At 36.9% G+C, this 72,089-nt stretch overlaps 1 protein-coding gene across 1 annotated transcript; it reads left to right on the top strand.

Moving 5' to 3' along the window:
- The first annotated feature begins 19,888 nt into the window (after positions 1–19,888).
- On the top strand, positions 19,889–35,248 carry LOC116256633 (3-hydroxy-3-methylglutaryl-coenzyme A reductase 3-like). Its single transcript, XM_050078480.1, has 6 exons — positions 19,889–20,120; positions 20,356–22,685; positions 31,293–32,363; positions 32,947–33,128; positions 33,601–33,947; positions 34,583–35,248. The coding sequence occupies exons 2-6, from the start codon at positions 22,531–22,533 to the stop codon at positions 34,826–34,828; spliced, it is 2,001 nt and encodes a 666-aa protein (XP_049934437.1). The 5' UTR covers positions 19,889–20,120; positions 20,356–22,530; the 3' UTR covers positions 34,829–35,248.
- The last annotated feature ends 36,841 nt before the right edge of the window (positions 35,249–72,089 follow it).

A 72,089-nucleotide genomic window follows, 5' to 3' on the forward strand; every position in this document is an offset into this window, starting at 1 on the left:
GTAGAGAGAGATATGCATATAAAAATTTATAAACTAATATCATTTATGGATCAATTGATTACTAGCATGGAAATATTTAGTTGACATAGAAACCAACAATGTCCACATATCAATAAGCAAAAAATGGAACCAACAAGGTCTACATATCAATAAGTTCACATAGAACCCAACAAAGTACTTCTATAGGAAAATGTAAGTAAAGTTGACATGCTTAACAAGAGGTTGAACGGTGTAATAATCTTATGTTTGATTGAATCTCTAGTTGGATCAATTTCTCTACATTAACAAATAAACTTTGTTGGTTAATAATGTAAGAGGCAAGTCATCTAAACAGTCATACATTGGATAAGATCAACCTAAAATCACATGTTGCTTGTAATTTGAGAGGCTATCATGTAATCTCTAAGACATTTGTTTTGTTATTTTAAAGTTGCAACCTCTTTCTCCAGTAAAGCATTTTGTGCCTCGATGTGTGACATATGCTTCTGCAATCTCAGCCCTTCTAGATAATTTAGTGGCTTCTTGTTCATAAGCAATCTGACTATGTGTTTGATCAAAAACATTTGTGTAGTTTGGTTCCATTCCATATTTATGCACACCTCCACCTCACTCATGTCCCATATTGCAAATACATCATTTTGGCTTGCATTGTCATCAGAACCTAGAGGTAGCGATAATGTTGCATCTCTATGTTCAGCCTACAAATACGAAAGTAGCATCAATCAACAAGCTTTGAAATCATGTAATGAAAATCTGTATATATTTACGTAAAATAAACTAGTACTCACTATCATTTCTGCACTGTCATGATTGGCATGACAATTATCTTTTCACAAATGTGTAAGAGTGAAAACCTCCCTACGAGTGAGCTCTCTTCCATCTTGGACATCCTTCTAGCGCTATGAAAAAAAAAATATTGACAATTATGTAGTTTCAGTTTTAAAATAAACATTAGCATGCATGGAGGGAAGAAGATATACCCACTCATCGCAAAATTTGGCCAAGCTTTTTTATCCTAGTGTGTAGAAATTTTAACTTAGCTCAATTTGCCTTGTTCTTTTGTAACTTTAAGTACAATTTATAGAACATTAAATGTGTATATTGTTGTATCAACGAATCTACAATTCACAATTGCCTTCCGCTCTAGTGAATTCTGACTTTTTAGACAATCTCTCCATTGTTCTATATCAACCCTTTCTTCTACCTACTCATCGATTACATGATCTTCATCATTGTCAAATGGATCAAAGTATTTTTTTCTTTAACTCTTACTTCCATTCTTTTCACATACCATTCAATTTATTCATGACCCATGGCCTCATATGATCTTTTAGGTCAATTTTTGCCTACATTAGGAGTCATATGTTATGTTATCTGACAATTATATATGTAAATAATAATCAATAAATGAATACCTTTACTTGAAGCCAAATATTGTCTTTGTATGTTGTAGGAATCTGTGGCCAACTATCATAATTGATTGGAGCTAGTTACCATTACAGACCAATATGCTTAAGAAGTTAGACAACATCAATGTGTTATTTTTAATTGGCTGACAAAATTCATTGCATTCTACTGTAATATACTTTCCATTTTTTAATTCAGCTGCCTTTAGGCATCTGCTTTTGTCTTCATCCTTTATACTTTTTCTGACCTGCAGCTATCACAAATGCGTTAAAATCCTTATTATTATTCGAAGAAAAAATAGTTAATCAAAATGACTAAGACCTACCATCAATAGTATTAGAAGCTTCAGTGCTTCCATCCTTTGGAGAAGTTGTCAGTGCATTGTGTTTAACATGTCTCATAATGATGAAAACGTATCATATATGAGCATGTATAGAAATAGCGAAGACACATATCATAATCAAATATTTAAGAATAAGCAAGAAATTGTGGAAACTAAATGAAATGCATTTACATTAACAATCTATCATATAAACCAAAAGATATGAGTTCTAGCTGTTCTTATTAGAAAATAAATGTTTTTATTACATAAGACAAAGTCATATAGACAAAAAAAATATCATAATAAGGGGTTTAAATCTGCAACAAAGCTTTAATGTTCTCGCTAAGCTCTTCTATTTGAATATGTTAACTTTCTTCATATGCTTTTATCCATTTTCTTGTTGATAGACAATCATCTTCAAAATCTTGCATTATTTGTAATAATTCATCATTTGGTTCATTAATTTTAGGGACAATGTTTGATAGTACTTCATATTGTTCTTCAGTAACATCTAGTAATAGTATATCATCTTGTTCTTTAGTGTCAGCTATGATCTTTGATAAAAGTATATCATATTGGTCTTTCGTATGGGGAACAATAGCTGGTAATGCTGCATCTACAACATATTAATTTGAATCTTCTTTTTTTTTTTTCCAGTTAGCATGAAATCTAATATGGTGAACAGAAAACATGAGTTTTAGGAATGAGAAAAAATAAAAAATAGTGAAGTATTATGAATTGTATTATTCATTCAACTATTTGAAAATAATGACTTTCCAATTAAAGCTCAACATTCCAAAGTATACTATTCCAAATACCATTCATCTTCATCTACTTTGTTTTCATTATTATGTTTCTCATGTATGTTGATGTCATCCTCATTCATGTCCATCCTGACCCAATCATGTTTAGAGCTATCTATTGACACACCTGGAGTTATACTTAGATCGTGTCCATCATTTGGTTGACAATAATATGACATATTATATAAGTCTCTAGGTATCATATCTAAAACAATATTCTAGTCATAGTTGATTGGATTGGAAACGTAGCAAACTTGGATCACTAAATGAGCTAATATAAATGGTTCATCTTTTGTACATGTGTACTTAGAATTCACCATTGTGGATCCAAATTCATCATTCTTAGTGCCACGACTGAGCAGTTCGAGTACATCAAACCACTTGCATTTGAATAGAACAAACTTAATGTGTTCAAAATACTCTATGTCAATAATATCTTCAAGAATGTCATAATATAACACTTCTATTAACGAGAATTTGCATCTCTTCTATTCAAATAATGATACAACCATGAATGAACAACTCCATTATTTTGTAGTTTTCTCTTCATTGCTCTCTCTTGTGTTGAATCTAAATCCATTGACAGGGAATTCCTTGTACCTTTTTGCCATTGCCAATGGTCCTTGAGACAGCCACCTAATTGTTTCTGATACATCTCTTCCATTTTATCATTCATTATAAATATAAAAAACATGATAGTTGTTATTACCCTTTCGAAACATAAAAGAATGTAATTGATTTTATAAGTTAAATGTTTTTATTTTGTGAATTTATATGCACCATTAATTATTGTATGATGTTGAAATTTGAAGAACAAATATCCAGCTTCATGTGGATCTTTATTAGTAAAAATAAGTTAGGGTATAATTGTTATTCCTTCATAAAAAATAATTTTACATGTATGATCACTTTGTGAACTTAAAATCAAGTTTTTGTAATGTTGCATAATCAGTTCATGTAGTACATATATATTTACTTGGTGCACATACTCTTTTAACTATATATATAACAGAAATAACTAAGGCAACTACCTTCATTTCTCTATTTATTAACGTATGTAGTGCTGACTCATAAAAATTAAAAAAATGAAGTGAGCACTCTCTCTCTCTCTCTCTCTCTCTCTCTCTCTCTCTCTCTCTCTCTCTCTCTCTTATATATAGAGGATGTGGATTTGTCCAGCAATTCGGATGCTCGAGCCTCTCAATACATGCCCAATGCAAGACCAGAGTGTCTAGACAGCAGAAGGATTTCAACTCTCATATATATATATATATATATATATATATATGCACAAGAATTTAAAATCAGCCAGCTACTGAACGCTATGAAATGACAATTTTTTTAACAACTATTGCTAAAGAAGCACCATACCATGGGAGTATTAGCAATGGTATATTGTGTGGCAATGGTTTCAAGATGGTTTATGATGTTTTTAGTGATGGTCTTTTAAATATTTAACTATCTGGCAGTCATCTTGATTTTAATTTTCCTATATATATATATATATATATATATATATGCATAAGTTGTGAATTTCTCTGGCCGTCCGAATGCTCCATCCTCTTGCACATGCAGCCCAGTAAATTGCATTGATTTGCATGTACGAGGGGTGAATTGTCGGAGGATTTCAGCTTATATGTATGTGTGTGTGTGTGTGTGTGTATATATATATATATATTGTTGAAATCAGTCAACTGTCAAATGTTGTCGAATGGCTAAACATTTAATTCCACTAATAAAGACACCATAAACTATGGCAATACCCTAAATTGTTACTAATGTTTATGTAGTTGTAAGTGTTTTTAATGTTGCTTTTAAAAAAGTTTGATAGCTAGCTGATATATATATATATATTATTTCTTTCCCTCTATATATAACAATTCCTATTTTATTTTTTTCCTTCTTTACAGTTCAAAGAGAGAGTTGTTCTGCTATTATGTGGAGTATATACAACTTTATACTGTAGGTGACCTAACCTTGGAGAGGCTATGCATAAGAAAAGAAGTGCACCTGTTGATATACGTATACCTACAGTATACTCCTGACATTTTATTTATGCTTTGTTGTCTTACCACTAGGGTTCAAGCATGAAAAAAAGGTCTACTGAATCTTTTCTAGGTCCAAATAAATAAATAAATGTGTACATAATGTTTGTGGCAGCTAAGCAACAGCCAAGCCTAAACTTTTATTTCTTAGGAAAATAAATTAACTAAGCTAAGGATTTCTTGAGCTGTCTATTCAGTTCATGATTCAAGACAGATTTTGCTTACTAGCCTACAATAAGATGAACCTATTTACAAGCATGATCCTGATAAAGTGTCATGTGATTATTGGCATAGACTGACCACCTTTCAACACAGATCTCATGCTCAATTCAGCTTATAGACATTCTAAAAATTCAAAACTTATATTGAGATTAGGGAAGGGGCCAAACTTATTTGGATAGGAGCAATTGTAGAGAAGCACCGATATTGAGATCAAAGCAAGAGGTACATGAGAAGTAAAAGGGATACTAGACAGGGAAAAGGAAAGTAGATATAATAGTCATAACTATCAGTTAAATAGACATGAGTAGTTGTTGTCATACATGAAAAGATAGGGCCTCTTGCTTTTCAAGATGAGCAGGTTCTTGTTATAAGGTCACACATGCGCATGCATGTTTCTGTGTATGTGGGTGTGTGTGAGCATAAGAGTTACCAATTGATCATATTCTCAATGTTGGATATGTGAAGATCCTAGATAAACTAGTTAAATAATAAAAATAGTAGGTTCTATAATTATATCTACTTTAATGAGATTGTGTTGCTATATATGCAATTCCAATGTCCCTTAATGAGCCATTTATTGGTTCATGTTGACAAATTCTAGGTCTCTCCACTCAATTCAAACCAACCTTCTACATGTCCTCACTACCACTGGTTGTCAAACTACTATGGGTAGTCCAATGTTAGCTCCAGAAACTCCCCCAGTTCTAATTCCTGTTGAAGCCAATGGCATTTCTTCTCCTAAATAGGATTGTGCGCATTGCATTACTCTTGACTATCAAATGAGCATTGGGCTGCACTATGCTCTAGCATTAACTACCAACTTGGCTTACCAGTTCTTGTAGTCATTTACGTATTTTCAAGAATGATCTCAGCTGGTATTTTCTTCTTAGAGCAATCCCTTAGTTGTTCATCAAACTTTGCATGTGCATCCTTCATTACTATCTCATGATAATGAGAAATAGCTCAACTCAACCTCCTACCAATCACTATATATGATTGCATTATTGTTGCACCACATAGTAACACCCTTTTAATTATTAATTCTCTCATACATGTCATTATTACTTGTTCCTTGTTGGGCAGTATACCACTTCATGCTATATGTTTTGCATTTATCTTGCCCCTCAATTTTCTGTCCCCATTCATTCCCTCTTTTCTCATAACTCTTTCTGCCCTCCTTGTTCTCTAATTGTTTCTCATCATTGTCCTCACTTGTCTCATCTTTTTTCGCTTGAGTTATTTGTGTTCCAAGACTTTTGTCTTGTCCTTCTTTTCACCATTGTTTGCCATTACCAATCTCTCCATCCCTCCTAGTTATTTGGTTGTCTTGTCATCCATGTGTCTATTTTGACAGCCTTCATAATCTTGCACTTCATCCCCAACCACCCAAAATTTTAACAAACTTTCTATCCGACCAATCCTCATTTCAGCCTGGGCATTTGATGATCTCATTTCCAACATGTACCATTCAATCTCATTTCTCCCCTTTTTGGAGTCATTTTCCATGTGTGTACAATCTACTGAATTTGACTTTGTCCACACTCTTGTCTATATTTTCTTCACAAAATGTATAATGTCTAGAATTTAATAAATATACATTTCTTTCTCTTTAGTCCTAATTTTTCATTATGGTTAATCATTGTAAACTCTTAGTGTCTTAATGGCATAGTTCAAGTCATGTACTTATCTACATCTCACATGGAGTAGATAAGACAAATCTGATCATTATATGATAAAACATTATATAGCAGTTAGCAAACAATCACCCCAATAGGAAATAGGTAATTTGTAAGCACCATCATATGCCTAACCATCTTTGTCAGTGTTGTATTTTTTCTTTTTGACTCTATTTTATTTTACAAATCATTGGAGTAGTCAATTTTCTATATATGTCCTTTTCATTGCTTAATTCTTTTTACAATTCAAATATGTTCTTCCTCTATGCATTCTATGAGCTTTATTCCTATAATCAATATAATTGTCAACCATAGTCATGAAGCATAAGAGCTTTGAATTTATAAAAGACTAGATATATACCATAAGCTGGTCAACTTGAGAAGTTATGGAACAGAATATGCCACATCTAATCTCTACACACATAAGACCACATATATGAGAATGAAGTAGTTGCATTGGCATTGCAACTTTAATTGCTTTGCTAAATGGTTTGCTTTTAACTTTTTTAGCCAACCAATCCTCACATACTTGCACTTTGATACTCACAAGAGACCTTGATAATATCTCTTTAGTAAGTTTGTGCATTGTCTTTTGCATACCCTGAACAAGCAGGCCATGTAGACACATCCATATTCACATTTAAATTAAAATATTCGTCATTCATATTGTAGGGATTTATATTATCAACAACCCATTTTTATATATAATCATTTTTTGATATAGTGTCAACACAAATGCCCATGAAAATAAGTTTGCATCCACATAGTCAATGTAGAACTAGAAAAAAAGTTTCATCAAATATCTGAAGCATGAAGAATATCATGCAAAAACAAGCATTCTCCACCTCATAAACCTAGTCTGTTGTTTCAATTCCATGAACCTTTATTCAGCTATTGATCAAAGAACAAACCATGAACCATTGGGTCTACAAGAGTTTTTAATATTCGAAATATGCATTTCAAGCATATAGCATGTAATCCATTGCTCAAAACCTAGCAATCAAAAGGACAATATTTGCAATTAGAGTATACACCTCATAACAACTTATGTTATTGAGGTGGGCACCATCTTTGATGTGTTCTAATTTGGGTGAAGAGGGACAAGTGTCCAAGTCTCATTTCTAATGAGAGTGTCCATTTCTTTCGTCATGGTCAGCATCCATTTGGGGTGTCGTTGGGCTTCTTTGTAAGTATTGGTCACCATTTGGTAATGTCTAGTGGGAGGTCTAATTGTTTCATGAGATATAACAGTTTCATGTGGTGCAACATTTGGCTCTTGGCCATGTGGTAGATTGGTTTCTATAAAAGGGCAAGTGGAGGCCAGAAACTAAATACATAAGCACTAAGGATGACATGTAGTGTTTTCAATGGGGTTAAGTAAGGAAATAATGTTGCTTGGTGAGGTTTGGGTAGTTTCAATAGGTTGATTTGTAGCTTGAGTGGTGATTATAACCCTATTGTATAGCAATCTATTTTGCTTACATACTTGTGTATGAGGCTTAGTGGAATAGATCACCATTGTTTTGATAGGGCAAAAGCTAAGGTTATTTAAAAATCACATATTGAAATAAACTCTTTACCAATCACCCATTCAAAGACACAAATCATTTGTGATAACTCTCATATCCAATAACTAGACAAGGTTTAGGATGAAATTCAAGCTTGGATGTGTTATACGACACTAAGTATTGGTAAAAAATGCGACAAAAAACTTTCAGATTGAATAATCATACTATGATTTAATAGAAGCTCATAGGGGAGCTTGTTTTCCAAGTTGGTTGATGGCAATCAATTAATGAGAAAAGTAACGATTATGAAAGCATTAACCCAAAATGTTTTTCCTTAATTGTCATGAAACATCAAGCTAAGAGCACTCTCTACCACTTGACAGGGTTTTTTTTCAACAATGCCATTTTGTTGGGAGTACTGAGAGGACAAGAGATCCATCTTCGAACTCCTTCCTCATTGAGAAAATTTGAAAACTCATAACTCTCAAACTTACACCACTGTCACTATGAAAAACTTTAAAGTCAAATTGGCTTTCAACAATACTAAACAAATTTTAAAGCACTTAAAGGTGTCAGACTTCTTGTAGAGTGTAGAGTAATAGTCAACAAGCAATAAATAAAATTTGAAACCATTGCATGACAAGCAAGGTGCTGGTCTCCATAAATCAGCATGAATCACTTTCAACGGATGAGATGCCCTAATTTCAAAAAAATCAAATGGAAATCTATGCTTTTTAGCCAAAACATAACTAGAGCAATGAAAAGCATCATCACAAGTCTCCTGACGATAGTCCAAAAGAACATTTTTAAACACAAAATCAAGAACACTAGATCCAAGATGAACAAGTCTATACAGCTAGTTTATTGCAACATGTTTCAGCCATATAAGTTGAATCATAACTAATATCTATCCTCCTACCATGATCTGACTAGCTATATAGACCTCCCATAACCAGCCCTTGATGAAAAATCTTCCTGCCTTGCAAATCGTTAACTACAAATCCATGAGAAGTAAACTCAAAATTACAATGATTGTCAGCAGCAAATTTTGAAACCAAAATCAGATTCTTTGAGATTTTTGGAACATGCAACACATTCTTCAAGAGAAAAATACATTGAGGTGAAGCGATAGTCACATTACTAGATCCAACAATAGATAGTCCGATTCTATTGGCGACCATGACTAAGTTTGACATTTAGCTTCTTCTAGCCTAACATAGAGAGAGAGAGAAATTGGACTTAACTTGGTAGGTTACACCATTGTCTGGTTACCACGAGTCAACTTTGTCCCTTACCAAAACAGCAAACACTTTCATATATCATAGCAAGTCTTAGCCATGTGATTCTTTCGGCCATAAAACTAACAAGCAACATCATTGACGCTGCTAGATGAGTTATTATTATTATTATTAGATCCATTGGATCTTTAACAACATCATTTGTCATTGCTACAGCCTCAGTCTCAATTGTTATAGCTGTTTCATCTACCTCTTTGAGAAAAGAATGTAGTGAGTGTCTTTTCAGAAGTTTGAGAGACCTTCGGATAAAGAGTAACAAATCGCTTTGCATGATTTAGGAGCATATCATATTGTTCTTAAATGATGCTAGTTCTTTCAAAATTGTGTAATGAATCCTCCATATTCAAATGATAAACCATTTAATGTGTGGTGAACAAGATCATCATACAACACAATCTCATTAATAGAACTCAAAGAATATACATTAAACTTAACTTCAAAGGTAATCAAGCTAACTCTAACTGAAATCTCCACAAAAGATAGTTTTTCGTCTAACTTGACTGAAACTAAGCTAGAAAATGCATTCCATTGGATGGCTGAATTCGGGACAAGAGCATTGGATGTACTTGAAGATGAGGAAGTCATGAATGCGAGGGACGAAGCAAAAGCAAAGAAGGGAAATCAAACAAGAATGGTGACAAACGCTCTTAGCAGCTCTGTTACCATGAAATGAGAACACAAGAGAGAGAGAGAAAGAGAACTCTATTTACTTGGTTTGGCCAATATTGTGCCTACATGTACGAGTTATTTCTTTCAACTGACTTTCTCATTTGATGAGTGAATTCCCATATCATGAGGATCATATGATCCTTGGTTCTTGGAGTTACAAAATCCTTGCTTAGAAAACAATATCATTAGTGTAATGACAAGGATAACACATGGCTCGATTCTCTTTGAAATCCTTATGTCATCCATAAATGTTGCCTTTATTATTAGCTTTCATGCTGGTCTCTTGAATCACATGATTAGATTTTACCTCATTAACATATGCATCATAGGATGTTGTCAAACCAACAATTTGTTAGTGAATCAAGTTTTAGATTGGAAAGATTATCCAACTGAGGAGTTATTGTTCTTGCCTAATCCAGATAATCTAGATTAATATTTTTTTGTAGACTCATCATATTGTCATAGGTTGAACGCTTGAAGCTTCAATCTATTGATAAACCTGTTCTTTGAATTTAACATTCAAAAAGTATTTTGAATTTGGAGAAGTAGAAAAGAACTATATGACTAAACTATTGTGGTGCCAATGACAACTAAGACTCCATTAGAAACCAAACACTAGAAAGCATAGTATTGTAGTGTTGTTAGCAGGAAATACACTTGAGTGGTAATAGCATATGTTGAACTTTAAAAAGATTTTGAGCAAAATGGAAACATTGTAATCTATGATCAGATGCTGACATCGAAGAAAAGGTGGCAAAAACAAATTCAAACAGATGCAACATGCTTCTTATTGACATTATCACTAAGAATATACTAGAATACAGCAATAGATGTTGAATGTCAATTCTAAACAAAGTGGAATCATTGTTACCAATGATCATGTACTTATGCCAAAGGAATGAAGGCAAGAAACTTTAGAAAATAAATACAAGTTCCTATTTTGATTGAATAAGATAAAATAGACAACTTTGCACTTAAATGCTTTCTTTTACAACATGCTTAAATAGCTAAACTCTGAAGGGGCTCCAATACCATGAGCGATCAGTGAAAACACAAGCAAATGATAATGGCAAATAGCATGGTTCACTTGGCTATTTCTTTGCCTCCATGAACATTGTTCAACAATTGATAGAGGTTCCAATTGACATGTAGGAGTTAACAAATCTATTATTTCTTTCTATATGCATTCCATGATGTGCTCTTTTGACTTAGAAATAGTTGCATCAAAATTTGATTTCATGATATTTTTATAGATATGGTTGTGAGTTTGATGTTATCACTAACTGTTGCCACATTGACAATGCTGCATTTGGTGAATGCTGGTCCACATATTGTCCTCGTATATATTTGACTGTCTCTAAATTAAGTGAACCATATTGTGCTTTAACAAGAAATGTTTTAGGGGTTGGAGAAATGTGCCATAGATTTGCATTTTGTCAAGTGTGGAATGGAGGGCCTTATGTGTTTGCAGCATTGCTTACTCCATGTAGGGAGACCACCTTAAAACTCTTTTCCCTTCTATTTTAGAATGAAAACCCCCTTGTGGCGCAAAATGGAAAAAGGTTTTTTTGAAAATAACCAACCACCCATCACTTTCAAAAATAACCAAAACATATCACATATATGTCGAACATATGTGCTTTTTGGGCGGGCAGGAAGAGTATTTCATCCCACAACCCAAGTGAGAGTCCAAGCTCCCACCTAACCTCTCATCCCCCTAGGGTACATGGCTGGCTTTTGGTGCCTCGTGCCACTTCTACAATGCTTCAACTTGCATGTCAGTAGCCCCTCTTTTGCATAGATAATTGATGACTTGGGGATTTGGAATAGGAACTTGCAGCCCACCAGCCCCCACTCCAAATGCTGTGCCATCTTCCTTGGGGATTAGCATGTGTGCTTTGTGTTTGGCCCTAAACATGCAACATGTTCTCTCTTATGAGATGGTTTACTTAATATGTTATTTTGTAAACAGGTGAAATAAAATATCTTATTATACAGTTTTGATAATAAATATAGTGTTGTTTCAAGAGAACAACCTATATTTATGTTTGTTGAGTGATTTCCACTGCAAGGTTATGTGAGTATGCATATTGTTTTATATTATGTTGTGCATTGTTTGGTTATATGAATATAATAAACATAAATCTTGAATAGTTGAGATAATCAAAATAAATTTTGATAGGTTTAGACAACAATCTAGCGAATTTGCATTTTGTAATGTAAAGATAGAAACTATTGTAATGATCAAATTTTGACAGAATAGGAAAATAACATATGATGATGGATTCCAAAACGTGAAACATTTTAGGAAAATTAGTATAAGGCTATCTAGGTCAAAGTGAACGAGTCATATCCAATGTCATCTTTGTCCAAACTTATTTCTACTTCAATCTTCATGACTATATTGGTTGGGGTAAATTCATATGCACATTTTGTTCTAATAGAAACAGCCTTTGTCCATGAGCATGCCAATTGGAGCATATATAGAAAGGAAGATTATATGCATGATCCCTTGCTTGTGCCTCTCAGTACATTAACTCCACTGGGAATCCAAAACCCATTGGGGGATTAGATGGTGAATTAATGTTATAGCATATGAGTTGTCTGTGTAAGAAAAATAAAAGGATCAATAGGGTCAAAGGATGATAGGAAGAAAGTATTACATCGTGACAATAAGAAATAGAAATAGAAATAGAAATGTGGAGATGAATTCTAAATTACTGATATTGTATGAATCGCTCGGGCATTTTATCAAACATGTTGAGTGCATGGCCCAAGCTGCATGTTACTGCCACTGTAATGGGTGTGCATGACTTAGTGGTAAATACAAAAAGAAAAGGACACCTCTAAGACACAAGAAAGAGAGATAGAGATGAGTGTGCATGTTTTTGTTGTAAATGCAAAAAGAAAACAAATATCTATACGAGAGAGAGAGAGAGAAATACACACAATGGAAACACTACAACAACGTAATATTTGCAACAGACTTTATGGGTGTCTGCCGTTGCGAGATTCCACATTCACTAATTAAAATTTAGGAATGACGTGAAATACTTGGGCATGCGTGGGAGGTTGGTAGAAAGAGAGAAAGCAGAGACGGTAGATGAAGGTTTTGGGTTAGGACGAGCCTCAAGTGAGAATCCAACCCGCCCACTCACTTGAGTGAGCAGGCGATGAAAAGAGGAGGGCACTCGACGGTGCCCTATGCTCTCTCGTTCGACTCAAATCTTTTTTGGAATAGAAAGAAGGCTCTTCCCTTTTGCTCTCACACAACAAAACGAGAAGGGGAGGAGGAAGGCAAGAAGCGAAGGAGGAGAAAAATGCAGCAAGACTGCTGGGTTGATCAGCGGGTCAAGAAGAGAGAGAAGAGACAAAGAAGAAAGAGGGAATGAAGGCAGTCTTTATTGGGTGATCTCTTTTTTGTTTTTTTTTTTTGTTTTTGTTCTTTCTTTCATTCGTATAAGAGAGTATTATTCTTCTCATGTGTTCTCTATTTTTCTTAAAACAGTAGAGATATTGCTGTTGGTGTATTTGGTCCCATTTGATATATAAAGTCTCCTTGCTCGTAATTTTTTACCCAATTATTGGGGGGTTCTTTCACGTATACTTGGTTTGCATTTTTTCTGCTGTTATATTCCTACAATATGTTCACTTATTATTGGAATTTCATCACAACACCTATTATAGTAGTCATGAATTTGATATGAGCAGTTTTGTGCACTTTCTACTATCAGAGAAGTTGGTTTGGGATGTCATATTGATGCTAAAGACTGCCGTTAGTTGCATAATTCTTGAATATATATATTCTTGAAGTTTGAGAGCATTTGTGACAGCATTAAATGTTGAAATTGGCTGGTTGTTGTCTTTCTAAGTATTTGTTTGTAGGGGTAATTTGTTTTTACAAGAACATATCCATTTTTGAGTTTTTTTTGCAAGTTTGAGAAAAGGTTGTTGGTGAGAACAACCATAACAAAGTGGTATCAGAGCGCTCGGTTTGTAGTGTTCACTCCTAATGAAAGATAGAGTCGACCCCCACTAGGATGATCTCTCTAAATAGAAACAATTGGACTATTGAAAAGCAAAAATGGAGGATTTTTTTTATTGTAAAGATTTGTATGCACACATTGAGAACAAGAGGCCAACAAATATAAAAGATGATAAATGAAAGCTATTAGACAAAAAAATCATTGGCACCATCAAACAATGGTTAGATGACAGTGTCTTTCATTTGGTATCCGTAGAGACGAGCGCAAAGTCATTATGGTAGAAGTTGCATGATCTTTACGAGAGAAAAATAGCTGTAAACAAGACTTCTTGATCATGCAATTGGTAAATGTCAAACTTAGAGAGGGGAGTCATATGTCAGAGCATTTGAATGAAGTATAGAGCATTATTAATCAGTTGTGAGCCATGAAAATGATGTTAGATGATGAGTAACATGCACTTTTATTGCTTAGTTCTCTTCTAGATAGTTGGGAGACTTTAGTTATTTCTTTGAGTAACTCTGCTCTAGATGGTCTGCTAGCGATGAAGTATGTAACTAACATCATATTAAATGAAGAGACAAGGAAAAAGTCTCTTCATATGACTATCTCACTGGTGCTAGTGATGGAGACGGGCGCAGGCAAAAGAACCATAATAAATGGCATGGTAGATCAAAATATAGGTCTAAATCAAGGCTCAAGATGACAGGTAAATGCTTTTATTGTGGTATTCCATGTTACAAAAAGAGGAAATAGAAAGAAGAAAAAGAACAAAAAAAAGGAGAGTCAAGGAGTGTAAAACCAAAATAATACACTACAGTTGCTTTAGTTACTTTTATATGAAGAAAATGATTGTCTTACAGTTGAGAATGGTGATTTTATATAGATATTAGATACTGAGACATCTTATCATGTCACACCATGTAGAGATTTGTTCTCATCCTTTAGAGCAGGTGATCTTGGAGTAGTTCACATGGACAACAGTGAGACTTCAAAGATTATTAGGATAAGAGATACTCGCATTAAGATGAGCATAGGATGTAAATTGATTTTGAGATATGTGAGACATGTTTTAGATCTTAGAATGAATCAGATTTCTGCATAAAAGCTAAGTGAAGATGGATATTGTACTTCTTTTAGTGATGTTGGTTGAAAATTGACAATAGGGGCATTAGTGTTGTCTGGAAGCAGCAAATTCATCTCTTTGCATGGTATGAAGTCTCGAATCAGTAGTATTGACATAAATGCAGTTACTGATGGTACTTTGTCAGATTTGTGGTATATGAGGCTATGTCACATGAGTCAAAGAGGAATCACTTTACTCGCTAAGAAGAATTTGTTACCAAAGGCAGATGGTGCACAATTATCTCCTTGTGATCATTGCTTTACTTGGTTGGTTAGTTGCATAGGATCTCTTATCAGAAAAACACTCTTCAAAAATTAAAGATGTATTAGATTTAATTTACATATTCATCTTTAATGAAGAGACAATGAAAAAATGTCTTCGTACTACTAGCTCATAAGTGCTAGTAATTGGAGACAACTATAGTCAAAAGAATCGTAATAAATGGCATGACAGATCAAAATCTAGATCTAAATTAAGGCCCAAGATAACATGTAAATGCTTTCGTTGTAGTATTTCAAGTTACAAAAGATTAATTGCAAGAAATGAAAAGAAGAAAAGGAACAAGAAATGAATATGCAAGAGATTGTGAAACCAAAAGAATAAACTTATACTTGTTTCAGATGATGAGGTAATATTACTTTTATTTGAGGAAAATGATTGTATTACAGTTGAGAATGATATTTTTAAATGGATATTAGATATTGAACATCTTATCATGTCACACCATGTAGAGATTTGTTCTCATTGAGTAGTTCACATAGACAATCATGAAACTTCAAAAATTATTGGGGTAGGAGATGTTTGCATTAAGATGAGCATATGATGCAAATTGACTTTGAGAGATGTGAGGCAGGTTTCAGATCTTAGAATGAATTTGATTTCTGTAGAAAAACTAAGTAAAGATGGATATTGTAGTTCTTTTAGTCAGACTGGTTGAAAATTGACAAAAAAAACATTAGTATTGGTTGGAAGTAGCAAATTTGGCTCTTTGTATGCTATGAAGTCTCGAATTAGTAATATTGAGATAAATATAGTTAGAGATGTTTGCATTAGGACGAACATATGATGCAAATTGACTTTGAGAGATGTGAGACATGTTTCAGATCTTAGAATGAATCTGATTTCTGCAGGAAAACTAAGTAAAGATGGATATTGTAGTTCTTTTAGTCAGACTGGTTGAAAATTGACAAAAAAAACATTAGTATTGGTTGGAAGTAGCAAATTTGGCTCTTTGTATGCTATGAAGTCTCGAATTAGTAATATTGAGATAAATATAGTTACTGATAGTACTTTGTTAGATTTGTGGCATAAGAGGTTGAGTCACATGAGTTAAAGAGGAATCGTTTTGTTCGCTAAGAATAATTTGTTATCAAAGGTAGATGGTGCAGAGTTATCTCTTTGTGACATTGCTTGGTTGGTAAGTTGCATAAAATTTATTTTTAGAAAAGTGCACTTCAAAACCTAAATATGTATTAGATTTAGTTTATTCAGATGCATGTGGACCTATAAATGTGACATCTAAAGGTGGAACATCTTATTTTGTCGCATTTATTGATGATGCATCTAAGAAGGTATGAACCTTTATAATGAAAAATAAAAGTGAAGTAATAATATATTCATGACTAATGGTGGTGAGTACATAGCTTCTTCTTTTCGAGAATATTATTTTAAACATGGTTTTAGACATGAAAAGACAATTCTCTATACTCCACAGTAGAATGAAGATGCAGAAATGATGAAAAGAATTATAGTTGAGAGAATCAGAAGTTTTCTATGTAGCTCTAAGTTGCCTAAGTAGTTTTGGAGAGAGGCACTACGCATTGCAGTTTATTTGATAAGTAGAGCTCCTTCAATACCTCTAGATGGAGATATTCCATATAGAATTTGATCAAATAAAGAGGTAAGTATGACTACATCAAAGACTTTGGTTGCAAAGCTTTTATACGTGTTCCTAAACCAAACTAGATGATAAAACTATTCCTATAATATTTCTTGGTTATGTAGGTGATGAATTTGGTTAAAGTTATGGGATCTAAAGATTGACAAAATTTATTGGATTCATGATGTTGTCCTCAAAGAGGATCAGACAATTGAAGATATCATGAGAGACAAACAGTCAAGTATGAACGTTAGTAGTGTTCATGAGAAAACCTATGCAGAACCTAAAGAACTTTTTTTTAGCATGGTGAAATAGATGAAAATGTAGAGGAAGAGAAAATAGAGGCAAACGAGCAATATATAGATAACAGTCCTATGAAGACTCAAACTGCTTATGAACATGAGGTGGAGGGGGGTCTTCCTTAGAACCAATTAAAGAGCAATTTGGGAGAGGTAAAAGAACACGTATTTCATCTATTAGATATTCTGCTAATGAACATATTATATTTACAGGTATTGGAGAGCCAGAATCCTATGCAGATGTGTTAGATGATGTGCATAAAGATGAATGGGTTCAAGCTATGTAGGAAGAGATGAATTATCTATATAAGAATCATACTTTTGATTTGGTAGAGCTACCAAAAGGTAAGAAAGTATTACAAAACAAGTGAATCTACAAGCTTAAAAATAAACGTCAAGGCAAGTTGAGATAGAAAGCTCGGTTAGTGATGAAATGTTTCAAGCAGGAAAACAGTATTAATTTTGATGAAATTTTCTCTTTTCTAGTTAAAATGTCATTTATCAGGGTAATACTTAGTTTGGTGACACATCTAGATTTGGATTTGGAGCAGTTAGATGTAAAAACTATTTTTTTTTATAAAAATCTAAATGAATAAATTTACATGACACAACCAGAAGATTTTGTAGTTGATAGGAAAAAACATATAGTTTGAAAGCAAAGGAATAGCTTTTATGGACTTAAACAAGCACCTAAGCAGTGGTAAAAGAAATTTGATGCTTTTATGATAAATCAAAAGTATCGCAGGTCAACCACATATCATTATGTCTACATCAGAGAGTTTTCATTAGGTAACTTCATTATCTTGTTGTTATATGTAGATGACATACTTATTGTTGGATAGAATTGTCGATGGATTAGCAAAGAAAGACATGAGGTAGTTCTTTGATATAAAAAACTTGAAACCAGCACAACAATTGTTATACATGAGGATTGTTCATGATAAAAAAAAGTCAAAATGTTGTGGTTGTCACAAGAAAAATACTTTGAGAATGTACTTAATAAGTTCAGTATGAAAGATGCCAAGATAGTAAATACTTCTTTAGCAACACATTTTAAATTAGGAAATTAGTAATATTCATCCTCAATAGATGAGAAAGAAATAATGGAAAATGTACCATATGCCTCCATAGTAGAGAGTCTCATGTATAATATGATTTGCATGCACCCAGACTTGGCTTATGCAGCTGGTGTAGTGAGTAGGTTCTTGTCAAATCTTGGCAATAAGCATTGGGCAGCAGTGAAGTGGATCCTAAGGTATCTTAAAATATTTTTAATTATTGTTTATGTTTTGGTGAATATAACCTAGAGATACAATGATTTGTTAATGCAGACATGATAGATGACTTCAACTCTAGGAAGTCTCTTTCTGGTTATGTCTTTACTTTTGTAGGAAAAGTTGTATCATGACAGTTTATGTTGCAAAAGTGTATTACTTTTTCCACTACAGAGGTAGAATATATTGTAGCAACTGAAGCTTGTAAAGAATTATTATGAACGAAGAATTTTTTTCATGATATTAGTCTTAGCCAAAAAACCTATGTGTTTCATTGTGATAGCCAAAGTGCTATATACTTGGCAAAGAATTCAGCTTTCCACTCAAGGACCAAGCACATTGATGTTAGATTTCATTGGATTCGTGATGTGCTTGAGTAAAAACTAATTCAGTTAGAGAAGATACATACAGAGAAGAATCCTACAGATATGATGATGAAGTCTCTACCTAAAGAAAAACATGGCAAGTGTAGAGACCTAGTTGGGGTGACTGCCTTTAAGGCAATGCATTAAGTTTGTTCATTTTACAAGTATGATCTCTCCCTTGAAGTTTGAGGGAGAGTTTGTTGGGTCAGGTCCAACCTCAAGTGAGGGCACCCGATGGTGTCTTACTGTCTCTCGTTCAACTCTTCGGTTTTCAAATAGAAAGAGGGCTCTTCCCTCTTGCTTTCACACAACAAAACGAGAAAGGGAGGAGGAAGGCAAAAAGAAAAAAGAGGAGAAAAATATGGCAAGGCTACGTGAGTTGATCAGCAGGTCAAGAAGGGAGAGAAGTGACAAAGAAGAAAAAAGGAATGAAGACAATTTTTATTAGGTGATTTCTTTCTTGTTTTTTTGAAGTTTTTTCTTTCATTCATATAAGGGAATGTTTTTTTGTGTGTTCTTTATTTTTTCTTAAAGCAGTAGAGATATTGTTGCTAGTTTATTTGGTCCCCTTTGATATATATAAAGTTTTCTTGTTCGTACTTTTTTATTCCATTATTGAAGGTTTTTTTAGATATAATTGGTGTGCATCATTTTATTGTTTTATTTCTATAATATGTTCAATTATTATTAGAATTTCAATGTTACACCTTTACAGCAGCAGAACTTAATATGGGCAGTTTTGTGCACTTTCTACTATCAAACTAATTGATTTGAGTTGTTATATTGATGCTAAAGACTATTGTTAGTTGCATAATTATTAAATATATGTATTCTTGAAGTTTGAGAGCATTTTTTACCATATTAATGTTGAAATTAACTAGTTGTCTTTTTAAGTATTCGTTTGGAGGAGTAATTTGTTTTGACTCATACATATTCATTTTGTAAGTATTTTTGTAAGTTTAAAACAAGGTTACCGGTGAGAACAAATATAACAAACGATGGGATCACTCCACCACCACCAGCTCATGCCGACGAGAGGCAGCTCATCGACCGAGAGGCGAGGGAGTTGTGGACGGTGACACGCGTAGAATTGCTGGAAGCAGGTTGAATATACCGACAGGGATCGAAGATGGAACAATGAAAAATCAGTTAAACCACGCCCTGTTGCATCCCTCCCAAACCTGCGCTTTGTTTCTTAGGAGAATTAGACACCGATGCGGGGAAGCAGAAGTTTTCTATCCTTGGTATGCTTTTCTCTCTCTCTCTCTCTCAATCTGGTGTGGTCGGACGAGGGTTTTGCTGGTTGAAACTTGAAACCCTCGTTCGATCTCTTGGAAGCAATTGGACGAGGGTCTTGCTGGTTGAAACCCTTGTTCGATCTCTTGGAAGCAATTGGACGAGTCGCGCTCGTCGATTTTGAAATTTCTTCATTTGATAATCCACCAGTTTCCTGAAGTTACAGCGATGCTTCGCTTACAGAACTATTGGGCCCTGAATGAAACGGATCGGAGCCACGTGGCGTTAATATCGGTGTTGAAGTTTGGTGGTGGAGGATTCCATCGTGCTTTTGATTGTAAGCCCTCTTTCTTCTCCCATGTTTGATGGAAATTAATGCATCTATAACGAAGCAACTGCTGTCTTTGTGGCCAACTGGTCAGTTGAATTTTGTATATTCGTAAATTTGTCATTTTCACTTGTGCAAGTGTCATAGATCGATTTTCCAATAACATTTTTACTTATGCCTTTACAAGTTGAAGAGATATCACTATCTGAGATCTGAATGTTATATATTTATTCAAAAGAAATTTGAGCCTAGTTAGTATGTTCGATTTTCCAAGTGTTCTATGAAATTTTCGAGCATATATGATTTTTATGGAAAGGTAGGCCCATATCCTTTTAAATGAATGAAACGCACATTTTATCAAATAGTGAAACAAAGAAAACGTAAGTGCAAAGCAGGTCTGTTGTATGTTAATTTTCTTGTAATCATGTGTCAAATTTGATGCAGCAATTTTTTTTTTCAAAACCCATGTTGTGAGTGTTCGCTGCTGATGTAGAATGCAAAGTGTATATCTCATTTTTTCCTTGTTTATTAATGATGACATACTTCAAAGAAATATTTAGTTGACATTAGAACTTAATAATTTGAAGCACAAAACATGAATCATGTCTGATGTTTTAAATTCTTATAAATAATGTTAAACTGAACCCTGAATTACATAGATAATGACAAATTTTATGAAAAAAAAAATTGCAAGATCATAAAAAGATGGAAAAAAGTCTATCAGTCTATGAACATGGTGGTGACTGTATGTAATTGGTAGCATCATGCCCTTGAAGTATATTCTCTGATAGTGTTCTATTGTTTCATAATTAGCTTTAACTTCTACAATTTGCATTTCTTCAGCATTTTGTACAACAAGCTTAATATCGAGATTCCCACTATCTTTCTTCTTGGTTCCATTGTGAAGTCCGGCATCCCAGTCTTTTTTTTTTTTTTTTTTCTGAGGATATGTTGATCTACTTCAGATAAGTGTAAATGGGTAAAGGCCAATGCTTGGTGCAACGGTCAAGTACTGGCTGCCAGATGAAAGTCACGGGTTCAACTTCTAAGGAGGGTTTAACAATGGAACAGAGTTGATATGGTCATTTTCCAGATACATGTTAGACATGCAAGTTTCAAAAGAAAAACAAATGAACGGCAGCTGTCTCATACTGTTGACTCTCCATCTTAATTTTGATGCAATGGAGACCAGGACTGAAGGATTCCTCTGACAGGAAGCCAAACTTTGGTTCATGGATTTGCTGCTCATATAGGGCTCAATATAACTGTTCCTTGCAGAGTCTTGTTTGCAGGGAAATAGGTAACGCGCGTCTCTTTGATCTACCACTAGCCGTGATAAACTTGTGGAATATTTGTTTTGTTTCTCTCTCGTCTCTGCTGGTTTTTAGTCAGGATAGCATTCTTTCCAGGCCACCTATCTAGCTCAGAACCACCAAACCCAACTGGCAAATCTTTGTGCTGTTTCTCATCTCAATTTGTGTCAGTGAGACTGTGCTACACACTGCTGGAAAAAGGAAAAGTAAAACAAGGTTGGGGCAGAGTGACCAAAAGAGGTGAAAGTTCACATACCATCCATCTGTAACTAGTTTCCTTTTGTGGGCCTTTTCTGTATGTTCAATTGTTGTTTACCTAGTTTCCCAGGAATCTGCTTTTTTTGAACATTATGTCCACCCATGTCTTCTCTTAACCTGAGGTCATGCCTGTCATTGTCCCTAGAAATGGCCACAAGTTAAGCAACAAGCTGGTTCCATAGCTGGAATTTAATGCTTCTAGTTGTGATGAACAAAATGCAACTAGTAGGAGAAATGTTGCTAGAAACTTTGAAAGGAGTTTATCAATATGACATCCGAGCGTTGCATGTGGTTCTAGGCTTCTAGCCACTTCAGCCAGCATTGGCTTTGTCAATGTACATATATAGTCCAAAAAAGTTAAAAGGAGTGTTTTAAATGGCATTGATTTTATTCTTTACAACTTTAGAATTGAAATCCCGAGGATTCTTATCCTAGACTTTCTTTTCTTAAGATGCTTGTTTAACTAGTGAACCTAATGGTTCAAACATCAATATTTTTTCGTCTTTGCATCCCTCACAGATGATGTTGGAAGTATTGCACAATAGAGGAAAAGGAGCTAATATTTTGAAGTTGTGCATGAGACGAAGAATAATTGTATCTGTGCACTGGGTTGAGCACATCATTTTGCAAGAAGAGAGGGCCCGTGGAGGAGGACCGATCGAGTCTCATGGTTAGCCTCAGTTACTACCCTTCTTTGCATATCTAAATGCACCGCTTGTTGGTCTTGTATGTTGCATGTGTATCCGTCGAAAAAGTAGAGCGCTGCTTGGTTTGGGTTGGTGATTTAGGACCTTCAATCATTTCCTTGCTAAACTGGTAAGAAGCTGTCTAATTCACTTCCTGCTTACGTTATCCATTTTCAATCCCCTATAGCTATCCATCTCTTTGTGTTTTTGTATAGAAGCCTATACGCGTAATTGCTCTTTTGGAGCTTCAAGCTTGAAGCATGGGATGGGGTTCAACAAGTTCATCAGTGAGCTGCTTGGATGAAAGGCATCCATCTGTTTTGACCATTGAAAGGCAAAAAATGTCTGTGAAGGTTTTGTTCTACACTTCTTGTTGCCTTGGCATATTACAAAGTCTCCTTGCTTTTCAACTTGTTACTAAAACATCCTTAGTCACTCTAAGGGGGCGTTTGATTGGTCTGCAATTTTGATTCTGGAATCAAAATTCTATAATCAAAATTTCACTTGAAAATGGAATTGGAATTTTCATCCAATTCTAATTTTCACCTGTGTTCGATAATTTAGAATTTTCATTTAGGAAATAAAAAATCCGTGTTTGATTGAAATGGAATTAAAATTTTGGAGAGAACGTCGGATTCAAATATACTGCTGCAACCTTCTAACTTGCAGCAAGGCATTTTAGAAAAACAAAATTCAACATAAATAGTCCCCAAATAGCAACGAAAAAGCAATAAAATAAATCAAGATTAAACAAATCAACTTTTCTAGCTGCTTGCTAAGGTACGCCTGCCTTGGTTTCTCCCTGTCTGCCTGTGCATGAGCTTGTCTACGCAACTTGAGTGCAGCAGCAGTCCCTAGAGCTTGGTTGGCCTCCTTGTGGACTTCCTTGTAGAAAATAAAATAGGTCGATCTGTGCGGTTCCGAAGCTCAAATAAGAAGTGGCCCCATTACGAACTCAATTTTGCAAGCTCTCCGCTATAAGCCCCAAATAGATTATGATACTCCACAAAATATTTAATCACCTGCGGCCCCTTTCTCAACCTGCCATCAGCCTAAATTTGCTGCCAAAGAATATCGGCAACAGGATGGTGGTTTTGATTATAAAAAGTAATCTGGTGTTCTCAGGCGTGGATCTGGCTCAAACTGTTGCAACAAATACCATCTTAAAAGGGTCAAGCACAAGTGAATAGCATGCATAAACATAGAAAGCAAGGTCAATATTAAAATAAAACAAGTATGCAGCTCAAAAGTTAAATAAATACTATATGTAAAAACAAAAGGAAAGAGATTCCATCATTCAAGAAATCTACTCATGGCAAGAGGAAGAGGAAGTATTGATGTTCTTAATTACAACACAGGGCACAACACAAATAACAAATCTCTTGTGAGTCTCAAGAACTTGACAAAGCCAGACCAACGACGCCAATAAAAAGGATCTCTTTTTCTCATGAACAACAGCTGTTTATGTTGATTTCTATCACCCCTTGAGGCTAATGAGCAGTGATTGAACCGTATCTCTGTCAAAGATAAAAAGACGTTAATCCAACTGGAGAATGATGAAGCTGAGCTTAGTTGGAGGAGCCTACAAACACCCTGATCCCCACAACTGATCACAGAAAGAAAAAGGAGATTGGGGCGCGGCCTAATCTTCTTTCTGGACTGCACCTTTATGCTTTTAATCAAGATTGGGGCGTGGCTTAATGTACTCTTCCTTCTTTCTTGTCGTGCTGCACTGCTGTGGATGAAAAGCATAATAGTAATAGCAATAGTCAGTAATGGTAGGCAGGGTGGTGTAGTACACTGCTGGACGTGAACTACGAGAATGCATGATGAAGAGCTTTTGCAATTTGAACTTTTGGTGGTCGCTCCTTAATCGTCAGCATATGGAGATATAGATATGGTAGTGGTGAACGCACTCACTCTTTCTCATGGCAAGACACGGATCCAAAGTTGGCATCATCCAACAATAAAACGACCATGGCAAGAATTGGCAATTGGTTGAAGATGAACTTGCAACAACCACTTACATACAGCATAAGCAGCAAGAAAAAAATTGAAGACATAAGTGAGACCCGTTAAGAACTACTAACTGAAATCATCGCAAGGAAAAAGAAATAAACAACTAATGATGCAAAAAAAGGATAATTACCTAATTCAATATATGATATTAATAAAGCTTTCCAACCAAAATAAAACTGGTAAAGAATGTCGATCTCATACTTTAATTTCTATCTGTTTCCTTCATTTTGCCGTTATTTCTCACTTTATCCAAGTATAGTGGGTAGTTTACTTGCAAATCTGGGGATTTTCCACTAAGAATTATCTTTACATGCCACCCACATTTTCTGCCCCTGTTTCTAAAAATAGAGTCACCGTGTTGAGGTTTGCCCACTAAGATCATCAATGTGCCAATTCAAAGACCGTGGTACATTTACATCAATCAAGCTTTCATGGTAAAAGAATGGCTTCTTTCTTCTTCAAAAAGCAGCTTTGCAACTTCAGAAGATACTGGAAATGGAACAGCACGAATATATATATATATAGTTTTGGGATTTTCAGGAACATGGTCAGCTAGATTTAGGTTTGTTGCATCAAGATTATCAAAGCTGAGGTGCATGACATCAATCAAGCTATGATGCCAAAAGAATGGCGCCTTTCTTCTTGAAAATGGCAGATTTGCTACTTCAGAAGATAACAGAAATGGAACAGTAAGTAACCTGATCGGCTTTCAATTATTATAAATTCAACACTTAACTCAGACCCACAACCTAAACCAGTCGTTGTCTCATGTTTCTGGAAACTAAAACGAAAAACAGATTAACTAAAGTATATTCTAGATTGTGCATGCGTACGCACGAGAAACCCAACAAAATCTCCAAGTTACAATTCTAACTAACAGTTAAAAGGAGACGAAATATGATAACAGTTGCCACATATATTGGACGTTTTCAAGCAGCAAGTTCTTCATACTGAAAAAGAGTTCAGACCAACCCCTACCCATAAACATGTATGATTCTTTAGACCACGATTGTAATACTACGCACAATGAGAGCATAATATGAAGTTTCAAGGCTCAACACGGACATGAAGCAGCACAGAGCGCCTTAAGAAATCCTGCACAAGAAAGAACAATCGAAATCAAGAGGTCAATTAATCTAAAATAGCAGGAAAAAAAAAAAAAAGAAGAAGAGGAGGAACATCTATGCATCAGCGATGGCCGACACACACCTTCCGTTGCAAGAATAAAGGGGCTGCTGGAGCAGCCCCTCAGTGCGTTGGCCACGGCTGGTGCACACCTCGATAGGAGAGAGGGTGGAGAAGACAAATAAAGGCGAACACGACCTCTTGTTGAGGATCAAACAGAGATAGATAATCGGACCCCATGGTCGGATTTTGATTTTGAAATCGATCCATAATTTTGAAATCAAACTACATTGTTTGATTAGGTGATTTCAGTTTTTTGAAATGAAACTGGAATCTTCATTTCAAAATTCCACCAATTCTCATGAATCAAACGCCCCTATAGAAGCTATTGACATGTGTAATGTAGCTTCTGCTAGAAATGCAGTACATTTGTTAAATTTCTCCTTGTTTCTATCACGCATCAACAAGAATCATAGTTAAAACTATTGGAGAAGAAACGGCTCGGAGAGTGGAAAAAACTATTCAGGAAAAAGTTGAGGAGTGCTTTGATTTTAAAGAGATAAAGCTAGAAATTTAAAGAAGAATTGTAAGGTAGAGAAGTCACTGAATCAGCAGGACCAGCCTTTGGTCAATCCAATAAAAATTTCAACTTTTCAAAGCTGGATACACATAATTTTTTGTATAAATCTTTGGGTTTGTAAGTTTTTTGTACAATGGATACATTATTATAGTCATTTTAGTGAAATTTTTGTTGTGAAAACTTTCTCTCAATTGCAATGTGATGGATGGATGCGGGGTTGATGAGGGTGAATATATCATTGTCTATAGCTTATACTGTAGCCAATAAGAACATGACGCATGCTCAAAAGTTTTTTTTTTTGCAACTTTCATTGTAGCGACTAAAAAGGTGAGCTGTAGTAAAAAACCTCTTGCCAACGGCTCTTGCCTTGCCTATTATTTTTGGCACAACGCCAATGGCAAGGGTGCCCCATAAAAACAGCTAAGGTTTGAGCCATTGCTAAAGCAACGACAACTTGGTTATTGGCCACGGCATCGGACTTAGCAAATAACGACAACTTGGTTATTGGCCACGGCATCGGACTTAGCAAATAACGACAACTTGGTTATTGGCCACGGCATCGGACTTGGCAAATAACTTTATTTGTTGTAGTGAAAGTTGACCCTCCTCAATACTACCAACATCAACACTCCTCAATACTACCCTTCATAATTGGCTAATATATACCATATTATTTTTTAAAAAGACAAAACATATCTCGCCCACAGTCTCATGTTGAGCTTATCGTGTATATATATATATATATATATATATATATAGAGAGAGAGAGAGAGAGAGAGAGAGAGAGAGAGAAATAGCCACATCCAACAGCATAGAAAAACCCATAGCAAAGCCATAGAATAGGACCCTTAAGTCCACATCCCAGCTTTTCTCTAAGAGAACCACAACGCCAAACAATATGACCAACTCCAAAATTCTTCATTGCTCACAGTTCAACCCCTGAAGAGAGGGAGAGAGAGAGCTGCGACATGACAAGGTCTGCCCAAGAATGAATGTGATCGAGTCGATAAATAGAAACCAAACAGGAAGAAGACGCTCTCTGGTTTGTGGCAAGTTCATCTGCTTCCTATTTGCAATAGGGTTTCGATGACGCATGGCGTACTGTTGGGCGTGAGGACTGAGGAGCGACGGGCTCGACGTCCATCTTCTAGAGCCATGAGATGCTGGACACAACGGATTCAGAATGCATGGACACCGCGTCCCGCACGTCCCAGAGTTTAATGTTTGCATTGTCTTCTAAAATCCGGAACCACCCACACGGTGATTTGCCTTGGACAATCTTAATTAAACTACGAAATGACCAGTTTCGTTCCATCAAGACAGAAGCATATGTGGAATGGAAAACGCGCTGAACTAGTTACTGTTTGCACATATTGACTGATGACACTATTCTCTGTAGTTATGGTCGTCGCTCGAGGGAAAACGTTCTCCTCTAACAGTTTACAGAACACGCCTGCTCTAATAATAATAATAATAATAATAACAACATCATTTTGCCTTCAAAGTATATCGTTTTAAGGCATCTTTAGATGAATGGTCGCGGTTGAATTTATGAACAACTTAGTTTTTGACAAAACCATAACTCAAAATAACGTGCATGACTTGGTCCCGTCTTCCATGTTTTTTTATAGAAAATGTGATTTTGATCTCTTCTTTATTTCATGTGAGTGATTTTTTTTATTACTGCTTGAAAGAGAGGCTGTGAAATCGAGTAATTGCTTGCACAGATCTGTGCAGGCAACAAATACGCAGTCCTTTAAAAAAGAGAGAGGGCTGAGATATTTTAAATTTTTTTTATAATATAGTGTGTTTTTTACTTTTTTTTTTTTTTTATAATTATCTTTTTGTCCTTTAAAAACCTTCATTTTCACTATTTTGGTCATTATTTATACACACAACAATAATATGCATATAACGAGTTTCGTAACGTCCCTGTAACGTTCCCTGCGCCCATCGCAACCGGGCATTTTTTATCGTGTCGTCTAAACACAGCCTCAAAGTGGATGGAAAAGGCCGGATATTCCGCTCCACGTCTTCTGATATTTAAATAAAAACAAGAAGAAAAAATTGTTCCCTTGATTTTAAAATAAATACAATACGGATGCATATCAGCCAAATGACATCTCATTAAGGTTTTTGGAGGCAATATAAGAATGGACAGTGACAACACGACGTGCATGCATGTGGGGGCGTGGAGGAGAACGTGAAGCTCGTCATCTTCATTATTTCCCGGCCCTAGGGTTTCCCCACTAGCAAAATGGGGCGGTCCAAATTAATGCTTCATCAATTTCATCCGCTAACCAACGTACTGTGCTTCTCCAATTGCATGCATGCATGTTCTTCTACTCTCCTCTTCAAAATTAAAATGCTACTCTTAATGTCATATTCAGCCTTCCTTAGACACCGACCACACAAAAGGCATAGCCTAACTGGTTGTCTTTGAGCTTGTAAAGGTTTGATTCTTGTGGACATTATGTTTATAGTGGGCACAGTTGAAGTGTACATTGTTGACATTGTAGGACCCTAGAAATAGGGAGAAATTGGAGAGACTTTCAAGTCTTTTTTTTCCAATAAAAGGGTTATTAACAGCCAAGGAGAGGCCTACATGGGCCTCAATTTTTTTTTTTTAAAAAAAAAGTTACGTGTAAATTTTAAAAAGTTTTACTTATCCTATTTAAAAATTTTAAAAATGATATTTTGGGTCATGTCAAAATTTAAAAACTTTAATTCGACCCCCCTCATAAAAAATTTATGGCTCTATCTCTAGTTATTAACCTCTTGCTCACTAGAAAAGACATTTTCATTTTGTATTTTGATACCAGTAAACTGCCTTTTTAAAATATCGGTGGGGAACCGTACATCCATCAATTGAAAAATGTTATGTTATGGATTGCTAACACCAACATAAACAAGAAAAAGCTTCTAAAATTGTTTTATTTAAATGAAGTGGCTGGTATGATAGAAACAAATCTCATATCGTACGATAAATGCAAGCAAGGCCCCTTATATTTATTATTATTGCAGTGTGGTTGATACATATGATGTCTGGATGGAGTATAGGCATAATGCTGGCAGTAAAAAGTTGGCTTGTAAGTAGTGGATCAAATTGACCACTGTTAACTGCTTATACTCTTCAAGGAATGTCCGTAAACATAATCGATTCAGGAGCCGGATCGGTGAGGCTGCCGAATCCATGCAATTCGAACTATTTTGCTGAATCGGTTGGAAATCAGCTCAACGATATATAATGAAAAAATTGCTTTGTGCAAAAAGGAAATGAAAAATTTTAAAAAAGAAAAAAGAAAATTTCGAAAAGTATATGTATAAAAGCAACGTGTGGCACTCTTGAATCGAATCAGGTATTACATTAAAAGTGGATGGTGGTGTATATGTCTCTGATCTGTTGACATCTCTAATCATCTGAATTCTCATAAAAAATATGTGACCATCCAAAAAAGTGGACAGGGTTAAAGAATATATCCGATACAAATATGATCTGTTGACATCTCTAATCAACCGAGTGGCCAATTTGCAAATATTTCGCCCCACTTCAAAGCCCGCATCAAGATTATTGCTCTTGACAGCACCTTTCGAAAATAAAAACGATTTAGACTTTGGAAATTGGAGAGGAGATTACATGACGTCCAACTCAGTGTGAAAATGACACATCCGAATTTTACCATGACAAAGGAGATGTATAAGGCCTTTTAGGGTGTGTGAAACCTTTCAAAGTCAGGTGGGAGGCAGAACATCGTTTTTGCCTTGAAAATGGGCTTTAAAGAATGTTTGAGTGAGAGTCAAATCGGGTTAACCCTTGTTTTAATCGAACAGAAGACACCAGGAACGTTCTGCCCCAGGTTTTAGAAGGGAGTTAAATGTTTTTGGAAAATACCCTGAAAGGAAAATATTTTTGTGAAAATTAGATTTATGAAAAAAAAATATTTTTTTTAAGAAAAATAGATTGTGTGTTTGAATGATGCATCCAAAATGCCATTTTTTGTTAACAATATGGAAGGTGTCAGGTTATTGAATCTCTTTTAAAAACGAAGCTTTAAAATCGGATTTTTCTCAAACCTAGCTTTGACATCACCCAAACGGGCAAAAAAAAACACCATTTTAACTGTTTACAAACCATGGGCGAAGAGACGTGGGGGAGACTGCTGTTATTTTCAGTGATTGGATGTAGGTGAACTTAAATTCAGTTAGTCCCATGAGACCTGAGTCACCGCCTTAGTTAAAACTAATTAAAAGTTTGTTCATAAAAAAAAAAAGAAAAAAGCTCTGCCATTAATACAAACGCTAGGTAAAAGTTTTCACATAACTTTGTTTTTGCTAAACCATATAGAATGCCATCCAAACACAACTTTTTTTTTTTTAAAAGGTTCGATTAATGAATTTATTTCGGATTGGATTCTTTCTTATTAGAGTCCAAATCATTTAGGTCCCAAAGTTTTGGATCTAGCCACAACCTTTTCTCCCCTCTTCTCAAAATTAGTTGGATGAAATAAGGAGAGATCTTAAACCTGAAATCTTCCCTGCTCAAAGTTAGTTTGACAAGATAACGGAAATATCTGAAGCCTGAAAAGAAGGAATTAAGAAAGTTAGCTTCTTGGACTGGTAACTTCTTGCGTAATGGAAACCAAATATGACAATGACAATGTCTCCTTCTGTCACGTATCTAACGCTCAGTGGAAGGATAGGCAATGGAAGAGATACGAGAGAAAAGGGAGATTTTCATTTAATTTTACTCTCTTCCTCTCTCTCTCTCTCTCTCTCTCCCGCTCGTGTCACCTGCCACGTGCAGAGACAACTCCGCGCTGCACGACGAACGTGTGGTCCCCAGATCGTTGCGCTCTGCCCGCGTTATAAATCCAACGTTTCCTCTCCCAAGCGCCTCCTCACAGAAAGCCACCCGGATCCATCTCACCGGAAAATATATTTTCCGGTAGAGAAGCCGGCTGCAACCCCTCTTTCTCAATTTCTTTTTCCTCTCTCTATCTCGGTCGCGGGATGGAGATCCGGCGAAGGGTGTCGGCGAAACAGCCGGAAGGCAAGGGCTTCGCCACCGCGACCACCAACCAGGTGGGAGGGAAGGGGAAGACGCGGGTGGCAGTCGCCTCCGACGCGCTTCCCCTCCCAGCCAATGTGACCAACAAGTTCTTTCTCGTCCTCTTCTTCCTCTCCTCATACTACCTGATGCGGCGGTGGCGCGAGAAGATCCGGACCAATACCCTCCTTCACCTAGTCACCTTCTGGGAGATTGTGGGCATCATTTCCTTCCTCTCGTCATTCATCTATCTCTTTGGCTTTTTCGGCATCATTTACGTTCAGCCCTTCGTCTCCAAGTCGTCGGAAGAATGGGACGACCTTGAGCCGGAGGAGACGTGCTCCAAGGCTGCACCTGCGCGCTGCGCCGCCGCGCCTCCGCCCCCTGCCCAGCCTGCCGACCTCGCCGGTGACCCCGACGAGGAGGTCATCATGGGGGTCGTGAAAGGCACCGTCCCGTCTTATTCCCTGGAGTCGAGGCTCGGGGACTGCAAGCGCGCGGCCGGAGTGCGGCGGAAGGCTCTGGAGATCGTCTCCGGAAGGTCGGTCGAAGGGTTGCCGCTCGAAGGGTTTGATTACGGGTCGATTTTAGGGCAATGCTGCGAACTACCGATTGGGTATGTGCAGATCCCCGTGGGGATCGCCGGGCCCTTGCTGATGAAGGGGATGGGGGAGGTGTATGTGCCGATGGCAACCACCGAGGGATGCTTGGTCGCAAGCACCAACAGGGGCTGCAAGGCAATCTATGCATCCGGCGGGGTTGACGTGGTGTGCCTGAGGGATGGAATGAGCCGGGCACCGGCGGTGAGGCTGCCGTCTGCAAGGCGCGCAGCGGAGCTCAAGTTCTTCCTTGAAAATCCGATGAATTTTGAGACCGTCGCGATGGTTTTCAATCGGTACGTTCCTCGCCTAATCCATTTGCTGTTTGGGTTTTCTGAGTCGTTTCCTCTCGACATTTTCTGCCCCAGAACAGTTTCATAACGAATTTTGGAAATGGAGAATCCTTTTCTTCCAATAAGTGTTTTTCTGCCTAGAATAATTTCACAATGAAATCTGCAAAAGAAGAAGGATTTCTTTTTTCTCCAAATTTTTTGGCTTTTGCGTGTTTTTTCTCTTTTTGTTATTCTTTCTCCTTGTAGTTGTCCTACTGAAGAGTTTGTTTCTCCAATTGGATTCCTAAGGTCGTTTTTATTTTTTCTCCTTTTTCTTGTGTTGACTGCGAGTTTTCCAAAATTGGTCCTCTTCAACCTTCTTTTGGCAAAGGCTCTTGTGTAACTAATGGTAGACATTTCAACGCTTGACTGACTGCATGTACACTGTTCTGCTGTTGACGTCTTGTGAGGTTTTCTCACCGTTGTATTATGTATTTGGCTTCTGTTTTTGTGACTTTCTCGAGTTTCATCTTCCCGTTCATTCTATGAGATATTGCTAAAAAAAATATGCGACCTTAATTAGTTTTCCACTGTTGGGCAATTGCAGGACAAGTCGCTTTGCGAGGCTGCGGAGTGTCAAGTGCGCCTTGTCTGGGAGGATCCTTTACATGAGATTCATCTGTGCAACGGGAGATGCCATGGGCATGAACATGGTTTCTAAGGGAGTCCAGAACGTGCTTGAGTTCCTTAACAACGATTTCCCTGACATGGAGGTGATCAGCATCTCAGGTTGGTCCATCGTTAACCTCTGTTTGTTTCTCCATGTGTTCTTCATTTTGGTGTAAGCTCTGTTGGATGGGGAGACACATTGGTTGGCCTGTGAAGCAGTCAGTTTCAGAAGCAGCCTTGCTGTTATATCAACTGAACATATCCCACTTGCTTTTCCTCTATTTTCGTTTTCACAAAAGAGATTTTCCCCCTCAAAACCGAAAAAGGAAGAAATGAAAGACTTTTGCTTTCTTGAACATCACTTCTTGGAATTTTTCTCCGCAAAATTGTGGTTGTGGAAGAGCTTTTCTGGCCTTTCCTATATTTTCTTCTTAAGCTGTCACTTCCAGGCAAGTTCATCGTCGGCCCGTGTACTCCTATTCTTCTTTTCTTCCATCTTTTTCCTGAAAACTACCCACATCTCTTTTACTCCATGTACCTGTCAGCAATATTAGTTGTGTGTGAAAAAACCTCGTGTTGTGAAATTTTACAGGGAATTACTGCTCTGACAAGAAGCCAGCTGCAGTCAACTGGATCGAGGGGCGTGGGAAGTCGGTCGTCTGCGATGCGATCATAAAGGAAGAGGTGGTGAAATCGGTGCTGAAAACGTCAGTGCCTGCGCTGGTGGAGCTAAACACGAGAAAGAATTTGGTTGGCTCGGCGATGGCTGGTGCCATGGGTGGGTTCAACGCCCATGCCAGCAACATAGTAACTGCCGTCTTCATCGCCACTGGTCAAGACCCAGCGCAGAACGTCGAGAGCTCACAGTGCATCACCATGATGGAAGTTGCTGATAATGGAAAGGACCTCTACATCTCCGTCTCCATGCCCTGCATTGAGGTAAATCCGCAATTGCCTTTTCTTTGGTTCCTTCAGGTTTCGTGGTGGTAGAATCTTTCTGAATGCTTCTGGTGCGATTCTTTGGCTGCTTTGCTGTTCCTGTATATTTTAGACTTCAGTTTCGTTTGTTGATATAATTCTGTGGGTCGCTTCAACCTTTACAGCCACTAGTTTTCACGTGTATGTTACTAAGTAATTGTCTTCATGTTGACTGTTGTTCATGCCACCCTTAGAATACCTAGAGCTCCGTGTCCCTCGGTTAAAGTTTGTCTTTATCTAACAGGATGTGCCCATCTCTTTTGTAGCAGCAAGTTTTGAAAAGAAAAGATGTGCATCGCTCACTCGCCCTAGTTGCTCGAAAACTAAAAGAAAATTTTCATCTTTGTTTGAGTAATATATGTATCATCGGCACTGCTGAGCTACTTTTGTCAAGTTGTTTCCTATAGTGACAAAAACTTGGCTCGAACAACAGGCCCTGACAAGCTTTGTCCTGTTGTCTGTCTTCCATCTTGACATTTTCCACGGAGATCGTGCAACTGGTTTCTTATTTATCTGATTTATTTCAATTCACCAGCTGAAGAATATGCTTATTAATATAAACATTTTCGTGTTCTCTTTTCTATTGGCGTTAACAGGTGGGTACGGTTGGTGGTGGTACCCAGTTGGCTTCACAATCTGCGTGCTTGAACCTTCTTGGAATTAAGGGCGCTAATATGGAGTCACCAGGGGCCAATGCCACCAAGCTAGCTCTCGTAGTTGCTGGCGCAGTTCTAGCAGGAGAGCTCTCTCTCATGTCTGCTCTTGCAGCTGGCCAGCTCGTGAAAAGCCACATGAAGTACAACAGGTCGAGCAAGGACATCAAGTCGGCGGCTACATCATGAAATCCGGGAGGAAGAGCAGACGCCAACCACTTCAAGAAGGAAGGAGTAAGAAGACGAAAAGCATAAAAGACGGAAAAGCAAAAAGGGTCGCCGGGAAGAGGAACAGTCTATAGCCATCTTCCTTGCGACCGTTTAGAATACTTGTTCACCTTGTGTATGTACTTAATTTGGCAATGTCCTGCTCCTCTTTCACCTTGTAACAGTAAATCGGAGTCGGTTTCTTTTTGTTATTCCCGTGGGAATCTCTGTATGATGGGGACGGCAGCGCTTGATGTAATGGACACCCCCCTCCTGGGGATGCTTCTGTGGCTGCTCCTAGTTTGACTGGTGATTCCCTTTACTGTATTTGTTTCCTTGTGATGGCCGTGTTTGCTGTATTTGTTTTACTATCTAGAAGTTTACTTTGAAGTCTTGCGGTCCTCTTCTGCGTTTATCAGCATCTTGCTGTTGGTCTCCTGTGCATTTATCATTTTGTCTACCTACAGGGAAGATATTTGTTGGGAACTTCAAATGGCATTGAATGTTTTGTTGATCTCTAAGCAACTTCAACGAGAACTCAGGTCAAGTTGCAGTACAACCTAAGCATTCTTCCATTTGTTTACGGAGGATAACTTAGAAAAGGGATCGTGGTGCAAGTTTATCGATGGAATGAAGGTTTTAATACGCGACAAATAAGTCCTAGGACTAGTGGACGCTTGTGTACTTGGTCTGAGAGAAAGAAAAAAAAAGTTCCTGATTCAATGTACGATTTTTTATAACAAGTAAACGATAGTCCGATGGCATGTTCTTTTTCTTTTCCCCGCTAACTGCACTATTAAAAGGGGAAAAACCATTCACTGAATAAAGGTTTCGTCCGAGAGTATCAGCCGCAAGGGAGTGTCGAACTTCTAATATCCATTTTCCCATTTTTATTGCTACATTGTCGATAAAGCAGTTAATTTTGCTGTTCTTATTTGGAAAAGTTATTTCTCTCATAAAGAACTAATCTTTTATAGAGACTGTAACTATATTAAGAGAATACAGATATTAAAAAGAGTGTGTTTGGATGACATCCACAAAGTTTTGTGTATTTAGGTGATGGTCTAAACTGGAAACCCAATTTTGACAAATGGCAGTTTTGACCAAATGACCCTTCTGAAAAGTTATTCATACAAAAATGTAATTTTGGTGTTTGACCACCAAAACACACAACCGAGGAGATGCAACACTAGATTGGAGTGTTAGCTGATGCAGCCCTGAATCCTAAAAGCAAGGGCTCCTTGCAGACTCCCAACTTGACCTTAGCTCGGTTTGTAGAGCAAAACAAAATCAGGTTTTAAAATAGTTAAGAAATTAAAGTTGGCTGTTACATGTTCAAGTTTTCATACAGCATTTTTTTTATATCAACAGAAGTATTCATCCATCTTCACCGGTCATTATTAGCAGACATTATATATATATATATATATATATATATATATATATATATATATAGAGAGAGAGAGAGAGAAAAGAAAAAAAAAAGAAAAAAAGAAAAAGGGAGGAGGTCATATCCTTAATCCTGCTCAATTACAACCGCTAGATACAATGTGATTAACCACATTGCTTGTGAGAGATTGGAGACCTTTTCTATATATATATATATATATATATATATACAATTTATATATAATCATGCAGCATATTAGTGCTCCTTACGTCAAACAACGTGGCATGCCATGCATGGACTTACGTGCGTCACGTTCAATAAAATTCCTCATAACACTCCGGTCCGTCCTGGGCGTCTGTTGGGTCGTCATCATCGTCGAAATGATAATTATGGTGGTGGGTGTGACTAGCCGCCTTTGAACGTGTCTTTTTTGGAGACCTGCACTGTCGCTAACTGGTTTCGACGTTGTTTACTGAATCCAAAGCGTCGGGAAAAACGCAACCACAAGTATTGATCGCATTGTCAATTGACAGAGACTTCTGCAACGTACCTTTTTCTCCGTCGTTAACTGGTCGACTTTTTCAGGGGAAATTTACCCTCGATTTAATTATTTACCGCCGTAAAATTCTCGGTAGGGAAAAGTCGTACATTTTTTTTCTTTTTTCACCCGCTCCACACTATTTCCCCTCGCAATCAAACATGGCCTTATATTAAAATTGTTTGTGGATCGAATTTGGCAGAGTCCGCCGCATCAGGATCCCAATTGCTTGCGAACTGAATCAAGTAAAAAATTTATACATTTAAATAGTCCTCATCAATTTTCATCTTTCTAAAATTATTACTAGTACCATTATTATTATTATTATTATTATTTATTTTTTGTCCTTACCGTCTCTCTTTTTTTCTGAAGTTTAGGGCAAGAACATCACCACTCAAGTGCTTAGACAACTATAATGAAAGACACTCAAGTGCTTAGACAACTATAAAGAAAGATCCACCGCACTTTTAATTTTGAAAAAAAATGCGTACTGTGATTGTTAATTGGGATGATAAGAAAGAGTATTTCATCTTTCCATCCTAAGAGCCAAAGCCCTCATCCTTCAATCAATTGAAGCAACATACCTTACATGCTTCATAATTTACTTAAACCATATCATATGGAGGCTTCAAGTTTTTAATTAGGAAACAAGTTGGTTGGTTAATGTCTTAAATCTTTGGAGAACATTACGTACATTAAAAAAATAAAAAGATCTTATTCAGGTTGTCTTGGATAACACCTTCAGAAAACTCCATCTTTTAAACATCAAATTTGGTGACAAGTCTGTTTTTGACAAGTACTTTTCGATGAACCCATGGGCCGTAGCATAACTGATTGGTTTGGCAGGCTGATGAGAGCTCAGTCGTCAATTTTATTTTTGTACGCACTACTCTTCTAGACCTGCAAACAAATGCAATGTCATACTCCGGTTAATAGGTATACTACAGATCCACCAACACTCCTCAGTCGTCAATTTTATTTTTGTAGGCACTACTCTTTTAGACCTGCAAACAAATGCAATGTCATACTCCGGTTAATAGGTATACTACAGATCTACCAACACTCCTCAGTCGTCAATTTTATTTTTGTAGGCACTACTCTTCTAGACCTGCAAACAAATGCAATGTCATACTCCGGTTAATATGTATACTACAGATCCACCAACACTCCTTGGTCGTCAATTTTATTTTTGTAGGCACTACTCTTTTAGACCTGCAAACAAATGCAATGTCATACTCCGGTTAATAGGTATACTACAGATCCACCAACATTCCTCAGTCGTCAATTTTATTTTTGTAGGCACTACTCTTCTAGACCTGCAAACAAATGCAATGCCATACTCCGGTTAATAGGTATACTACAGATCCACCAACACTCCTCAGTCGTCAATTTTATTTTTGTAGGCACTACTCTTATAGACCCGCAAACAAATGCAATGCCATACTCTGGTTAATAGGTATGCTATAGATCCACCAACACTCCAAAGCAGCCTTGTCTAAGGATGCAGAAGGAAGGAAGAAGGGTTTCAACCATCTTTGGGCAGCTTCCACTCTGGTGAGAATACAAAAATTATGACATTTTCTATGAATTATATATAACATGAGGCAGCCAGGTTATTCACTTTTAAAAACGTTATTTCCTCAAAGCAAAGGTTCTTAAAAACCCACTTTTGACCATCATCAAGCACAACTTTAAGTACTTTTGGTTACATGGTTCACTTTTCTATTTTATTTTGACTTGAATTCAAAAAGAAAAAAAATAAGCCTCAACTGCATTCAAGAAAAAGATTGCCCGTTTGCAAAACTGTCTTGTTATAAGAAGAGAACGGTTAAATTTACCAATCCATGATATTAAGGTAGATTACTCATTGTTAAATGTCTCTTTGACAGCTCCATATCTCAAATCCAAGGATGATATGAAATCTCTTTTATATGGGACTCATATAGTAAGCAAAAACAAGGTCTCAACGTTTTTTAAAAATGAGAATTTGAAATACGTAGTATGTGAGGCAGAGGAGTGTGTATGTTTCTTAAGTCCTTGTTCTTGAGATCCTCGTGGTTTCATTTTCATTAATACATTGTGCTCTCTAATCACCTTAGATCTTATACCCAAATTAATTAAGTAAAATCTTGCTTAGCAAAGGTTTGCCAAATTCGAATTAATTAAGTAAAATTTCACTTAGCAAAGGTTGCCAAAAGATAAAGCCCGAATTGCGTAAAAGTATGCAATCTTTCAACTAGAGATGGCACACAAGCCAAGTTGATCTCGAGTTGGGCAGTTTGAGCTCTACTCAACTCACATAACTCAAGCTTGAACTCAAGTCGAGCTCGATAGAAAAAGTTTGAGCTCAACTCTTCTAACCTGTTCATGTTAAGCATGTGATATGCCTGATTTCTTTTAACTCGATTAAGTCATTTTAACTTGATTAACTCATTTAGTTGTTACTTGCTTAACTATTTTCTTATTATAATTCAACATTCATTATGTAGTCGAGTCGAGCCAAGTTTAAACAAATCAAGTTGTTACAACTCGAACTCGACTCGTTTATAAACAAGTTGTGCTCAAGTCAAGCTTTGATGAGTGAGTTCTAGTCAAGCTCAAGCTGGCCGGACTCGTTATGCAGCCTCAATTTCAACAAGTCATATAAAGCATAGCCCTTTTCTCCCATAAATTGCAATAAATTACACCCACTGACTACTGCCCACCTAACTCATAAGCACGAGAAGACAGCTGCCATGTGCTCACAAAGTATATATAATTGAAACGTAACCTTCAGTCAAATAGTAAAGCTAAATTTTTGATTAAAAATTGAATACTTGTGTGAGCCACTCCCTAGTGCGATATACATGTTCATCTTCAGGGGCTAAGTTGAGCGCATCTCTCGGTTATGTATTACTTGAAAGGCTTTATGAAAGATGCAAGTGTAATTCCAACAATAGTTGGTGTGGTATTAGCCCCAAGCTAGCTTCATGGTAAATGTGCATTATATTTGAAGGGGCGGAGCCAGTAATTGTTCACTAAAGAGGCCAAATTATAGTTTCAAAATTTTTAACAGAATTTTTCAAAATTTTTATGTAAACTAATTGAAAATTTTTAAACAATACGTATAAAAAATTTGTTTCTGAAATTTTAAGGGGGGCACAACCCCCCTGCCAACTCACCCCCTTGGCTTTGCCCCTGAGGATGAAACCCTGCCATCTAATGAGAAGTTGAAGCCTTCCCTCTTTTCTTCTACTCTTGAGGTCCAATGCTATATCGGGACCTGCGTAAACTTACTTACGGTTACTACTTCAACCTGAGAGTAACACCTGCCACCTTTTGCAATTCAGAAAAGCAACGTCATAAGAGTCGAACTGACGACCAGAATTTTCTCACCAGCCTGCCAACCCGACCATTTAAGCTATGACCCTTGGAACATCAATAGCAAATTTAAAAAAGTTGAATACCTCGGATCTGGTTACTACCAGCTCTCATTACGTTGCCTGCCTGAGTTTTTAATTTCATGGATTACTTCATCTAAGTGCTGATCACCTACAATTTGTAAAGCAAACATACTAAATTAATTCATTAAACGAAGCTCAGTTTTTTGTTTTCGGAGCTGGAATGTAATTTTTTCTGTGAGTATGAACGTCGATGGTCTTGATTTGGATTGGGTCCATCTTTTACTGCTGTATTTGTTGACGTAGTCATATTTCATGTAATTGGAATAGATCCAAACTCAGATCTAGTTGGATTGCTAATCTGTCACTAATTTGTATATTATCCAATAAGTAACTAACCTGTTTTCATTCGGCCGATCGATTCATGCTGCCAGCTTTTATAATGTTGTATATAGCCAGGTCGTAACTTTATTGGATCTAACTTGGAAATGAAACTTCGTATTCAGAATCAGTTAAAAAAACTCATACCAATTCTAAAACTAAGAAATTCAATCCAGATCTTCCAGCTAAATGGCTGTGATCATAGATATTGTTTTAATTTTGTGGTAATGTTCATCCAAGTGCAAGGTGGAATCCCAAAAGGTGCTTTAACTGTTTCAAGCATCTCTCAACTTTCTATCTGGAAAGCCTTTTTTGGTATTACAAAGCTCATAATTATTGAGAGCAAAGATGCACTTTAAATTTTCTTTCAAGTAAACAGCTAAAATAAATAAACATTTGTTGGATACATATTTAGCTAGAGTTCATCTTTTATGATTGTTGGGTGAATAGGAAAAATATTTAATGCTACTAACCAACAAAAGAACCAAAACCCCCACCACTCATCTTGCATTATGATTGTTGGATACACTGCTTTCGGTGCCTTAAATTGATTCTCAATTATGTGCCTCAACTTGCATATTGGTACCTTCATACCGTCTTCATGCTAGCTCCCACTCCGTCGATTGTGTCGAACCCCTTCGATATCTTGTATATTGATTGTTGAGGAGTTGTTTGATAACAAGACTGTGCTGCTCCACTCGATTGCCTAGATCTCTTTGCTATTGAAATGCCCTTACTTACATGACAAATTTCTTCATTTAGTTTACTGCAGTAAATACTTAATAGCATCTTCTTTTGATCCTAAACAACAAAACATTTTACAGGCCGTTTGAATCTTACTGCAGTAAATAGTTCTTAACCTCTTTAGTGGCTTGGGCTGGTGGCTGCTAGACAGTAACAGTCATGGATCCGAGTGATAGTCGACACAGCCTTTGGGTCCAGCGCCCTGAATCAAAGAGACAGCCCTGAATCCCCAAAGGCAAGGTAAAAAAACGCTTGCCCCCTTGCAATATACAAACTGACCGAAGCGGGGGAACACCAACACACAAATCAGGTTCTGAAAAGGATTAAGAAAATTGACTGTTATGAAACCAAGCTTTCATACAATTTTTTTTTTAAGGTAAACAAAGTAATTTATATATTCGTACCCTTAATATTAGCTGAGATATATATATATCAAAAAAAATATATATATATATATATATTGAAGGAAGAGCCAGATCTGCGGCCGGCCCCCTTGGTTCGGACTGTCGCTGACTGGTTTTGACGCTATTTACTGAATTCAAAGCGTCGAGAAAGACGCAGCCCCACGTATTGGCCTGATCGCATGGTCATTGACAGAGACGTCTCCGTGCTCTCCCCTTTCTCCGTCGCCAACTCCCTATCGCTCCAGTCAATGATTTTACAATTGTTTGTGCGTCGAATTTGGCAAAGAGTCCGCCGGATCGGGATCCGAATTATTTGCGAACCGAATCATGTAAAAATTTGTATTTTTAAATAGTCCTTCAGGAATTTTCATCTTTCTCAAATTATTTCTATTATTTTTTATTAGTGTCTTTTACTTTTTTGTCCTTTCACGTGATCTCCTTGTTTCAATTTTGCCATTTCAAGCATCACAGTCGTGCAGGAACATATCATCACTCAAGTGGTTGGATATCTATAAAGAAAGAAAGGCCCATCATACCTTTATTTTTGAAATAAAAGACAAGCTGTAATTATTTTTCTTAATAGGTACAACGAGTATTTCTTCTTACCACTAACTCAGAATCGAAGCTCCCACTTTGCAAAATTGTTTGATTGAAACTCTAATAAGTCCATGTTCAAAAACTCAACAAGCAAAATAGCACGCATATTTCATCATTTAATAAAAAAAATATCATATGGAGGCTTGAAGATTTTTTATTTTTTATTATAATTAGGAAACAAATTGGTTGGTCAATGTCTTAAATCTTGGAGAACATGACTTACAATAAAAAATTAGAAGATCTTATTAAGATTGTCTTGGTTGACACTTTCAAAAAACTGCATTATGTTAAGATCAAATTTTGGTGACAACTTTGTTTTTAAAACATGACCACGAGTTGATTGGACTGATGGGTGGGTGGGAGCTGGGTGGTCTTCAATTTGATCTATGTGGGTATTAGGTGGTACTCTTCTTCTAGGATGATGAAGAAGTGTGTGACTCTGTAGTTGATAGGTATCATTCTATGTGGGCAAGAGAAAGAGAAGAGTTTTGGCCTTTTTCAAGCAGGTTTCTGCTCACCCCCAAAAACATGATTTCTATATATGGGTGAGAATACAAAAATGACATTTTTTATGAATTATATATAACATGAGACAGCCAGGTTAGTATGTGAATCATATATATAATGACGTTTTTCAAAAATGAGAATTTGAAATAAGTAGTATGTGAGGCAGAAGAGAGAGTGTGTCTGTTTCTTTTAAGTCCTTGGACTTGAAGATCCTCGTGATCTCATTTTCATGTCATACTTAGTGCTCTATAATCACCTTGGATCTCATACCCAAATTAATTAAGTAAAATGTCGCTTAGCAAAGGTTGCCAAAAGATAAAAGCCCCCAGTGCGGCAAAGTGTGTGACAAGTGCTATCTTTCAACAAGCACAGCCCTTTTTTCCCATAAATTGCAATAAATTACACCCACTGCCCACCTAAGTCTTTACGTTGCCGACATTGCCAACCAATAAATATAGGGAGCCAATGCTGCCATGTGCTTGTATAGAATTGAAACTTAAATCAAATAATAAAGCTAACTTTTTAACTAAAATTTTAAAACTTCTTTGAGACACTCCCCAGTGTGATAATTACATAGGTTCTTTGAAATAATAAAGCTAACTTTTTAATTAAAATTTTAAAACTTCTTTGAGACACTCCCCTGTGTGATAGATACATAGGTTCTTTTTCAAGTGGTTAAATTGAGTGTCTCTCCCCCTTATATATTCCTTGAAAGGCTTTATGAAGGATGCAATTGTAATTCCAACTATAGTTCTTATATTGTATATTAACGTGAACGCCGAGGTCTAGAGTTACATCGGGACTTGAGTGAATTATGGTTGCTACTTTCATCTCATGGGTAGCACCTGCTGCCTTTTATTTTTGAGAGAAGTAGCACCAAACAGAATCGAACTGATGACCAAACTTTCATCAGTCTGCCAACACGCACAGCTACGCTATGTCCCTTAGAAAAAATGTACGTTAGATCAATAGCAAATTTACAAAATTTGAAGCCATTATGTTGGCTGCCTGAGTTCTTAATTTCATGGTAATTTTTATCTAAGTTCATCGTGGTTAGGCTTATCACCTCCAATTTGAAAAGCAAACACACTAAATGTATTAAAGAAAGCTCAGTATTTTTTATCTGAGCTGGAATCTAATTTTTCTTCTGTGAGTATGAATGTCAAGGTTTTGGATTTGGGTTGGGTCCTTCTTTTACTACATTCGACTTAGTTATATTTCACGTAATTGGAATATATCCAAACTCAAATCTAGAAAACGAATCTGTCACTAATTTGTATGCGATCCAATAAGTCACTATCTTTTTTTGAATCACCCGATCGATTCAATCTGCCAACTTTTATAATGTTGTATCTATCGATCTATCTATCTGGTATTAATATGTAACCAGGTCGTAACTTTATCGGATCTAAGTTGCAAATCAAACTCGTATTCAGAATTGGTTAAAAAGTGCATGCCGATTCTAAAACTAAGAAATTAAGCCCAGATCTTCGGGCTAAACGGCTCCGATCATAGATATATAAACAGGTATGTAGATCCAACAGTTTCTCATTCCTAACCCTCCGTCCGTGCATCCTTTTTGGTAAGCTTCCAAGCATAGTCACCAAAAATGGTTTTTTCAAAAAAAAACATGTTAAAATTGTGGAAAATAACTAAGCCGAAAAAATGGCAAAAAACGCAAAGAAAAGTGTGTGCTTTTTCTTTCTTTTTTTTTTCTCATTTCATTTATGTGTTTTTTCATACTTTTCTAACGTTAAACTGCTTATTTCTATTTTTTTTTACTTTTTATTTGTTGATTATCTACTTATTTTTTGATATTGCCTTATTAGTTTCCCATTTAAATTTTCGCATAAGTTTTAAGACTTTTTAAAAAAATTTTACTGTTTTATTTCCTGTTTTTATCTAAACGAAATCCGTAGTTGTAACTATGCGTCCAAATTAAGCTCCCCACTTATGGTTGGAATAAAAAAAAGTACTTTTAACAATGGGACCCAGAAAATGACATGACAAGATCAGATTACCTCCTCAATAGCAGAAAATCCTCTGTTTTGACGTCTCGTATAATCTATTCTTCTGAAATTTCCAGATTCAGTTTGTAGGAATTCGGTGAACAGATGCATGCTAGCGAACAAAGGAAAAAACGACACTGATACCAAATGAAGATCCATTAATGATCCGAACCGCTTCTGACCCCACCGTACTGCATATAAACGCCAGATATGCTAGTCCAATTCTCATTCCGTTTCAAGAAAAATGATGTCTGAACCTGAGTTGGAACCCAAAGCAGATTTAAGAGAATCCAATACAATTTCACTGGTCGTTTTATATAATGATATATTATTTGCTAAAGAAGACAAACACTTGGTTGAATGTTTAGTTTATTGTGATTGAAGTATTTGACCAAGCTCTTATCATTTGTCCAATCTTTTTTTAAGTTTAAGTTTGCTTTTGGTCTTTAGGGGTGACATCTCTACTGTACTTCAACTTGAATATCGGTACTCCATTTGTTTAACAACACATGAAATTGATACTCCAAAAACTCAAAACAGAAATTGACAGCCAATCATCCTTTACTCCGTCTATGGTGCCAACTCCCTTGGAAATATTTTATATGGTGATTGTCCTTCTATAACAAGTTTGCATTGTGCCAATTAGAAGTGGAGCAAAAAAAATTCTGTCTATGAAACACTAAATGTATAGGAACCAAATTTTCAATCGACATTGGGGCGGAGACCCAGGTCGTTTAGGATTGATTCATATAGTTGAACCAAAATTTACCTTTGATCCGATCATTAAAAGCAAGGTTTTAGGGTGGGCTTCTGGGTCTACCTCCCTCCCTCCCTGCTGCCGAAAGTGATTTTAGATCATTTAGATTCTTTGTTACTGAAATACCCTTTCTTTGCTTCACTAGCGGTCCACAAACCCATCACTAATTTAGTCAAATACTTGATAGCTTCTTCTTTTGAGCCCGTTTGACTCTTATTGCAGTAGCCTTCCAAATAATTATTCTTCGTCGAAACCAAATGGAGGAGAACCTCCAAGTGCCTCCTGTTGTCAGAGTCCCCGTTCCTGCGGTTTGTACAAGGCATAGGATAATTAAATATAGAAAAGCTATAGCCAAACACCTCCAAATTCATATAATATTAGGTTCGAGTGTCATGTGAATCAGCAGCCTTAACATTTAAGACAAATTAATAGAGCAATAACACAAACTATAGCCAAACACCCCCTTAAGTTAATCTTAGTGGCCAAAATTCTTTTCTCCACCCTTGAACAAGCTGAAACTAATATATATATATATATATACGTTTTGCTTTACTAAATCATGCACGTTGTAGAACTGTTGACCTTATTCAAGTTCAATATCTTAAGACCAACACTATGTTCAAGTGACTGGAGCTGTTGTGATCAGCATACATATCCACAAACAACTCTTCCACAAAAATACACAAATTAGAAGCAGTGGCGAGCCACATGGTGGCCCACACCAGCCTCATAAAATATGTTTGTTTTTATATTAATGCTATTGTGTGCCATTAAAACAATTGAAGTTAGCGATTTCTGGCGCTTACACGTGGTACATGCATCGATATTGCAGCCGCCATCTGCTACCATTTATTGCGCATAATTAAGCTCATGATATACAAGTTACTAATAAACATCAATTAACCATTTTTGGTATAGATACCAAGGGCGAAACAAAAATTTTTTCATATAAAGTTTCTAAATTTTGTTTGGATTCAAAATATCATTCTTCAAATTTTTTTTATATGTTTTTCTAAATTTCATATGTAATTTTTAAAAAAAAAAACAGTTTGAGGTGAAACTGAGCCTATGTGGGCCCTTCCTTGACTCTGTTCCTAAGTATAAGTACAACCACTGCAACCAAGACCCATTTGAATTGATGGAACCAAAGTTTAAATTTGGAAAAGTTTTACAATGAATGAAACAAACACAGAACTAAACACCCGAGGGCCGAGAGTTTTCATACAGATACGGAACTTTAACTTTATTCCTAAGCAAATTTTATTGACCGTTGAAAGTTTCGTGCCCAAACAAACAAACATGATATTAAAAATACCTGGAATAAAAATGATAAAACAAAAAAGTAGGCATACCAGGTATTGAGAAATGACCTCGCCCGCTGTGAAAGAGTTCAAGAAACAGACGTCGTTCTCACAGTCTCAGTTCTGGGCCCATCCTTGGAAAGGGTAGGCCGGCTGCCTACTAAGAGGAATTAAGTTTGGCCATATCTGATTCCTACGGCCTTTAATGGCTGGTCCGACTCCCGAGGCTGCCGTCCTAACTACGTGCACTGCAGTGCTTGGGAAAAAGACGGTGCCTCGACTCCCAACCACCACCTGCTCTGCCCTTCCCCAATTATCAGATATGATGCTTAAAATTCGTAATTAATGTTCAGATACCATGATCGTTTGTACAGCGATTTCAATTGATAGCTGATGAAAGCGTTCCCTTTCAAAAGGTCATTGATCGATGGGTCAAGATGAAGGGTTTTTTCAACTAGTAATGGACGACGCGCTTTGGTTTTACCTTATATATATATATATATTGATTGGTAGAAATTAGGTCAACAAAAAAACACCAGAACTTCACATATGATATTTAAAGTGTTTTTTTATTTAACTTTACCAATATAATCTTAAGGATAAGTTCATACAAAATATATAATAAGTTGATCAATTTTTTTGGTAAAAATAAGCAAAACTTCATGGCTTCCATGACATCATTTTTTTTTAAAAACAACTTCATTCAAAAAGCATGTTTTATATCAAAATAGTTTTTATAAATATATCAAGATGTTCATATTTTATTCAAAATAACCTTTTAGCAAAAAATTGAAGACTCTTGCTTTTGTCCCTAAGTGTCTCATTTCTACCAACAAATAATATATATATATATATATATATATATATATATATAGAGAGAGAGAGAGAGAGAGAGAGAGAGACTGCCAAATTTCTTACGATTATAACATCGGCAATGACATTATGATGAGCAATTTATGTTCATGTTTTTTATAACTTCGAACTATATTGAATCAGTTGTATTTTAACATAAGTTTGAACATTAGTTATGCATATATTTGTGTGGTTTATTAACGTTTAATTGTTTTGTTTGATACGTGAAAAGTGGTAAGTACGTAACTTGCATACATATTTTCGATTGTAGATTAAAAAAATTAAAACACTTTCATCTATGCATAAATTTGCATTGATAAAAACAATAGCTACATTTAGTAGACGCCGGTTAAAGCTTTCCCAACATCTAGGTAATTATTGGTAAAAAATTTTGCCGACATCCAAAGAGCATTGTAGGAAAAAAGTTTTACCAACATTTGTTGAGATGTCAAAAAAAAACAAACTATTAGCAATGCTCGTGTACGTCGGTAATAATTAATGTTTAGGTATGTGTTGAGCGCGTTGATGGTAATTAACTATCAAATAAGTGTCTACTTGCATTATTTCCCTCCAAGATTCCCTAAAATTTGAAACTGGTTACGATGCCTTTCTTTTCAGTTCAAAAGTAAAATTTGCCCTTTCCAGCTTCTAAGGGCAACGTTATAGATCATTACGTTTTAGTAGAATGTCACTGACCCCCTTTTCCTTTGTTGCATCTAAGGATTCTGACATTGATGTTGAAATATATGTTAGTTAGTAAACTGGTTCTATCCCATTAGTACTTTGATTTTTTTTGTTTTTTTTAGGGGGTGGGGCGTGGGGGAGGGCCCATGATGTTCTATTCATAACAACTGGCCACCATTGACTTCAGCTGGTAAAGTTTATCTGCTTCTCTTGTCTGAGTTCCATAAATGATGAGTAATCTAGCTAAAACAAGTAGCTCATTTTCTTATTTAAGACAGCCCCTAATTGCAATTATATGTGAATATAAATGTGGTGCAAACAGGGGCGAAAGTAGAAAATTTTCATTGCAAGGAAAGAATTATAGTTTCAAATTTTAATAAGGATCAAAACATAATTTCTTAAATTTTTTTTATACAGGTTAAACTAAAATTGTTAAATATAGCTATAAAATTTTGCATATTAAAAAATTAGGGAGAGGGAGGGTGCCATGTTTACAGATGGCCCCCATTGCCTCCACTCATGGGTGCAAGTAAAAAAGATTGGTTGTTCATTGCATGTTCCTTGTTGTCTTAGAGGCTGAATAATTCTATATATACACCAGTGGTGGAGCTTAGGTAATGTAATGGATTGGACACGCCTTAGGTAAATTTCACCAGTGATTCGGTTTTACGTCTAACCATAGGTAATAGATTGACCACGCCTTAGGCAAATTTCACCGGTGACTCGGTTCTAGTCATAGGTAATAGATTGGACACGCCTTCTTCAAGAGATAGCGACGATCGATTGAATTCGTAGCTAAATGGTAAAGGAAGAATATAACAAAATGCTTGGGAAAAAGTTTTCCATTTTTCTAGACTTTTTTGGGGCTCGAGGTTCCGACCCGAGTACGTCGACGTCAGAAACGCAGCAGGGTCGGCACTGAGCGCCTCACGTGGTGCGAAGGACAAAGTCAAAAGCCCCTCTCCTCCCGCGTCCATGTGCTTGACAGCGGCTTCCCACATGCAAGTGCTTCTGCACCGGAACTTCTTCCTCTCAGATCGACAAAACAACACCACCCGCGTCCTCAATATTTAATGCTAATATGTCAAGGGAAGTCGGACTTCAGCTGCGATGTATATCGTCCTCAATATTTAATGCATGTATACCGATACTCGGCATGTAAAAGAAAATTGGCAATGTCTATGATTATTATTATTTTTTATTCTGTGTCACTAAAAAATATCATAAAAAAGTACATTTCATTGCTAAAGCCATCAAGTAACTGCCATCCCAAACATATTTTTTGAGACAGTTTTTAGCTACATAAAATAAAAAAACCGACCGACCAAAAAAATAGTTTGTTGATTTCAATGGAATGGCCAAATGGTTAAACATTTAAATGCCATCGCTTAAAGTCTCTAGCCACAGAACACTAGAAACGTTTTATGATGTAGCAGAGACTGACTTGTGATGTTTTTTAGTGATGGCCTTTAAAGTGCCTGTAATGAAGTGTTTCAAATATTTAGCAATCCGATGACATTACTATCGATCGACCATCATTTTTTAAAATTTTTATATAAAACAAATGAAATTTTTGTTCAAAATTTTTATATATAACAAATGAATTTCAAAATGCACTTTTTCTTTACAAAATTTTGACGTAGGAACAAAGGGCATGTGGGCCCTATATTGACACTAAAAAAAAAGGTGTCAGCATTTGTGAAACTTTTTATAAAGTAAATGGACATTTTAAACTTTTTCTACTTTTAAATTTTTTTTTAATTTTATTTTAATGGGATCATTTTGATCATTATACATCCCTATGCATCATTTTTTTGTGCACATGCATAACCATAACCAGCTTCCCTACCAACTCCGAACTCCGAAGGGCCGCTGATACGAGGTTACGTCTTCCTTCATTTTTCGAAAAATATAAAATTTCAATTACATGTCAAAATAAATAAAATTAATTTACAGGTTAAACTTTTCAAAAATTTCAAACTCGCTTAAAAGTTTTGAAAAACACAAACCGGTGGTCCATATTATCTATCGCCGGGTGAACCTGACCCACTTTCCGTATCTTTTGGTGAGCTGGTTGGGTCCTGCAATTGGATTCCTTGCAATCGAATAGTGTTGGGGAACCTGCAAACCCGGGGACCTCCATGTGGGAAGGAACAAATGTCCTGGACCGTGGCCCCCCATTGCCAGACAATATGGACCGTTCTATAAACTCGGGAGAACTAGGAAGGAGTTGTCAGTCCACATGCTAGCCATGTGGTGGGATCCCCACTTCTTCGAATCGAAAGCCCAGCACGCAGGTATATAAGCCAAGCGAGGTTTTCTGAGCACAGGCGTGGGTCTGCCTCCCCCTTGCTGCTTCTCTGGAACCCAGTCAGGCTGCCTAGCCCGTGAAGTTTAGCAAGACAGAGGGGGCCGCGGCCCGCAGACCAATCTCTTGCCCATGCTGTCGATCAGAGGACCACCAACAGTGGTAGAGCTAGAAATTTTTGGCCGAGAGGTACTAATTAAAAAACAAAAACTGGATTCTTCTAATACATAATAAAATGATTGCCCTAAAAGAATATCATATATAATAAGTAAATGATTGAAGGGCATTAATATGTATATATATATATATATACACACACACACACGTGTGCGCGCGCATGAACATATACACACAAATAGAGGGAGAGAAATTGGTAATATACCAGATCATTTAGGTAAGAGACAAAAACCAGACCTACTGAAAATAGTTATTAAAGTGTTTTCTATGCAACCTAACCTTCTTGACATGACCTTAAGAGTGATTTGATAACAGGTATGCACCAAGTTAGTTATTTATTGAGTTTAATCTTATTTTTTAATAATCAAAATATGAACAGATCTTAGAGCATCAAAATTTTGATAGAAGAAAAATCAAATTGTTTTACAAAAATAACTTGAATCCATGATTTACATTGAATTTCTGTTTAAGGACATGTTAAGATGCTCACATTTTGTTTGCAATACCTTTTAACACAAAAGTAAGACGTCTGGTTTTTGTCTCCTATTATTGGCTTGGTGTTTACCAATTACTTTATGAATTAATATATATATATATATATATATATATATATATATATATATATATATATATATATATATATTACGAGCAAACCAATTTGTAAATATACAGATTTTGTGGAACTGTGTGGGCAACTGCACACACACCCAAGCCCTACAAGTAGCTCTGCTTCTGCTGGGATATTGTAAAGCTGTCATTAAGAAATTTATGACAATTGATAGTGCATTGTGAACAAGAAGACTCTTACGATGAATCTTCAATAACAGAAAAATAGTGTCACAAGTTAAAGATGCTAACAACATTTGGACGGTCACTAATTACCCAAAAATCCAATGGCACGACACATATTGCAAATCAGACATACAGATTAAACATCTGAAGCAACTACACGTATGTCAGGATTACGTACGATTGCTTCATTAGTTGTTTTGAAGTTTAAGCTAAAGATGCATAAATGCACATTTTCTGAGAATAAGAATTATCTTGCCCATACCAAACATGATCCATGATACGATTTACTAGACATATATTGAATAGCAATTTTGTGGAAAAAAAAAACGATACATGAGTTTCATTCTTTAGAGCCACCTGGTAAACAATAATTTAATTAGTTACATGAACGAAAGAAGGAAATATGCATATATACAATTGTGAGCGGGGTTTCTCACAGTTGAGAAGAAGGCGAAAGCCTCTACCCTTTATCCCTTTAGGGCCTGTTTTCGGTGCCTCGAGGTGCCGCCCCCACCCCCACCATGCTTCACCTTTCAAGTTAGTGGTTTCCTTTTGCAGCACAAAGGGTTTGTAAAATGGAAACTGACCACCTACCAACCCTCGTCCTGATAATTGCGCCAACTCCATTGAGAATAAAATATGCATATATAAATCCGTAGTGTTTATTATTGCAAGAACTCATCAAGCAATTGCAACAACCATTCATATATAAGTCAAGCACCTCTACAGCTGACTCTCAAGCATGTGAGGGGTGGTTGCTTTAAAATGTACTTGCCTTGATAGTATATTGTTTAAGCGATGATTATATTTTTGTCAAGCTGGAATATTCGTCTCCTAAATATCAATCTTCCAGAACACTTCATTTAATATTGAGATCTCCTAGCCAACACACTAACAAAAAGTTAATCATGGTATATTCCTTCAGATGAAACCAAATTAAGCAGCAGTTGGTAGTTGGTATGAACTTGGTATGATAAAATTATAAATGGCCAAGGAAACGGATAAAATAATTAGAAGCATTGTCACAAATATCGTTTTTGCCTTTTAAGGAGTTAAGGTGCTTACAGTTCACATGCAAAAACAACACGAAAGAAGATCTAGCGCCATTATTATCAAATGCCAGAGTGTTACATCCTAATTGGTTCAACAGCCTGTTCCTTGTCCCTTGTTTATTACGCATTGTTATTTGCAATGACACTCATTAGGTGCCAAGAGATATGACCAGAAGACACCCACATCCAAAAGAATTCATGTTAACCATTTCATAGATTACATAAAGCACTCATACAATTGATTGTTAACCACATCCTGCACTGACTTAAGAAAAATATAGAGTAACAACACGTGTTTAGATGGGGATGTTAATGGATTCAAATCAGATATACTCTTAACCATATCCATTTCTTTAGATGTTTACATGTTCGGATTCAAATTCAGAGGAACAAAGAAAAGTCATACCTGAATTCAAATCCGAAATTCAATTTCTCAATCTCTTTGATCTGTATCTAATTTTTTTATTCACATCCAAATCCAAATCCAAAATTTAAACTATATCGATTTCTTAATCTGATTTAAATCTTTTTACCATATCTGATTTTTTTTTTGGATTGGTTCAGTTAGATATTCAATCCAAATCAAATATATTGACATCCTTAATGTTAGGTCAGGCCATGACCCTTTGAGTAGCATGGAGATGTGTTGAGCAGTCTTCCTATACAAAATAATTTAAGCAAACCTATGAAACATGACACTTTTGCTACTTTTTACATGAATTACATCTTCATATGGTTATACATCTACAACAATGTACAATGGCACGTCAAGTTGAGCATTTCCGACCTTTTGTTTAACATGGCGTGGAAATGATATGTGGTTTCCTACCGCCTTTTCTTCTGCTAGTTTCAATGTCTTTATTTATTGTTTAAGGTTTCAAATGGTCCAGACTGGCTAATGACTTTTTGTACTTAAGATTGTTATCAAATTGGCTGCTCCTGCAGATAGCCTCTTGATCAGTTAACTTCATATGGGTTGGCTTATTTTGTCTTGCTGCGTAAGGGCCTCTCGGTTGTGTACTCTTGGTATGCCCTCTTCTTGTCATATATGTTTGATTTTACTGGGAAATGAGATATCCCGATCTGTATTAACTCAAGTTGATGTAAAATTTTTGAATGTTTTTCTTTGGTTTCAAGCAGAAAGTTTTTTTTTTTTTTTTTTTTTTTTTTTTTTTTTTTTTTAAATTGTATCTGATTGATGAATCTGCCTTTTTTTATTTATGGAGTAACCCAGGGGCAAACACCTGTGGCTGATGGTTGCAGGTCCACTATTTCATCTCTTGAAGCCTTCTTCCAAGCAGGGGCAGAGATGGGGAAGGTAGTTGGGTTTGAAATAATTAGAACTTCTTAACAGTGTGTTTAGATCCGCAGTGTTATGATATCTCTGGTTTTTGAGATGCATGGATAATAGGTCCAACCCCAAACTATCCGACCTTAAATTCATGGTTTTTAACAAGTAGTATCAATTTAAAATCCATACTACTGATCTCTCAAAACACACCTTTTTATGCAGCTCAGATCTTAGAGCCGAGGCTATCAAACATAGCCTAAGGGAATAGCAGGTCACCAAAATGAGGAAGTTGTCTCTTTGAAGGCAAAGCGACTGCCTATCAAATATGCAATAAGCAAACGTTAATGGTAGTCTTGAGATGTTTCTTCACTTTAGGTGTTTTAAAATCCTGAAATTACAAGACGATTAGTACAAAGGGTTGAGAAATGTGGCTACAAGGCTCTTGTGCTTACAGCATATGTTCTTAAGCTTGGTACAAGGGAAGCTGACATAAGGAATGGGTCAGCATTGTTACTTCATTATGTTTTTACCGTCTCTGAGTGCTGTATATATATAGGCTCGGTATAATCATGTGGTTCATAAAAGATTAGTCGCTTTGTCGGGTCCAGCCTCAAGTGAGGACACGACCCGACCCACCACTTAAGTGAACGGGTGGAGGAGAAAGGGGGAGGGCACCTGATGGTGCCCCATCTCTCTCTCTCTCTCTCTCTCTCTCGTGGTTTTCTTTTGGGGAAAATAAAAAGGTCTCCTCTTGTGGCTGCTCACAGCAAGAGAAGAGAAGAAGGAGAAGAGGAAGGAAAGGAAGAGAAGAAGGAGAAATTGCGGCAAGGTTGCGTGGGTTGAACAGCACGCCAAGAAGAGAGAGGAAAGACAAAGAAAAAAGAGGAAATGAAGGGAGTCTTCATTGGGTGATCTCTTTCTTGTTTCTTTGGGGCTCTTTCTTTCATTTGTATAAGAGAGTGTTATTGTTCCCTTGAGTTCACTGTTTTTCTTAAAACAGTAGGGATATTGCTGCTGGTGTATTTGGCTTATTTTTGATATATAGAAAGTCTCTCTTGCCCGTGGTTTTTTACCCTATTATTAAGGGTTTTTCTACGTAAATTTGTGTCTCTTATTTTCTGCATTATCTAGCATATTTTTGACACATATTGCTGCAATATTGGTGTTGGGAAAACAAGCTTGAGCTAGCAGTCAAGTGATTTTGATTTTCAGCAGTTTTGTGCAATCTCTCTTATGAAATCGGCTTGTTTGGATTATTTTATTGATGCTAAAGACTACCATTAGCTGCGTAATTATTGGATATGTGCATGCTTGAAGTTGAAATCATTTGTGACAGCATTAACAGTTGTTTTTGAGGTGGTTATTGTCTTCTTAAGCATTCTTTTTGAGGGAAAACATCTATAACAGCTTTTGCTGCTGCTCAGGGTGCCTTATGTCTGAAAAGATTTTCAAGTTACAATCTAGTGATCTTCTAGTTCTTGGTGGTGGCAGAGGTAGACTATGGATTCATATGGAAATTGATCTAGTCAAGACTTCTGGTATCAAAATATACTTTTTCAGCTTTCTTATTTACTATTCATGGGAAGAGGAAGTGTTAGTGTAAAGTAAACACACTTTAGTTGTCATTACATAAATGAATGTGACTGTCGCATATATCAATACTAGTTGTCTTAGCGGCTTGTTATTCTTGAGAATTGTTTGTTTTTCTATAGATCGAATTTGGACTATTTTGGCCCTTAAATCTTTGTTGTTCATACATAGTACGATCTGCAAATGAGTGGTAGAAAAGAAGTTCACTTTTATCCACACCAAAATGATGACAATGCCGACGCTCCAACACCTAGGCTGCTCAAAAAGTTGCTTCTATTTCAATTGTAACTATTTCTCCTACCAGAGTACTCTATCAAATGAACCACGTTAGATCATTTTCTTAACTGCCTAGGCGTTCAGATTATGATACGAACTCATGCGAATTCAATGTGACCCCTATTTGTTGGCTTCTTGATGTTAAACATCTCTCTTTTGTTGTTGATGCATGATTCTATTTCAAGTCATTGCTCGCTTAGTTCTAGAATTTGAACTTCTCATAGCTAGCAAATTCACAATCTTCCTCCAAGATGGACGTGCAGAAAATTCGTGGGTTGCCAAAAGCTCAGCAGTCTACAACTTCGTTTTCTTTAGTTAATATGCTGCTTTGCTCATAAAATGCAACCATCCATCTTAGCAGGTTTATATCAGTTGTGGTTTCATGCCTTTGTTCTTGGAGTACGCTAAAGAGACAGTAGTAGACTTCTTGTAGAGCTTCTGCATGAAGTGAAAAGAGTTTGCTCCGAATGTTGTTGTTGCATGCAGTGAAGTTTGCTGTTGCTGCCATGAAAAAGCAGAAAGTGGATGACCTTCAACAAGAATAGGGGAAGAGATCAAAGTGGCTGTTCTCTGATGTAATATGTATTATTGCTTGTTCTGTGTAGTGAGCCAAACACATTTATATGTACAAAATATGTATAATATTATTAGTGGAGCCTTCCAACTGAAAGTATGGGAAGAGTTCAAAGTGGGCATTATGTGATGCAATAAGTATTCTTTGCATATTCTGTGTAGAGATCCAAATGTATTATATGTACAAAATATGCATGATATTATTATTTGAAAAAGCTTTAAGAAAAAATCCCTGGCTTTAAGAGAAAAGGCATCAAAATCCATCATCTCTGACGCTATTTCAAGAGATGCCAGAAGCAAGAAAATGGTGCAAATAGAATCGCCTGTGAACAAATGATTACTGGCCGGCGTTTATGTATATGTCAGTTAATGATCTTTCTGGGGCCATATATTTGGCTAGAGTTACTTGTCTTTTGTGCTATATAAGCATCAGTTAGCAAATCAGTTTCTGACACTAGAATAGTGTTAGTGTTAGTGTTGTCAGAGGTGGAGCTAGAAATTTTTCAAAAGGGGCACTGAATTATAGTTTCAACATTTTAATAGGGGCCGAAATATCATTTTTCAAAATTTTTATATAGGATAAATAAACTTTTTTAAATTTATATGTAAGTTTTTTTTTAAATTTTGTTTTTGATGGGGAGATAGGGCCCCTGCCGCCCCCCTTGGCTTTGCCCCTGAGTGTCATCATCGTATTTGTCACTAGCTCGTTTTGTCATTGAAATTGCTAGTCGTGGTTTGGGCTCTGGCAGTCTTATTGGCGTGGGAGTAGCATTAGACTTCATCTTCACTGACGCTTTATTTGCACCAGAGCTAAATATAAATGCACATAGTTACTATTTCTCACATCATTTACATCCTCATATATTTATATATACATGTCAACAATGACTAGAAATTAAGGAGATTATTCATTTAACAAAAAAGCACCTTTGAACCTAGGTCTTGGTATTAACTAAGTGCCATCACCCAAAACTTGTTTCTTGTGCTTCAGCGGTTCATAGCTATGCTTCATTTTATATAAAAAGAAGAGTAACATACAACCTCAATGACATGCAAATATGAAGTAAGAATGCACAAATTATATAATGTGGACCTATTATACATGGCAGGTTTGAGATCTACTATTCCTTGTCATCCCAAGAAAGCTCACTAAGTTCAATATCAATCTTTATCATCCCTTCAAGGTAGTTTGGCCTCCACTATTGCAGCCAACCTTGCCATTGTAGCTTCCATATAGCTTATCCTTTATCTCATTTGAGCAAAAGTAATAAAAAAATATCTCACAATTATTTCACTTGTTTTAGCATTGTCATCCAAATAGTCTTAATGGAGTATAATTCATACACCAAAACTTTGTATGTGAGTTTTCAGTTGATCATTTTCAATTTTTATATACAACCAAAGTGGTTTGTTGACATATTGCAACACTTCAAACAACAAAACTCTCAATAAGATGTTCCTTTTGTATACGATACAATTATGTTTTCGTAGTATATCTTTCCATTTCTATATTCAGCTGGGCAATGCTTTTAGTTCAATCTATGTGGCAACTTTTTGGCTTTCATTATGACATTTTCTTCACTTTAAACTAGAATAGGAAACCAAATAACTAGACGCTAGTTCCTGATAGACTGGTACCGATAAGAAAGTTTTGTACTAAGCTTAATGGCCTAGAATCAAAACTATTCATGAGTTATCGTTTAGGAACTATTTCTTCATGACATTGCATATAAGCCTTATGTTTGATATGCTTTATATATAGTTTTTGGCTTTCATTACTAATATCTCCAAAAGTTTATGCATATTTAATTGACTTTACATAATAAATATAAAATATGTCTGCTTGTTGAATGTCCATGAGTGTATGTTATCATGTTCCAGTATATAAATTATATCAAAAAAACTTTCTTACCTTACCTGCATAAAGTTCCATATGTTATTGTTGCATAAATTTGCCAAATCATTTCTTCTAAAGCATTCAAGTAATCAAGAGTTGTTCATAAAAGGTTCCTTATTAACATTTCAAGGAAAGAGCTCATGTGTGGAGTTTCCCATCCTATAGATCGACCATGTTTGTTAGCCTCATTGAAACTAACAAATGGTATCATCGTTGTGTTCTGCATTTTAAGGATTTGAAGATATACATGCAAAAGGAAAAAAGTGATACCATATGATTTTAGTAAACGCCATTTTGACAAGCAATTATTTAGACAAAATGAGTCACTAAAAACTATAATATTCTTGTTATCACCAATTCCTAATAATCTAACTATTCTAGTAGTACCGTTGGTAAACTTTGATGTTAGCTAAAATGGTTTGTAAGAGTAGGCAATCAAACTATAGAATCATAATCTTACTAACTAAAGATAAAACTTCCACTAAAATCAAAGCAGACATGAAAGATCATTTAGTAGATAGCCCGTGTGAAGGAATGGTTGTAAACCTTTATCATTGATGAGGCACAAGCATTTATATACAAAATGGTCTAGGCAGTCATTATAATTTGTAGTTTTTGAAGTTAATTTGTATTGAAGAGAAGGAATAAGGATGTAGGCATTCTTTGAATCAATTATCTCTCCAGCTACATTTGAATATAACATTTCTCAAACAACTATTACATAGCCATCTAAATATATAGTAGTCCAAGACCTTCTCAAAGTATGTACTTTCATAGTAAAACACTATTTCTCTTCATTGAAAGGCATATTGTATTCCCATTCAAAAACCATAAAATATTTTTGTGTGCTTCTGAGGATGAACTATTTTATGAATGGAAATTGTTCTCCAAGTTGTGGGAGTTTCTATTTTGAGTTGCAGGCTAATTCCTGTTTTAAGAAACTATTGAACTTTCCCTAGAATGCAGATGCCAAAAGATTGTTGAAAATGCAATATTAGGCCCTTGATGTGGACAAACCACGTGCTGCAACAAGTTCATAGTGCAACAAGTTCATAGCAACCTCCCCATTTTGACCTGATAAGAGCAACCGAAAGAGACACTGGTTCTAAAGTAGACACTTGAGTACTTCTGATAGCTAATGAAAATGAGCATAAGATTCCATTACTTTAATAAGCCTCGAAGTGATAAGATAACACGATCACTGATGAAGATAAGGTTATGTTTTCTAATAGTGCTTACTAATTGTGTGTAATCTACGTCAAATTTGTGTCATGTGGTTTGACCATCAAATTTATGCCTTGTGATTCTTAATTAGCTATTCAGAATCTGATTACATCAAGCAAGCATTGCGACATGGCGGCCCATCAATCATATGCCCAATTTTTAAGATTTCCAGTATATTTTGTGTAGTTTTTCCATTTTTCTTAGGGTCCGAAAATGGCTATTGAAATCTCAACTAACTGCTGATTTTAGGTATCAATAACCTAGGGGGTGGGTATGTGGGAAGCTAACAAAGTGGGTCAGAACAATGGATTTGCTTTCTTGGGTGAAGGTAGCCAGATCCAACAATGATTGTAGGGTGTAGATGTGGCATTGGCTTCCGTAGCTGATAATGTTGGCAGGGAGCCTCTAGCTCATGAGTCAACTTTCATGAAGGTTGGGTTGGATTATACTAAGGATGCATAATTGGTAGACCATATGATTAAGGATGTTGATAAGTGGAGGTCGAGGGTTTGGGAAGTGAGGTAAGTTTCGGGCGTAATAAGCATTTTATAGTAGTCCAAGTTCCAAAGTTTCTAAGAACTCTGCTCCTAAGCCTACTTCATTTGAGGTTGCTAGAAAAAAATGTGCCTTAGAGCACAAGGAGGTTAGTCTCATTAAGAAAGAAGTTTTGGCATCAAAGGGGTCTTGTTCCATCCCTATGCTAGACTACCATGCTTCTGATCATAATGTTTTAGAGCAGGAGACAAAGGGGGCAAGTAAGGCTGACATGGAGGTTGATGGTGGTTAGGTCATGGTGGGTTCTGGTGGACTGGAGAAGGTGATTCATGTAGTCTCCGACACCAAATGGTCATTATAGGTTGGACTGCCAAAGGGCTGGCTGGGTAAATAGCTCAACGAGACTGGCAGCATCATGTTTCCTACTATTCTCTGAACATTTTCTTTTTTGCTTGACTTTGTGATTACCAAGGATAGGATGTTGTTGCTTTGATTTTGATTCTAATATTGAATGTGATGAGAATTGGGTGAGGATTTTATGTGGCTGGAAGAATAAGCATAACTTCAGCTTGATGAGTTGTATCATCAAAAGTTACTGAATGGATTGCACTTTTTAGGTCATTAATTCTGGAAAGAAAATTTGATGTAATTAGAGTGTCTCCACACTGACATATTCAGTTGAGAAGGATCAGTCTTGGGCCATAGTTGTAAATGAGAGGAGTTTGATGCTTTTGATTGTGCTTTAAATTATGTTCATAGTTAGGAAGAGATGATGGCATAGGTTCCAACAGCTTATGCTTGTTGCACCTTGAATACTTTTATCTCTTTTGCTGGTCTAGCATAGATTAAAGATGAAAGGGCTTTGAAATCTTGGTTGAATCGCCATAAAGGACACTCTTGTTTAGAGTTTGATTTATAGTGTTTCTATAGTTGGCTCTGAAGGAACTTGTTTCATAGAGTCTTCAAATTGGAACAGAACCCTAGGGCCTCGTCGGAGCATGCCGCATTGGTCTACTCAATTAGAGTTGGTGGTTGGATATGGGGGAAGGGTCTGTTTCGATATCTTTCTTAGTGCAAAAATTACGAGAATTGTAGGAAAATCATTACTTGGGCACAAAATGTAGAGGGTTGGGGATGCCCTATGTTGCATGTTATGGATAAATAGAATTGGGTCAGTGCTTCTTTAACCCACTAAAGTAGGTATGAGCTTATTAAATTAGATGTTAAGATGAAAAAGCTTCAAAATCTGGCATTCCACCAGTTATGTGAGGACGGGCTCGACTAGGTGGGGCTGTTAAAGATCCTAAGATCAAGCATATGCTTTGTACATGCCCTAGATCAAGAAGAATTGATGTGGAAGCAGTAGGCCAGACTCCATTGGCTTATGGCCGGTGATGGTAACTCTCCCTTCTTTCACAACTTCGTTCGTGAAAGATGTAGAAAAAAAAAATCTATTTCACAAATCATTACTGATGCAGACAACTTTTGTGAGGCTGATCAGATTCAAGAAGCTTACAAGAATTTTCTATTGATGCAGACAGCTTTTTATTGATCGCTCATCAAGAAAGCTTCAAACGGACTTGTGGCCAAGGAATATTGTAACTAGTGATGAAAATTACCAGTTGTCACTACCTATTTCAGGTGAAGAAATTTATAGGGCTCTTATGGGAGCCAAGTTGGAGAGTTTTCGAGGTCTTGATGGGTTCCGAAACATTTTTTTCAAGTCCATTAGGATGTGATTAAGGTGGATGTGGGGAATGCTATTAGATTTTATTTTCCAGAAAGGAGAGATTTGTTAAAAAATTAGGTTGCAGCCATCTTATCTTGATTCTTAAAAAAGATGTGGCTACACATATAACATACTTCCGGCCTATTACTTTGGAAAATAGTATTCTTAATAGTCAGCAATGTGATTTTCTAGTAGGCCAGAATATACATGACTGTTTGTTGCTTGCTCATGAGCTTTTTCTCTCTCTTTTCATATGTAGATTTGGAAATATTTATGCAAAAGTTGACCTAGTTAAGGCATATAATATGGTCTATTGGTGTTTTTCCCACAACTCTTTATGAAGTCTCGGAAGATGCATCTTGTCTCTTGGCTGATGTTATCTCTTTTGAAGGATGGAGTAGTGGGAATCTACAAGCATGCTAAGGTTAAGATGACTAACGTAGCATTCCTAAGTGTAAAGTGCTCACTGATGAGAGCTTATGGGACACTCTTTGTAGACAGAAATACTTGAGCATGAAAGGTGCTCGGTTAGCTCACTTTGGCAGTCATACCTCCCCTATATGGAGAGACATTTATGAAGGCTTAGTGAAGGATAAGTGAGAAGATTTGCTGGTAAGTGAACAATGGAAGTCTAGACAAAGTTTTGGCTTGATCATTGGCATGGTGGTTACTTGGTGGACAGTCTTTTTCCTATAGGATATGGTCAAATCAAGCAAAATTTGGACTGATGGTCTAGCAGAGTTTTGCTAAGTACAATATTATTTTGTAATTCCAATGGCTTGTGGCGGCGTGCTGAAGTAGCTCACACTCTACATTTCCCCTTGGGCTGAGACGATATTTTATATGTTGAAAGGAAAATTTTCAATAAGTTCAGTCCCATAGGCAGATTTGGTGCAGGAAAAGTTTAAAGGGGATTCAAATTGAGTTCGTGCAATTTGACATTGCATTTTGAATCCCTTCCTTGTGGGATTGCTGATTTGTTTATTTGTCTTGTTTCAACAAATTGATGACTGAGAATAGAGTTCAAAGGTTGGGGATCTCACTAGCCTTAAGACGTGTTCTTTGTAAGAAGACAAGCGTAGACTTGAATAACCTTTTCTTCCTTTGCCCCATTTCCAAATATGTTTGGAAACTTATTGGTTCTTGATTTGAAATAAATGAGCTCCTTGGTATGACTTCATTTCTAAGCTTGTTTGGTAGAGTCACAGATATTTTTCTTGTAAGAAAAAAAAGCTATGTTGGTGCTTGTATTTTAACATTGTTGTGTAGAGACTTTGTTGTATTTGGAATAAGCTTTCCCACAAAGGTGGTGCATTGCATCTCATGAAAATTAAATGGAAAATGTAGCACTACTATGTAAAAGTACTTCTTATGCAAGGGTGGTTAGATAAGGTGTCCCAAGCAATCAGGTTGTGGTTAAAATCTGAATTTTCTCCTCGTTTTGGACGATACTTACCAAAGACAAGGGTTTTGGAGGTTGCATCCAACTGAGCTGGTACTCTTCGTGTTTGTGCTGGTATGCTTTGGCATAATGGTCAGGGGGTTGATAGAGTGCTCCTTTATAAACATGATATTCAGTTCATTTTGTAGATGGAATCTAAAGACAATATGCAGACCACTCAAGCGACAATCAAGTCCAACAATAATAGGTGGAAAAGATTGTTACGTTTTTTGAATCAAGAGCCTAGAGCTTGCGATTGTGTTGGTGGCATTCAAAAAGTATGTCCTTTGAGGTTTTTTTTTTCTTTTTTGTTCTTGCCTGGATTATTGAACGGGAAGAGCTGGTTGGCCTTGAGGCTTAACTTGGTTTCTGGCTAGGTGATCTTGTACATTTGTTTTCTTTCTATCTATACTCCTCCATTCTTTCTAATAAATAAAGGGGTGATCCCCTAGTCTGATTTCATCAGAACTTCTTGCAAAAAGATTTTCAGTTAAATGGCTTTACCAGCCAAATATAAATGCATTTACCAGCTGAATATAAATGCCTTTACCAGCCGAACAACCGATATAAAACCATATCTGTGCATGTGAATCAGTATAGACACCTTTCTTTTTGTGGAGATTGAAGCTCTTCTACCGTCCATATGTTAGGTGATCATGCAATGGGACTTCTAAATAGGCAAATTGACTATTAGATTTGTTCTAGTATAAAAGTGAGATGAAGGCTCATTTTAAAACCATTGGTAGAACTCGAACTTCATTCTCTAGTTAGATCACAATGGTTAATTTGACAATGGTGGCCTATTTTCCTGCATGTCCACAAATGTTGCTCCTTTGAACAATTAGCCCAATTGGAGTGTTGCTTATTTTTATTAGTAACATCTTTGAGTTTTTTGTCACCTTGATCCACTTTTTTAGTAATAGCTAGGCCACAGAAAATAAGAAAATTGTTTTTATAGATATTAGATTGAACATTCTTTTAAACGATGTCTCACAGCACAAAAAATTATGAATTGCAACATAACAAAGAAATACATAAGGCCGAGATTGTTTCTCAAACTCATTGTTCCTATAAGGTACTAAAAGTAGATAACAAGTGCAACCAAAAATCTTAATAGTAACTCACATGGAACTTTTCCTTGAAGATTTGATGTAGGCAATCTATTTATGAGATGGATTGGGTTTAGAAGGCATCAGACTAAAAACTAAGACACTCCAGCATGAATGAACATGGAAATTTAAGTTTCAGTGACATACATTTTCTCTCTCTATGAGATAACCATTTTGTTTAGGTGTATCGGATCAAGTGAGACACCGTGAAACCATTTTGACTGAGGAAATCATTGAATTGACAAACAATGAACACATTGCTCATTTTAAAAAGATTTTAATTTGAAACCTAACTTGTTCTTCAACTTCAACTTTGAAATATCTTTTAATATCATGCTTGTAATCACCATTAGTATGGAGGTTTATGAATAATAAGTTGAGCATCTTGGGGTAGCCTATAAGTAAATGCTTTGGTTTGTGTCATTTTATGTCAAGTATAAGGTGTGTCAAGGTGGCCTTGTGGGTGCTGTGAGTTGCAAGACTGCTCTCCTCCTCTAATTCAGAAGTTGTTTTGCAAGTTCATTGTATGCAACATAAGGTACAACACTCTATTATTGTTTATTTCAAACATTGTGGTATCAGAGTCTAGGCTTGATCAAGTTGGGCGTATTCATCAGGGTGAATTAGTACATTGTGAAGATTGTTTTGAAGCCAATTTTTCAAGGTTGTTCCTAAACACCTACTGAAAAATGTCATTGAATGGTATGAATTTGAATATTAATGTCAACCTGTCACACACTTTGGTACCTATTTTTAATGTAAAAAATTATGAATTTTGGAGCGTTAAAATGAAGACATTTTTTATATCACATGATCCTTGGGATCTAATTGAAAATGATGTGGCAGAGTCTTCAAATGAAGTGAAGGAGACATGCAAGAAAGATGCAAATAATTTTCTTGTTTGGCAGCAACCTGTGACTGAAAATATTTTTCTTTGCATCGCAGAAATGACCAAGTAAAGTGAAGTTTGGAATATTTTGAAGAAAGCTTATCATGGAGATAACAAGGCAAAAACACTAAAACTTTAAAGTCTACATATAGAATTTGAGACCTTGTAAATGAAAGAGAATGAATGCATTCAAAATTTCTTTTTTAGAATGTCTACTACCATAAATCAAATGAAAAGTTTTTGGAAAGACAATTGGAGATAAAAAGGTGGTCGAGAAAATCTTACGAAGTTTACCATCCAAAATTTGATAATGTCATAACTGGTATATAAGAATCTAAATATATGAATAATTATTATATTAATGAATTGATGGGTTTGCTTTTAGCATATGAAGTGAGATTGAAAAAGTCAATAGAAAAAGGTATTGAGCATGCATTTCAGGCTAAGGTAGAATTTTCTAACAAGCAAAAGGATGATGAAGATATGTCAAGTAGCAAATATGCAAGTAGAGGAAGTCACAGAAGTGGCTATCATGACCATGGTTATAGCCATGGCCGTGAAAGATTTAGTGGAGGTCGACATAATTCTGACAATGGTCGTAACAAAAAACCAAGTTATGGGGACAAACAATATTATTTTGCAAAAAATATGGGCACATCGAAGCAAAATGCTTAGAGAAGGCAAAAAAGAATGACAATGTAGCTGAAGAAAAAGAAGAAAGTAATCAAGGTAACCTTTTCATTGCCCATATGGAAGCTAAGGTCGATGATGTATGATTTTTAGATAGTAGCTGCAGTAATAACAAGCATGAATAGAATGAAGGCAAAGGATCTATTGAAGTTAAGATTATATCAGGTAGTAAAGAGTTAATCCATGATCTTTATTATATACCTGGTTTAACTTGCCAGATAGTAAGTCTTTCATTATAGTGAAAATGACTATAAATAGGATGTTTCCACTTGAATTTTCGCATATAGATGAAGCTGCATTAGTTAGTGATGTTGACAAAATCTCTTAGCTTGGCATTTGAGGTATGGTCATTTACATTATAATGATTTGAAATTATTAAATAATAAGAATATGATATTGATTTTACCTCATATCACACGTAGTGATGAGATTTGTGAATGATCTTTATAAGAAAAGCAACATCATATGTTTTTCCCCATTGAAAAGGCATGGAGGGCCGAGAAGCCTCTTGAACAAGTTCATGCAAACATTTTTAGGGTCATGAATACTCATTCCTTGAATAACAGTAGATATTTTATGTTGTTTATTAATAATTTTACTCATATGAATTGGGTATATTTTCTTACCCAAAAGTCAAAAGCTTTTGAAAATTTTCAAGAGTTCAAGGCTTTAGTAGACAAGAATAGCAATCGTAATAAAAAGTGTTTGCTCACAAATAAGAGAGGAGAATTTTTTTCTAATGATTTTGATAATTTTTAAAAAAAGAATAGAATTCACATGTAGTTGACGGTAAAAAAGACACCTTGGCAAAATGATGTTGTTGAGTGAAAGAACAAAACTATTGTGGAAATGGCTAGAAGCATGCTAAGTGAAAGCCAACTTCCAAATAATTTTTGAGCAGGAACTGTAACGCTCTTTGGTTTTGGCAGGTCGGGTCGAGTTAGGGTCCAGACCCGGACCCGACCGCCACTCACGTAAGGAGCCCGACACGAGGCCCTTCTCCCTCGCCTTTCCCTTTTTCCTCCTTCGTCGTTCTCTTGGCGGTCTCCCGTGTCAGCGCAGAGGGAGAAGAAGTGGCGGTTGGTGTGGTGGTGCCTGGAACGGCGACGGCGACGGAGGTGGCAGCGGCGACTACGGCGGCGGCGGCTTGGTAAACCCTCTCTCTCTCGTGCGATTTTCCCTTCTCTGCCACTCATGCCCTCTTGTTTTTTTTTTCTCTGCCGCACGTCCCCTCTTCTTCTCTCTCGCCACTCTCTTTCCCCTTTTCCACTGGTTCTCTACTGCTCGACCCTCTTCTCACTCACCCGCACTCCCCCACCTGCTCTTTCTCTCTTTTCTCACCCCCACTGCCGTTTTCCCCCTTGACTGAACCCCTCCTCTCTCTGTCTCTCCTCTCTATCAGCGTCCCTTTTCTCTTGTTCATTTTAGCTTTTCCCACTACTACCGTGGGTCTCTCCTAGCAACAGATTTTGTGTTGAACTTTATTTGGACGTGTGTTGACTCTTTTTATGGCGTTTTGGGGTTGGATTGCAGTTTAGGGACGTTTTTCCCCTCTTACCAGCTAGTAGGGCATGTGGTGAGCAGCGGCAGCAAGCAATCTCGAGCATTGGCACTTGATCGGACGTGTGAAGTCGTTGCTAGAAGGGTTGTAGCAGTTTGGACGCTTGTTTTGGGGTGAAAGATACCTAATCAAGCTCAAAGTAATAAATATTATCTTCTAAAGCATGTATAATTATTGTTCGGGCATGCTAGAGCTTAGAATTGATGATTTTGGGACGCATGTTAGTGATTTTGTTTTTGGAGAAAACTTAAGATTTGCGTTGGAAAGTAATGATTCATGTATTTAATGATCGTTTAAGCATGATTGATTAATTTTCAAAGCATTAGGGAAGCATGGTAGAGATTGTGAGGTTGTGGAGAAGATTTAGAACCGTCTTAGGGAGTGTAGCGCAGACTTCTGTGAACGGGTGTATCACAAAGTTAATTAGGAAAAGTATACATATTTGGATGTGACTTTGGGGTTGATGTCTTAATTAAAGAACGTTATTGAGGAATGAATTAGTGATGGATTGATTGATGGTTGAGGGTTTTGATATTTCGAGGCAACGTCAAGATGTAAAGGAGGAGGCCTATTGGAGAGCTTGTTGGTCGACACTACCTGTCGACACCCTCTTGAGGCGACGACACCTGCCTCAAGGATATTATTTTGTATTTGTTCGTTTTTGTTTGAATTGTGTAGGTATCTAATAGAAACCTTATTCTTGTTTATGTTTGCAGGTGCACCAGGCACATCCCATCGACCTTGAGTTCGAAGGTTGAGGCATTTTGAAGAATTTGGTGAGCGTGCCACAGGTATGGCGACATTCCAGGCAAATCCCTGCCTGGGGCAAATGTGTGATTGTGTGCTCCTAGGATCAAGGGATCCTAGGATTGCGATGTTAATTGATTGACTGCTTTGTGAATGAGTATATGTATGTTGCTTATATGATATGAATGGGTTAGAAAGATTATTAGTCATTTGTTTTGAAAATGTTACGCATTGGCATGTGCATGCTAGAATTGATATCTGTTTAGGACAGATGAGGCAGAGTGTCGAGTCGAGTGTCTCCTCGACCCCAATTGTGCATTAGAAAGCATCATAGAATGATAACTGCATAGGACAGCTACGAGCCAACCGCAGATCGAGACTACTCTCTGTGGATTGGCTAAGTTTTTCAAAGAGGTGATTGACGTGATTGATGTGAGGATTGATGTGATGATTGATATGAATGTGTATGTTGTTGCATATGCATTGCCATGGGCAACGATGCAAGTGGATGAAATAGAGGGTAGTTGTACCCGTACTGTATGACGGCTAGCAATGACTGTTACTGTATGTATAGACCTCGTGTGGAGGCATTGGGAGGTGTAAGTGCACTCGTAGGGTGTATTAACCTCATGTGCTAGCCAGTCATCTTGTGAATGAGTAATGATAATGATAAAAAAAAAAAAAACGAAAGGATAAGAGATGAGAGGCCAGTGGGATGAGGCTATGTGTTTGGGAGACGTCCCCCTTTTTTTTTTCTGCCACTGGTCTCGCCTGTCAGAGCGCAGGCGGTGTAAGGCCCCAGGGTTCTATTGTGTGTTGTGCTTGGAGCTTTGGGCTCCCGCCTTTCCAACCTGGGCGTCCTAGGGAAGACTGAGTATCTCACATTGGACTTCACATATCCAGGGATGAGTGCTCTACCGCTGCAGCGGGTGAAATGGATCCATACTATTATGGGTCACCACGGGGGTTGTCTCTTGGCTGTAGGCCGCCCGCGGTGTGCACGTGCCTGTGTTGCACCCACAGGAACTGTTAATGCACTAAAGTTAATGAAAATGTAATGTGTATGATAGAATGCATGTGACTGACGTATATGTGAATGATATGAATGTAAGTGTTATGTTTAAGCATGCTTCGCATGTGACTGATGTTGTCTTAGTGTGGCCATCAAGTGGCTTTTACGTGTCGTACTCTGACACGACATGACGATAGATGGGTTGATATTTGTTCTTTTATTTGAGCCTTACTTGAGAGGGTTTGGCATTTTCTTGGCTTGTTGCCATACTGCGAAGGCTGAGCCTTCAGCTGCTTTCTTTTTCAGGTTTTGGCGGACCCGGGGCAACCGGTTGAGCAAATGGCTTCACTCACGTCCTACTGGGGAGGTTTTGGGATCCGGCGCATCATGTTTTGGTTTTATTGATGTCTTCTTTTTGTTAGGCATCAATGTTATGATGTTGGGGCATTTTGGTCATGCACATAGATGTGAATTTGTATGTAACAAAATGGTAATATAAATGAAAGTTCGCCCCATTGTTTTGAATTGCTTGGCTCATCGTCTTTTTGAATTGTTGGGTAGTCACACCTCGATGCTTTATGTTTAGAAAAAAAAAACAAAGTTTGAGGGTTAAAAGGTCGGGGTGTGACAGTTTTGGTATCAGAGTCATGGCAAACCCCATTATGGATGTGAGTTAAAGCCTATCTGTGAAGCCGTGTTGCCCAGATACGCATTTGTTTGATTAGTTGGTTATTGTAGTTTTGATTTTTCAAGTATAAGTATGTAATATGATCTATGTTTTGAACTTCGTGCTAATGCACATTGTGATTTGACTTGTGAGTTTGGTATGAGTCGTGATTTGATAATAAATGATCTTGTTTGTACAGATGGAATATCATCGTAGGGGTAAGAAGCGAGCTGGACCGTCTTCAGAGGCACATAGAGAGCTCAGCCCAACCCATTCTGATGCGCATACTCCGCGGGGTGACAGTGCGTCAGAGCCCCAGTATGCCCAGCTAGGTGGGGGTGCCCAAACCCCACCGAGAGAAACTCCGCCAGTAGATCAGCAGACTATATTGCTGACCACGTTGCAGATACTGATCACGTTAGTATAGTCGATGGTTGGTGATCAGAGGAGTAATGCATCTCCTTCGGGGGACACCAGTGCTCCAGTTCGGGAGAAGGCAATGGCAGTGTCTTATTAGCAGTTTATGGCGATGCAGCCGCCTATCTTTTCAGGAGGGGGCAGTCATGACAAGGCAAAGGACTGGATTGAAGAGGTTGAACGTATTTTTGGGCTTCTGAAGGTGCCAGAAGAAGATAGAGTGAACTATGGCTCCTATTTGTTGAAGGGTGATGCCAAGAATTGTTGGCAATCAACTAGTGAGATTCGGTTCGCTGGCCAAGGGTCAATCTCATGGAAGCAGTTTAGAGATTCCTTCTTCAGCACATACTTTCCAGTGTATGCCAGAGACAAGAAAATGCAAGAATTTCTAGATTTGCAGCAGAACCAGTCGAGCTTAGAAGAGTACATTACGAGATATCGGCACTTGGAGGTGTATTGCCCACACCTTTACACTACAGATGAGGCCAGAGCGGGCAAGTTTGTGCGTGGGCTATGAGATGGACTACAAAGCAAAGTGTTGACAAGTAGACCTCGTGACTTGAATGAGGTGGTTACAATGGCACGATGCATAGAAGAAGATTGGGTAAGGACACAAAAGGATCATCAGAAGAAAGCAGGCCAGCATTCACAAGGTGGACGGACGCAGGTAAAGCGCCAACACTTTGCGGGCAGGACAAGGCCTTATGAGAGGCGGGATGACCGAACTTTCAGATGGAACCAGCCTACCCGTAGTGAGGCCACACAGGGGTCAGTGGCCACTCCGACTTCTCAGAAGTGCCCCACTTGTCTCGTGTGCACCCCGGGAAGCCATGCTATCGGGTGACTGGGGCTTGTTTACACTGCGGAGGTATAGGACACTTCATCAAGGATTGCCCGTTGAAGAAAGAAAGAGAATTGAAGAAGCCTGAAGCCGGTTCTTTTAGTGCACGACAGACGTCTGGACGTGTCTACGCTATTACTGTGGAGGAGCTCCAGGCACACGACCTCGTTGAAGGTACTTTACTTGTCAGTTCTCATATTGCTAGAATGTTATTTGATGCAGGAGCGACGCATTCTTTTATATCTAGTCGATTTGCTACCTCATTAGAAGTATCGGCTAGAAGAATACCGTATGTTTTAAAAGTTGTTAGCCCGATGCATGCTCAAGAGTCGTGTCGTGAGTATCTTCCTGATGTGGATGTGGAAATCCATCAACTTCACCTACCCGCACAGTTGGTGATCCTAGGTCTCAGTGAGTTTGATGTGATTTTGGGTATGGATTGGTTGTATGCGTATTATGTCATTATAGATTGCAGGAAGAAGCAGATACAGATGTTGACTAATGAGATGCAGCCTGTGGAATTTCATGCTCGTAGGGCCAGTCGAACTGATAAGATAATGGTGTCTGCATTGAAGGCTAAGCGATGGATAGAAAGTGGAAGCGTTGCCTTCTTGGTCAATGTGTTGATCAATGAGGCTGAACGGATGAAATTGCAGGATGTTGTCGTGGTGAGTGAGTATCCTGATGTGTTTCCTGAGGAATTGTCGAGTTTGCCTCCAACTCGAGAAGTGGAGTTCAAGATAGAGTTGTTACCAGGGACAACTCCTATTTCTAAGGCATCCTACCGTATAGCACCTGCAGAGTTAGAAGAGTTGAAGAAGCAACTGCATGAGCTCTTAGATAAGGGCTTCATCCGACCTAGTGTGTCACCTTGGGGAGCACCTGTATTGTTTGTGAAAAAGAAAGATGGGACTATGCGCT

Source organism: Nymphaea colorata, chromosome 6 (genome assembly GCF_008831285.2).
Source record: "Nymphaea colorata isolate Beijing-Zhang1983 chromosome 6, ASM883128v2, whole genome shotgun sequence".
In the NCBI taxonomy this organism is placed as follows: domain Eukaryota; kingdom Viridiplantae; phylum Streptophyta; class Magnoliopsida; order Nymphaeales; family Nymphaeaceae; genus Nymphaea; species Nymphaea colorata.

Coding starts and splice junctions, on each gene's coding strand:
- LOC116256633 (XM_050078480.1), top strand. CDS start 22,531: ATGATGTTGGAAGTATTGCACAATAGAGGAAAAGGAGCTAATATTTTG. Junction 32,364..32,946: donor GTCGCGATGGTTTTCAATCG/GTACGTTCCTCG, acceptor GGGCAATTGCAG/GACAAGTCGCTTTGCGAGGC. Junction 33,948..34,582: donor TCTCCATGCCCTGCATTGAG/GTAAATCCGCAA, acceptor TGGCGTTAACAG/GTGGGTACGGTTGGTGGTGG.